Source organism: Fundulus heteroclitus, chromosome 21, assembly GCF_011125445.2.
Source record: "Fundulus heteroclitus isolate FHET01 chromosome 21, MU-UCD_Fhet_4.1, whole genome shotgun sequence".
In the NCBI taxonomy this organism is placed as follows: Eukaryota; Metazoa; Chordata; class Actinopteri; order Cyprinodontiformes; family Fundulidae; genus Fundulus; species Fundulus heteroclitus.
Genome location: NC_046381.1, coordinates 37350154 through 37421265, shown reverse-complemented (window position 1 = coordinate 37421265; position 71112 = coordinate 37350154). Strand labels below are relative to the sequence as shown.

General features: G+C 46.3%; 2 protein-coding genes across 10 annotated transcripts; one reads left to right on the top strand and one right to left on the bottom strand.

Moving 5' to 3' along the window:
- Window positions 1–162: 162 nt before the first annotated feature.
- galnt11 (UDP-N-acetyl-alpha-D-galactosamine:polypeptide N-acetylgalactosaminyltransferase 11 (GalNAc-T11)) lies at window positions 163–6352 on the bottom strand. 3 transcript variants are annotated; one of them, XM_036125344.1, is made up of 13 exons: window positions 6220–6352; window positions 5447–5511; window positions 4274–4524; window positions 3367–3490; window positions 3119–3285; window positions 2930–3055; window positions 2615–2864; window positions 2072–2189; window positions 1842–1994; window positions 1209–1421; window positions 1028–1132; window positions 823–960; window positions 163–754 (listed from the first exon to the last, which is right to left on the bottom strand). In XM_036125344.1, exons 3-13 carry the CDS (start codon window positions 4488–4490, stop codon window positions 623–625), a joined length of 1743 nt encoding a protein of 580 aa, XP_035981237.1. In that variant the 5' UTR covers window positions 4491–4524; window positions 5447–5511; window positions 6220–6352; the 3' UTR covers window positions 163–622. The 3 variants fall into 3 exon arrangements, with proteins under 3 accessions (XP_035981237.1, XP_035981238.1, XP_012712539.3); XM_036125345.1 differs by having other exon boundaries at window positions 5474–5511; XM_012857085.3 differs by lacking the exon at window positions 5447–5511.
- Window positions 6353–17985: 11633 nt separating this feature from the next.
- LOC105922988 (5'-AMP-activated protein kinase subunit gamma-2) lies at window positions 17986–63404 on the top strand. Of its 7 annotated transcripts, none has more exons than XM_036124810.1 (17): window positions 17986–18503; window positions 22381–22452; window positions 24813–25009; window positions 26150–26265; window positions 44141–44397; window positions 56181–56232; window positions 57673–57782; window positions 58210–58291; window positions 58466–58524; window positions 59073–59118; window positions 59196–59250; window positions 59342–59468; window positions 59600–59765; window positions 59841–59845; window positions 59951–60097; window positions 60269–60362; window positions 61698–63404. In XM_036124810.1, the coding sequence occupies exons 1-17, from the start codon at window positions 18390–18392 to the stop codon at window positions 62627–62629; spliced, it is 2631 nt and encodes an 876-aa protein (XP_035980703.1). In that variant the 5' UTR covers window positions 17986–18389; the 3' UTR covers window positions 62630–63404. The 7 variants fall into 7 exon arrangements, with proteins under 7 accessions (XP_035980703.1, XP_035980702.1, XP_035980704.1 ...); XM_036124809.1 differs by having other exon boundaries at window positions 59841–59878; XM_036124811.1 differs by lacking the exon at window positions 22381–22452 and having other exon boundaries at window positions 59841–59878.
- The last annotated feature ends 7708 nt before the right edge of the window (window positions 63405–71112 follow it).

Sequence of the window (71112 nt, the reverse complement as noted above, 5' to 3'; positions counted from 1 at the left end):
CTGCAGGGTTCTGATGGGCTAAACCAGAACAATCCTAAACCTAAAAGCTTGTTTTTACTCAGAACCATGCGCTGTTATGCGGTCCCAGTAGTTCTGACAGAACCTGTTCCCCACCTGTGAGTTCTGAGCGTGGTTCTGAAGAACACAGACGGCTGACAGACGAGGCGTTCAGGAGATTTTATTGAAGATAAAAAGTTTAAAACCAGCAGAGAAGATTCCAGGTTCCACCTCAGGTTCTTCTGGACCTCTCAGAACCTCCAATAAAACCTAACAGATAAAAACCAGAACATGATGGTCTGAGGTCCAGAACTTCACTGGACCTCTGTGAACCAGTCTGTGCAGAACCGGGTCGTCTAGACAGAACCGGGTCGTCTGGACAGAACCGGGTCCTCTGGACAGAACCGGGTCCTCCGGACAGAACCGGGTCCTCCAGACAGAACCGGGTCGTCTGGACAGAACCGGGTCCTCCAGACAGAACCGGGTCGTCTGGACAGAACCGGGTCCTCCGGAAAGAACCCGGTCGTCCAAACAGAACCGGGTCCTTCGGACAGAACCGGGTCCTCCGGACAGAACCGGGTCGTCCGAACAGAACCGGGTCCTCCGGACAGAACTGGGCCCCCCGTCAGCCCTCCAGCTGCCACTGCTGCGCCTCAGAACCGTCACAGATCGCCATGGAGACGAGGCCTTTGGGTCCGGTCAGGCGGGACACGGCGAGGCACTGGCCCACCGACACCTGGTAGAGCCGGTTGGACTTCTGCAGGAGAGAGAGACGGATCAGAACCGGGCCGACCCAGCAGCGCCATCGCCGGGTCGTCTCCTCACCCCCAGGCTCCACTGCTGCGAGCCGCCCGACCCGTGACACTTCATCAGCCGGGGGGGGTCGGCGGTTCTGACCTCCGACACGTCCAGACACAGCAGACCCGCCAGAACCAGCTGGCCGTCCTCGTCGTAGGTCCAGTCCTGGAGACGGGTCACACGGTCAGTCACGTGATCAGCACCGGGCGGCGGCGGCGTGCGGCGGCCTCACCTGCTCCGGGTCTCGGGGGTCACACGGCCTCAGGACGACGGCGCCGCCCTTCTGGCTGACCCGGCCCAGCGCCACCAGGCACCGCCCCCCCGCCAGGTTACGCAGCTGAAAGATGGCCGACACAGAGAAGGTGAGCGCGTGCGGAGAGGCCGGGCGGCGTCGGCGTGGTGCGTTCAGGTACCCGGCCTCGCTGCAGGACTTTGGGCCGCCTCAGGCTCTTGTTGGCGAACAGCGGCTGCTGCCTGCTGCCGGCGGCGGCCTGCATCTCGGGGTAGACCGTGTCCAGGTACCACTGGAAGGAGCGGCACTGCAGCCGCGTCCTCAGCGCCACGCGCTCGCTGACGTCCCCGTAGGCGCGGCCACGCAGCTCAGGCCGCAGGGCCAGGTACTGCTCCTGATCGGACCACAGAGACAGGAAGTGAGGTCACACGGAGGCCCGCAGACACAGGAAGTGAGGTCACACGGAGGCTCGCAGACACAGGAAGTGAGGTCACACGGAGGCTCGCACACACAGGAAGTGAGGTCACACGGAGGCTCACACACACAGGAAGTGAGGTCACACGGAGGCTCGCAGACACAGGAAGTGAGGTCACACGGAGGCTCGCAGACACAGGAAGTGAGGTCACACGGAGGCTCGCAGACACAGGAAGTGAGGTCACACGGAGGCTCACACACACAGGAAGTGAGGTCACACGGAGGCTCGCAGACACAGGAAGTGAGGTCACACGGAGGCTCACACACACAGGAAGTGAGGTCACACGGAGGCTCGCACACACAGGAAGTGAGGTCACACGGAGGCCCGGCGGCGGCGTACCTTGTAGCCGTCCATCCAGACGTGGGCCAGCCTCAGGGAATTGTGGGCCATGGTGTCCTGCCCCCCCGGGGAGCCGTAGGGCCTCCTCTTCCTGAAGATGTGTCCCACTCTGGAGCACGGCACGATCAGCAGCTGCCCGCCGCACATCCAGATCTGACGGGCAGAAAGCGTCCAGGTGTTTTACCTGAGCGCCGCGAGGCGTTCACTGACACGCTGGAAAAAACACTCACCCTGAAGGAGATCTCCAGGTTCTCTCCTCCCCAGATGTCCATTCCTGCGTCGTATTGGCCGAGCTCGTTAAAGTACTTCCTGTCCATGGCGAACAGGCCGCCGGCCATGGTGGGGGACCTGGGGGGGGGGGGGGGGGCACAGAGAGGGGGGGGGGGGGGTCACAGAGTGGAGGGGTGACAGGGGGGGGGGGTGAGAGAGGGGGGGGTCACAGAGTGGAGAGGTTCACAGCAGAGGAAGGTCTCAGGAAGAACATTCTTAAAGCGTTTGCCTGTTAATACTCGTGGGTTTCATCAGCTCCCTACACCGACACCAGCAGCTTCCACGGCTTCTCCACAACCGTAGTTCTCTAGAACTTTGGTTCTCTAGAACTTTAGTTCTTTATAAATTTGGTTCTCTACAACTTTAGTTCTCTAGAACTTTGGTTCCCCAGAACTTTAGTTCTTTATAAATTTGGTTCTCTAGAACTTTGGTTCCCCAGAATCGTAAGCCGGGGGCAGAACCGGGAGGAGACCAATTAAAGGAGGAGTTTAATGAAGCGGTACCTGATGGGGCCCGATGCCCCCTCGGGGCCGCTCAGGGCGGAGGGGGGCACGGGGTCCCACTTGAAGTGGAGCCCCCAGTTGAAGCCGCCCCTGACGATGGGCGAGGGCGCGTAGGCCAGCGTGTCGGCGGAGATGATGTCGATGACGGGGCACACCACGTTGCGGCGGTCCGTCTTGATGGGGGCGAGCAGCGGCTGCAGCCACGCCTCGTTCACCTCGCAGTGGCTGTCCAGGAAGACCAGCACCTCACCTGCACACACGCCCAGGTGAGTCCCCCTGCAGGAGGAGGCGGAGCCTCGCAGAGGGAGCAGGTACCTGTAGCCTGGGAGGCTCCGATCATCCGCCCTCTGATGAGTCCTTCTCTCTGCTGGTTCCGGATCAGTTTGACTTTGCCCTGCAGCTCCTTCCTCACGTACCGGTCCAGCTCGTCCTTCAGCTCGCCTGCAGCAAACACAGGTAAGCTCAGCCGGCGGCCCGGGGCCCCGCCCCCCGCTCGGCACTCACCTGGCTCGCTGTGGTCGTCCACCAGGATGATCTCGTGCAGCAGGTAGGCCGGGGTCCGGTCCAGCACGCTGTGGACGGTCCTGAGCAGGGCGGACATCGCCTCGTTGAAGAAGCAGATCACCACGCTGGCAGCAGGCAGAGCCAGCGGGTAGGACCTGAGCCGACACCTGAGGCGGAGAGAAGTCAGCGGGTCAGAACCGCCGGAACCGGGCCGACCGGAGCGGCTCTGCCGGGCCGCCGGTTCTTACTGCGGGTCTCTGGTGTCGGGAAGCTCTCGGTGGTAGCCCAGTCTGTTGGAGATGAGCACGTTGAAGGCGTGGCGGTGGTAGCCGGAGTCTCGGACCTCCTGGTCCGCTTCGTTAAAGATCATCCCTGCAGACATTCACAGAACTTCTCAGAACTTCTCAGAACTTCAAAGACATTCACAGAACTTCACAGAACTTCTTAGACATTCACAGAACTTCTCAGAACTTCATAGAACTTCAAAGACATTCCCAGAACTTCTCAGAACTTCTTAGAACTTCAAAGACATTCCCAGAACTTCTCAGAACTTCCCAGAACTTCTTAGAACTTCAAAGACATTCCCAGACATTCCCAGAACTTCACAGAACTTCTTAGAACTTCAAAGACATTCACAGACATTCACAGAACTTCTCAGAACTTCAAAGACATTCACAGAACTTCTTAGAACTTCAAAGACATTCACAGAACTTCCCAGAACTTCAAAGACATTCCCAGACATTCCCAGAACTTCACAGAACTTCTTAGAACTTCAAAGACATTCACAGACATTCACAGAACTTCTCAGAACTTCTTAGAACTTCAAAGACATTCACAGAACTTCACAGAACTTCTCAGAACTTCAAAGACATTCCCAGACATTCTCAGAACTTCACAGAACTTCTTAGAACTTCTTAGAACTTCAAAGACATCCACAGACATTCACAGAACTTCTTAGAACTTCTTAGAACTTCAAAGACATTCCCAGACATTCACAGAACTTCATGTGTTCTGAAGGAGAACCGATCTACGTCTGCTGTGTGGTTCCAGAGGTACCGGCCCAGCAGAGGAGAACCTGAACGCCACATTTCAGACTGGTCACGGTTCTGCAGAAGCTGAATATTCCCTGCCACACCCGAACACACCAACACTCACCCATCTCTGGGGACAGCTCCGCCCCCTTATTGGCTGGAGGAGGGCGCCGCCCCGCCTGCTGATCAGACACGCCTCTGCTGATTGGCTGGCTGCGGTGCTGCACGGGGTTCCTGCTAGGCTCCGCCCCCATAAAGAAGTAGAGGTAGAGGAGGACGGACCAGGTGGCCGAGGTGACGAGGCAGCCATAACAGAAGTACCGCAGCGTGACACTGGGCATGGTGGCTGAGCGAGCATCGCCTCACATGACACCGCTGAGAGAGAGACAGACAGAGAGAGAGAGACATGACTACCTGTCTACCTGTCTGACCACACCTGGGCCTGCGGTGAGGCGGCAGGACAATGATTGACCTGAAGCAGCAGCTGACGGCTCAGAGTCTCTTAGCAAGACGCTGACTCAGCTCTGAGGTCGTGACCACGTCCTGACGGCTGCAGCTCGTTAACCACAGGTGTGACCATGGTTACCTGGATCACGAGGAGTCAGCTGACCTCTGCTGAACGGTTAAACTGTTTGCTACACGCTGTCCTGAACGCATCACACAATTATGACGGACCTAACGAGGCGGGCCTCTGTGTCATGATGCAGAACTCCATTCAGATCACATGACTAATGGAACCAGGACTGTTATAAATGAACCGTTCATCGGTTCAGATCTGAATCACTACTAGGTAATAAAAAAACTGTTCATCAATCATCAGTTCATCAGATCAGAATCACTCCTAGGTAATAAAAGAACTGTTCATCAGTTAAGATCAGAATCACTACTATGTAATAAATGAACCGTTCATCAGTTCAGATCTGAATCACTCCTAGGTAATAAAAAAACTGTTCATCAGTCATCAGTTCATCAGATCAGAATCACTACTAGATAATAAAAGAACTGTTCATCAGATCAGAATCACTCCTAGGTAATAAAAGAACTGTTCATCAGTTCACGTCAGAATCACTCCAAGGTAATAAAAGAACCGTTGATCAGTTCAGATCTGAATCACTCCTATGAAATAAAAGAACTATTCGTCAGGTGTGAATCACTCCAAGGTAATAAAAGAACTGCTTATCAGTTCAGATCTGAATCAGGTAAGAATCACGCAGAGTTATTAAAAGAACTCTTCATCAGTTCAAGTCTGAATCTAATCAAGCTGCAGCTCAGGTGTTAAGGTGTACAGTCAGCTCACCTGTTGTCGCCTGCTGGAGTTGAACACCTGTAGGAAACTCGGTGTTGTCACCTGAACTGCAGCTGCTGTAAAGCCAAATCAAGCAGAAGCGGTTGGTGACTTAAAGAACCTTTGTCTGAGGTTCTAACAGAACCGGATCAGGAGGAGGTTTTCTGGAGTTGCTGGGTTTAAACTGCCGCTGCATCCTGGGTGCTCAAAGGAACGTTATCGCAGATCCTTCCTCCCAGCACCTCCAGGACCTCAGAACCCTCACTGGTACCAATAACCCGGTCCGTTTTCCACAGCCTGCTGTTTCTGCGCGGTTCTGTTGCTGTAAACAGGCTGCTTTACGCATCCAGCCTGTTCTGGACCTTTTTAATCCTCCTACAGCCGAACGCTGCTTTAATCTCTCCAAGAGGCCAGAACCGCTGCAGAACCACCTGCAGAACCACCTGCAGCGGTTCTGGCCCACTCTGCAGCCTCTTGTTGCTGGTTCCGATAGTTTTACTCTCTACCTGCCTGCGTATGTCTGCCACTTCGCTGCTGGTACGTCGGTTCTAAGTCCTGGCTCGGTTCGCTGAGCCCAAACCGCAGTAAAAACTCAGCCTGCTAACAAGCAGAACCTTAACGGAACCGAACCGCAGACTAAAGCCCAGATTATCCCGGATCACAGCGGCCTGGCTGGAGCCGGTTTAAAGTTCAAGTCTGAGCGGAACCGAACTGGTTCTGGGTTCGGTACCGACCCCCCGAGCTGGTTAGCAGCACCGAGCTGCTCGCAGAAGAATGAACGGTACCTGCTGTGGGTCCGTCAGCTCTTTGCTCAGCGGCACTCCGGTAGAAAGCCCTCTGCCTGCAGAACCGACAGCCCAATGTCGGATGGAGCTCAGAACCACGGAGGACCACGTGACTGAAGACCCGCCCCTTCAAAACACCGGGACCAGACCTTCAAAATAAAAGCCCAACGCGGTCCTCTATTTTCCCAGCTAGAACCAGCGGTTCTGGTCGCTCTGTGCTGAGGCTGTGTCAGCCAGAACCCAAACCAGCAGAACCCAAACCATCTGAACCCAAACCATCAGAACCTGGGTCCATCAGAACCCTAACCAGCAGAACCCAAACCAGCAGAACCCAAACCATCTGAACCCAAACCATCTGAACCCAAACCATCAGAACCCGGGTCCTTCAGAACCCAAACCAGCAGAACCCAAACCAGCAGAACCCAAACCATCTGAACCCAAACCATCTGAACCCAAACCATCTGAACCCAAACCATCAGAACCCGGGTCCTTCAGAACCCAAACCAGCAGAACCCAAACCAGCAGAACCCGGGTCCAGCAGAACCCAAACCATCAGAACCCAAACCAGCAGAACCTGGGTCCAGCAGACGTTCCCTCAGACGTTCCCCTGAGCTGCTCCTGTCTCTATGAAGTTGCAGAGGAACGTATCTCAGCGCCGGGACTCAGAACCTGACCGCTGCTCCTGGGAACCTTCTGGCTTCATGTGATCAGAGTTCCTGCTCTGGTCGGAGCAGAGAGTCCAGTTGGTTCTGGTCGGAGCAGAGAGTCCAGTTGGTTCTGGACGGAGCAGAGAGTCCAGTTGGTTCTGGTCGGAGCAGAGAGTCCAGTTGGTTCTGGAGGGAGCAGAGAGTCCAGTTGGTTCTGGACGGAGCAGAGAGTCCAGTTGGTTCTGGACTCCATCACAGGTTTATGAGCAGAGACACGTAGCCAACATTTAAACGTCTCCTGGGTCGGCTCGCTGCTCAGCTCTGGGCAGACCATGTTAGTTCCTGTGAAACCAAAGTTCTCTCTGCTGGGCAGAACCATGGTTCCTCACCTGATGCCATGATTTCTCTGATGAATGGATCATCAGGAGAACAGTTCTCTAGAGCCGTATCTCTAAACACTAACACAGCTGAGCCATGAAGGAATGCTCTGGTGGTTCTGTTTATAATATCCAGCTGAAGAACGATGTGAGATCCTGAGGTAAAATAATTACTAAGAACTTCCTTAAATGTGGAACCTTCAGATGAAGGGTTCTGGTGACTAAAGCTGAAGGAACCTGCAGCTCTGCCTCTCCATGAGGAGAATAAACTTCTGAGTAACGCTGACAGGATGTGATTTACCTTCATGTGGAGAAATAAAACTCTTTATTTCAGGAAGCCTGTTCTGATGAATGTGTTCTAAACTCTAAACGACACATTTAACATCAGCTGAAATACAGAAACATCCATCCATGTTCTGCTTAGTCCCTCATGGGGTGGTGGGGGGGCTGGTTCCTATCTCCAGCTGTCACTGGGTGAGAGGCGGGGTTCACCTGGACAGGTAACCAGTCTGTGGCTGGACAACACAGAGACAGACAGGACAAACAACCATTCAGAGAGAGGCCAGTTAACCTGACATGTTTCTGGACTGTGGGAGGAACCCGGAGTACCCAGAGAGAACCCAGGCATGCACAGGGAGAACATGCAGACTCCATGCAGAAGTTTGCATGTTCTGGATTTGAACCCAGAACCTTCTTGCTGCAAGGCATCAGTGCTACCCACTGCTCCACTGTGCAGCCCTACAGAAACATCTGGAATAGTAAACCTGTCTTCTAAGGTGTGAACCAGGTGGTTTAAACGTCTTGATGAGCGACTATACGCTGATAAAACGCCTGTTAAGCTCCATTATTAACAAAGATGGCCGCCTTCCCTCGTATGAGGAGTTTCTGTCTGAATCTCTTCTTCCTGTCACTCCTGGAGGTGATGTGAAGGTTTTGCTGTCATCAGGTGTTTTATTCTGGTCTCGACCCAAAGCGAACATCTGTCTGTAATATCACCAACAGACACAGCAGCAGAGAAATGAAGTTTGGGCGTAGCGCCTTTGTTCAATCGTTCTGGCATCATTGGTTCTTAATCACAAGACAAATGAATGAAAATGTTGCTGGTGAAGATTCTCAGTCATCACGTCATGGTCATTTAAAAAAAAAAGTAACAAACAAAGCAGCTGGACCAGTTTCTGTTGAATCTGCATGTTATCTAACCATTACAGGCCTTTGTTAGGCAGTAGTATAAAGCTTGGTACTCATCGTTACTCCAGACTTTCTGAATTGAGAAAACTTCCTGGAGAGGAAGCGAAACGTCTTCAACTACGGAAAACAAGTCCAGTTGCTTTGTTTTTTTACCTTTTTTGGAATGACTGAAAAAGTTATTTTATTCTGGAAGGATAGACTGTTTGGTATCAAGGAAGAATCAACACAAAACCCTAATGAGGTATTTATAATTGATCTGATTATCTTTATGGCCAGGTTCTATAAACACAAGTGTAAATTCAGAGGAGCTAAACCATGTTTTATTGCTTTAAACACAAACTGAACCAGTTCATCCAGCCAGTCCTCAGAAAAGCAGGAAGAGTTAAAACTTCTGTTAGTGGGAGATCTATCGCCCCCTGGCGTCCAGGCAGACTATGTGGTTTGCACAATACTTAAGAAAATATTTGAATGATACATATCTATGTTTTCTAAATAATTATATCTTAATGAATTAATTCTATATTATATTACAGAACCCAGATTGTTTCTGAAAATGGTAATTATATGGTCGCTGCTTAGTCTACAGATGATCTGCTGTTTGTTCTCTAATCTTTGTTCTGTAAATAAAGTCCAGACAAAAGAAAGGGAAAAAATCCTGGAGCTGCGGCTAAACCACGCCTCAGACATTCTACCAGCCTGTAGAGGCCTGGAAGATGAAATATTAATAATGTTTCTATACCTGTACGTGCATCTTTATGGATGAATCCACCGGGTTAAATCTGGATCACACATCTAATGATAAAATAAGCAGATCCTGTTAGAACTCTGCTCTGAAACTGGGAGCTGCTGCAGGTTCCCAGGAGAACCGCTATATTAATGTATAAATACATGATTTTGTGCTGAAATACTGTGTTTTATGCATTTAAACGAAGAGATGTGTGGTATTACGCATTAATAAATGTATAATTTACTAGATTTTATATTTTAATAAGGAAACTTTTAAATGGATTTACTCTCCCTCACACGTACAGTCCTGATCCTTCTCCACATTATTTGGTCCATCTGGTGGGTTTCTGCTTTGTTCTCACCAAGTAAAACTCATCTTCAGAACTAAAGTTCAATCTCAGCCCAAATGCTGATCTGCATGATCTACTTTCTGTAGTTATCGCTGCAGAAAATACGGCAAAGTTTCCTTCTGTGTTTACTCTCTTTGGCTTCTATGCCAGCCTAGAGCAGGAGAGACCCATCCAAGATGGCGGTGCCGAAGCATGTAATGCTGGAGTGCATCAACCAGTGGACCAACCAGAGTGAGTTCTGACTGGATAGCAGTCAGAACCCTTCAGTGCTTCAGCAGAGGTTCTCTGGACCGGTTCTTGGAGACGTTCCAGCTGCTCTGGGCACAGTGTGCTGATTTAGTTCTGTCTGGTTCTGCCTGGTTTGGATCTGCCACCAGAACCGGGATAGACTGCACCGGACAGTCAGGACTGCAGAAAGGCTCATCGATACTAACCCGCCCTCTGTTCAGAACCGGCACGATTCCAACATCAGGAAACGGGCCAGAGCCATCCCTGCAGATCTCAACCCGGTCATGTTTTCCACTTTTCCCCTCTGGGGGGCGCTACAGAGCTCTGTACGCCAACAAAGCCAGGAACAGTTTCTTCCCACATCACTCTGAGGAAAAGCTGACTGACTCGTGGTCTCAGGTTCAATTCCTGCACAATATCCCAGGACGTCTGCCTCTATTCAGTTGTTTTCTGGTGACCTATCAGCCATTTATTCATTATTCTCCTTCTCAGTGCTGTTCATATTTTCATGTTGTTCATATTGTTCTGTGTAAAAGTGACACAGGTGGACATTGTCTTATAATGGTAGCAGAGATGCATTAGTGTGTATGGCTATAACAACGGAACAATTAACAGAGTCATGATGACTGTAAAGTTACTTTTATGACAGAAAAAGTGGTAATGAGTGGTGATTACAACATAGCTCCTGATTCATGGCTTGATCATAAATCTCATAGAGGTCAGCAACCTGAATATGATGATATTTTAACCAATCTATCAACACATACAGTGGATTACTGGAGAATTTCAAACCGCATATCTGTAAAATACACTTGGACTAACTACCTGTTATCAAAATCTGAAGGGATATCAAAGTTGATCTATCCATGTAGCTCAATGTATGTCTCCAAAAAATATCAAAGAAGCTAATTGTATAATATACAACTTTATATGGAGAAACAAAACGCATTATGTTAAAAAATCACAACTGGTTAAAGATTATAAAAAGGGAGGTTTGAAAACACTAGATTTTGAATCAATGGTAGGAGTTTTAAAAATAAATTGGATAAAAGCCTTTATGTCACAGACAGAATCCATCTGGTTTCATATCCCCAAAAATATTGTTAAGAACGTTGCAGGGTTGGATTTCGTACTGAAATGTGATTATGAATTAGGAAACTGCCTGTGAAATTATCTGAATTCCATAAACAGATATTACTTTTTTGGAAGATGATATTTTCCCATAATTTTACCCCGCATGGCTCCACACTGTGGAATAACAGGAATCAGAATCACAACAGAAATACTTTAATAATCCCAGAGGGAAATTACTGTTTCAGTACAAACGCCATAACATCAGATACATCACAAACATTTCAGGGGGAGACGATTTACTGAGGCCATGCTGCCAAGGACACCGCCTACACGGTGCCCACAGGGCGCTGCCATTACTCTGTGGAAAGATAGGAGCCACAATAGGAAGGCAGAGGAAAAAACACATATCTCACACTTTATCCTAATACAGGATACCGTTTGAGATATCAAAAACCTCGGCATGAGAAGCACAAATAAGACGAGACACATAAAAGCTGAAAGGTAAACATTTGAGACTAGTCGCGTGTAAGTTCATCAGTTTATATGAGCATCAGTTATGCGTGTCTGTTTGGGTGAAAGTGTTTATATTTCCGTGATCGCTCTCCAGAGGCCGTTGTCCTTGATGTTATCAGCCGGCCAACAGTTCAGAAAGCATCCACAGATGTTAGCGGGGGAGGAGGGAGCGGGGGAGAGTTCTGAGCTCTACACCATAACAACCAGGGAGTGATATTGATAGGGAAGGCATAATACAAATACTTTGTGATGAGACAAGCTGCTCTGACTTTCCCGTCAGCTTTAAGTCTTTTGCTGGCTCCAAATGGCAAATCCAATATTCCAAATTGTTGGGCTTTTCTGCGTTTCACTTCCACATTTTATCTCATCTCCCCTTGAGTTCAACCACCGAAGCCAGTCTGCGTTCCAGCCCATCCGGGTCTGTCTGTTCACCGCCTTAGTGAGCGCGTCATGCAGCTGGTAGCCTGATCAAGGCCAAATGGCTACCGACATTCACTGTATTTGCTGATACATCAAAAATCCACCAGATCCTGAAGTATCCTGAATCCAAAACATGCAAACGTTTCAAACGTCCAGGACTGACAAAGTGGAAAGACACACCGTTTTCCATCCAAGAGTATAGGGTGTATCCCACGAAATGAGTCAATCAGGACCGGACGGGTCCCCCTTTATGCTGACTACCCGTCAAAAAAATTTGATCAATAGCATTGAGAGACCAGCTTACCAGATCCATGTTTTCAGAGTTCAGGTGATATGAAGAAAGTGCTCAGAAAGACAAGACATAGCAGCAGAAGCAGGAGAGGGGGAGAAGGGGGGGGGGTGAAGAGCTGGAAAGGAGAGAGAAACGCGACCGACCTCGAAGAGAGACAGAACAGAAGGAAAACCATATTTAAAGAAGTTTGGTTTGATAAAAATGTGATCTTTGTCACAGATCGAATGGATGAGAATGGAAATTTCTTTCTTGAACACCTTTAAAGAATACTTGGTATCCACTGTTCATATACAGAATTCAGCAAAGTATGCAAAACAATTCCTGTTGCTCTGCTGCATTTAATAAAAAGCACGCTCTCAATCAAGAATTAAAAATTTATCAATTGCCTATTAGGGATACAAAATGTAACAACCATTTAATCGGGACAGCCTTTAAATGTAAAACCTTTCATGATTTTACTGGAACGCCAAAACTTGGAATAATTAATGATTTAGGTGCCATAGGAAAATATAAAAAATATTTAAAATGGCCCATTTCACTATTTTTGCCTTGAAGAACCTGAAACTATTCAATTCAATTCAATTTATTTATATAGCGCCAAATCATGAAACATGTCATCTCAAGGCACTTTACAAAATCAAGTTCAATCATATTATACAGATTGGGTCAGATTATACAGATTGGTCAAAAATGTCCTATATAAGGAAACCAGTTGATTGCATCAAAATCCCGACAAGCAGCATTCACTCCTGGGGAACCGTAGAGCCACAGGAAGAGTCATCTGCATTGTACATGGCTTTGCTGCAATCCCTCATACTGAGCAAGCATGAAACGACAGTGGGAAGAAAAACTCCCCATTAACGGGAAGGAAAACCTCCGGCAGAACCGGGCTCAGTATGAATGGTCATCTGCCTCGAATGACTGGGGTTACAGAAGACAGAACAGAGACACAACAAGAGAAACAAAAAAGCACAGAAGCACACATTGATCTAGTAATCTGTTCTACATTAGATGGAAGTAGCGGGTGAGCCGTCTTCTCTGGATGATGTCACAGTTAACAGAACGCCAGACCAGGTGTACCTACTATGAAGAAAAAGAGAGAGAGCAAAAAGTTAAAAGCTGAAATGACGACAGTCATTTCAATGTAATACAATGCAAAACTGGAGAACAGTAGACTGAAGAACAGTAGAAATCAGTAGAGTAAGAAAATTAGACCCTGATGTCCTCCAGCAGCCTAGGCCTATCACAGCACAACTATAGAGATAGCTCAGGGTATGAGCCACTCTAACTATAAGCTTTGTCACAAAGGAAAGTTTTAAGATTAGTCTTAAAAGTAGACGGGGTGTCTGCCTCACGGACCAAAACTGGGAGTTGGTTCCACAGGAGAGGAGCCTGATAGCTAAAGGATCTGCCTCCATCTACTTTTAGAGACTCTAGGAACCACCAGCAGACCTGCAGTCTGAGAGCGAAGTGCTCTGTTAGGAACATACGGGGTAATCAGAGCTCTGATATATGATGGAGCTTGATTATTAAGGTCTTTATACGTTAGAAGGAGAATTTTAAATTCTATTCTTGATTTAACAGGAAGCCAATGAAGGGAAGCTAAAATTGGAGAAATATGATCCCTCTTGTTGATTTTCATCAGAACTCTTGCTGCAGCATTTTGGATCAGCTGAAGGCTTTGAACTGCATTTTGTGGACTTCCTGATAGTAAAGAATTACAATAGTCCAGCCTTGAAGTAACAAATGCATGGACCAGTTTTTCAGCATCACTCCTGGACAGAATGTTTCTAATTTTGGCGATATTCCGGAGGTGAAAAAAGGAAACTCTGGAAACCTGTTTAATATGGGATTTAAATGACATGTCTTGGTCGAAAATAACACCAAGATTTTTTACTTTATTACCAGAGGCCAAGTTAATGCCATCCAGATTAAGGGATTGATTAAGAAGTTTATTTTTTGAGGACTCTGGCCCAAAGATTACAACTTCTGTCTTGTCAGAATTTAAATGCAGGAAATTTAAAGTCATCCAGCTTTTGATGTCATCAAGACATGACTGCAGTCGAAGTAACTGATTGGATTCATCAGGATTTATGGATAAATATAGCTGAGTGTCATCAGCATAACAGTGGAAATTAATCCCATGCTGTCTGATAATTTTGCCAATCGGAAGCATATATATAGTAAATAGAATTGGTCCAAGGACTGAACCCTGTGGTACTCCACAGGTGACCCTAGAGTTTGAGGAAGATTTATTATTAACATGAACAAATTGGAATCTGTCTGACAGATAAGATTTAAACCAGCCTAATGCTTTTCCCTTAATCCCTACAGTATGCTCAAGTCTTTGTAGGAGAATATTGTGATCAACTGTATCAAATGCAGCACTGAGATCTAACAGGACAAGTATAGACACAAGTCCATTATCTGAGGCCATGAGAATATCATTGGTGACCTTCACCAGAGCTGTTTCAGTGCTATGATGAGCTCTGAAGCCTGACTGAAACTCCTCAAGTAGGTCATTACTTTGTAAATGTTCACAAAGTTGATTAGCAACTACTTTCTCAAGAATTTTAGATAAGAAAAGAAGATTAGATATAGGTCTGTAATTTACTAACTCATCTTGATCAAGAGATGGTTTCTTAAGTAAAGGTTTAATAACAGCTACTTTAAAAACCTGTGGTACATATCCATTTACCAAGGATAGATTAATCATGTCTAAAATAGGACCACTGATCAGAGGGAATACCTCCTTAAACAACTTGGTTGGGATTGGGTCTAACATACAGGTAGAAGGTTTAGATGAAGCTAAAATTTTAGATAGCTCAGAAAGCTCTACTGCTTTTAAACAGTTCAGACACTGCGCAGGTTCTAAAGATTCCTCCAACGCTGCCTCACTTACTGAGGACGAGGTAATCATGTTTGGGAGGATGCCAATTATTTTATTTTTAATGGAATCAATTTTATTTATGAAGAATCCCATAAAATCATTACTGCTAAGAGCTAAGGGAATGGATGGATCAACAGAGCTGTGGCTCTGGGTAAGTTTGGCAACTGTACTGAAGAGAAATCTAGGATTATTTTTATTCTCTTCAATTAATGATGAAAAATATGCTGCTCTAACTCTGCGAAGGGTCTTGTTATACAACAATAGTCTGTCCCTCCAGATTAGGTAGGATTCCTCTTGGTGTGTAGAGCGCCATTTTCTCTCCAATTTCCTAACATTGTGCTTCAAGGAACGCAGGTCTGAATTAAACCAAGGAGCCAGCTTCCTGTGAATAATCACCTTCTTTTTCAAGGGAGCTACATTGTCTAATGCAGAACGCAATGACGAAGTCATACCGTTTACAAAGACATCTATTTGTGAATGGGAAGAAACAACATTGCTGCCATCTACAGGGCATTTCTGCAATACTGAGGATATTAAAAAGGGGGACAGACTCTTTAAGTTTTGATACAGCATTATCCGATAAAGATCTACTATAATGAAAACCTCTTTTGGGGGTGGAGAACTCAGTTAGATTAAACTCAAATGTTATTAAAAAATGATCAGATAGGACAGGGTTGTGAGGAAATACTGTTAATTCTTCACAATCAATGCCATATGTCAGAACAAGGTCTAAAGTATGGAGCCAAGAGTGCGTCGGTTTATGCACATTTTGAGCAAAACCAATTGAATCTAGGATAGTTTTAAAGGCTACACTAAGGTTATCACATTCAGTGTCAACATGGATGTTAAAATCACCCACTATAATAGCCTTATCAGTATTTAACACCAAATCAGATAAGAAATCTGACAACTGATCCAAAAACTGAGTGTAAGGGCCTGGTGGACGATACAAAACAACAAACAGAAGAGGTTTTATTGCTTTGCAGTTTGGATGAGGGAAACTGAGGGTTAAATGTTCAAAAGAACTGTAGTTATTAATTGGCCTGGGACTAATTAATAAATCAGACTGAAAGATAGTTGCCACTCCTCCTCCTCTTCCCACAGATCTGGGAATGTGGAAATTTGAATAACTGGAGGGAGTTGACTCATTTATACTAACGTAGTCCTCTTGTAGCCAGGTTTCTGTGAGACAAAACAAATCAATCTGTTTATCAGAAATCAATTCATTAACTAACAAAGTCTTTGGAGGGAGAGACCTTATATTTAATAGACCACATTTAATTGTTTTATTTTTAGGTTCAAGGTAAACCGTATTGATTTTTATTAGGTTTTTATGATTTGTTCCTTTTAGATAAGTTTTTGATCTGTTAAGTTTTGGCCGTGGGAAAGATTGAACATTTCTTCTATTCATGTAGAGTCACAGGTCATTTTTGGCAGAACCGGCATATTTGGTTCTGTACTAAAATAAAAAATATTAAAAAAACACCTTTTGATATAAATCAAATATTAACATACAAAACTTACATTGCAAAGGATTTATCTGACATGGTCAATATTATCATGAGTATGGGAAGATATCATATACATGTATGTAAACGGAAAAATCAAAAACCTTCATGAATAAGTTTCAAAAATAAAATCAAAATCTTCTATTCATCTTTATCTTTGTTATCTGATAAATATGGACACATACAAAAAATGTATAGTGACACGTCACAATTTCTGGTGCTTTGACTCGACAAAATGCTAAAAAGTTAACATGATGCAGGAAATCGTCTCATTGCTGAAATGGGTCTGTCTCTGTTTATTGTTGTCATGATTTGGGTTTTTGTTATGGTTTATGTTGGTCTTTTTAATTAGTTCACTCTCCTCTCTGGTTTTTATTATTTTCTTATGTTCTGTTTAGTCTTAGGTTTAGTCTTTATGTTGATTTTGGCTCTGGATTAGTCTAGTTTAATTTCTGTTTAGTAATTCTCTTCATGTAATCGATTCTGTCTTAGGTTTAGGTTCTGTATTAGTTTTGGTTAATGGACTAGTTTGGGTTTTAATGTAGTTTGATTTTCTACTTTGTTTTATGTTAGGAGGGCTACCTCCTCAGGACAAGACCCTGCTGTCCACCTGCACCTTAAGGACAAAGGACACTCTGTGAGGACTAACATGTCCACATTTTGGACAAAGAAGACAGATGGTTTGAAAGGGGTGAGAAAGAAGCCTTAGGTTCCAACTTTCAAAAACTTACAACACAGCTATAGGATTAATTCCAGCCAATCATCACCTTAACTCTCACCCTCATTCAGGTGATCAAACATCGTTCCTTTAAGCCAAGCCAATAACGACCCTAACGACTCCTCGTTACAGAGGAGTGGACCAGTTTCTGGCTTAATGGTTTTAACGACCGCCCATTACTAAGGGGTGGACCAGTTTCTGCTGAATCTGCATGTTATCTAAGCCATTACAGGCCTTTGTTAGGCAGTAGTATAAAGCTTGGTAATCATCATTACTCCAGACTTTTTGAAGTGAGAAAGCTTCCTGGAGAGGAAGAGAAACGTCTTCAACTACGGAAAACAAGTCCAGTTGTTTTGTTTTTTTGGAATCTATTTAAATAGTACACAACCCAACCTTTACTGCATTTCTGCACATATTAGCGCTGCATCGTACTTTGCATTCAAATGTATTTTTGCACCATTATTTTTGCACATGAACAATTATTCTGCAGTTTTCCTCCTGCAGAGTTGCATCTGATCACTGCTGCATGTTTTAATGTAACGCTGCCTCATTCCACCTGTAATCTGATTACTCTGTCATAAACTGCATGCAACGTCATTTGGTTCTGAATGCACTCTGTTCATACAGAACGACAATAGAGTTGTCTAAGTCAGAACCTTTAGTACTGGCTGCAGGTAACAGTCTCGTTTTCTGGACCCAGAACCATCCAGACGAACAGAACCGAACCATGAAATAGTTCCCTCTGTTTGGGAGGAACTGGTCTGGGTTCGAACCGAATCAGTGACACACATCATGTAGATTCAGGAACCGGATCAGTGTGAGCGGCAGGAGCGCGCCGGCGTGTCCGCGCTGCGCGCCGCCGTGCGCGCCGCTGCGCTGCTCCGCCATGGAGCCGCCCGGCTGTCTGCGGTCCTGCTGAGGTTCCGAGACCCGGAGCGGAGGCTGCGGACCGGTTCAGGCTGAGGCGACCCGGGGCGCTGAGCTCCACCTGCAGCCGCTGGGCCGGCCGGTACCAGCAGAACCTGCCAGGCCCGGTTCTGCTGCAGGACAACGGACCAGAATGCTCGCGCAGGAGCAGGACCACATCCTGCAGGTGAGATCGGCACCAGGAGGTCACGTGTTCACCTGCAGGAGTTCGCTCTGACCCACCTGGACGGGACCGCAGAACCAGAACCGAGCTGAGCCTGGAGGCGAGCGGCTCCTGCAGATAATCCGCTAATCTGAGCAGAGAGGCTGAGGATGGGCAGCACCGCAGAGAGGAGGCCCGATGAAGAGGAGGAGGAGGAAGAGGAAGAGGAGGAGGCCGGCAGGAGGAGGAGGAGGAAGAGGAGGCCGCTCAGACTGCACATGCCGGTGAGTTCCGGTTTACCTGCGGCAGGTGAGGCTGGGGGCGTGGCCTTACACCGCCTACAGCCTGGCAGTAAACCTGAAGGTGACGACACATCAGAACCATTCCGAACCGAGCAGAACCCAGATGTTCCTGCAGCCGGTCCGAACATCTGGATCCTACGGAACATCTGGTCCAGTCTGAGCTGCTCTCTGACGAAATGGATCAGAACTCCTGGTTCTCAGTAAATCTGATGTTCTAATAAGTTCTTCCTCACTTTAGAGTTTGCGGCACACTTGGTTCTGTTCCAGTTTGGACCTTCAGAACCAGCTGGTGTCTGAGGTTTCTGCAGCTGTGAAGAACCGACCCTCTGTGGAGCAGATGAGGTCCAACATGAGCCTTTCTGGTCCCACAGAACCAGCGGTTCTGGTTTCATGGTAACGGCACCAGGCCCATTAACAGCAGGTGCTGTAACACACCGGACCCGACCGAGAGGTTCTGGTATTCGTTGGGATGGAGAACCGACCTTCAGCTGATGGAGAGAAGATCCAGAGAGCCGTGGACCTCTGCTCGTGTTGGCCCGTTCCAACCAGAACCGTCACTGGGTTTAGGTGACACACCTCCACGGACCAGAACCGTGGACTATTCAGTCCCCCTTAGTCTCAGAGAAAGACCTGCAGCTGGTCCTGGTTCTACATGGTTCTGATGTTCTACTCTGTGCTGCTTGGTCTCAGAAGACCCCAGTAGAGCAGAACCTAGAGGCTGGAACAGAACCTGAGCCCCTGGGAGAACCGCTGCTTCACAGCTTCTCTGCTGCAGGCAGAAGGTCTGGAGATGTCAGCGAGGACAACGGGGACTTCCCTGAGAACAGCAGAACTTGGTTCTGTGGGAAAGCTGCAGTCAGCGTGTTCCCATCAGGGCGGCGGTGAGGATGATGAGGGCTGAGGGTCATGAGAACCGAAGATCAGCACTTCTTCAGCGCAGCAGGAGTCTGAATGTTACCTCCAGCTGACCCGTGGAGGAACGCCTGGACCTGGACCCGCCCCGGTGACAGGACGGGTCCAGGGTCCGCCAGAACCCCAGGAGTAGCAGCTGACAGTAGGTCCAGATCCTGAAGGGTTCCTCTTCCTGAGACGTTCCACAGACGTTCTCCTCGGGGGAGATGGATGATTCCTCCTGAATGAGGAGTGGAGAACATGGCGGGTTCTAGTGTCCATCTCCTGAGGTTCTGATCCAGAACTGGAGCTTCAGAGGACATCTGCTCCATCTGCATCTTCTCCTGGTCCAGCCTGGGTAGGTCCACCTGGACAGCAGGAAGACGGTTCTGGAGGATCAGACCACTGAGCTATATAATCACTGGAGTGCTGATTGGCTGAAAAACTGAAGTCACTGGCCGCCATCTTGCTCCTCCCTACTCTCCCAGAATCCCACAGGATTTGGTTGCAACAACAAGCAGTTTTCTGGCTGAGTGAAAACGTTTCACAGGTAATTCTACAGTCAGTGGATGTACTAACACTATCAACTACTAGGAAATTATGTGCTGAAATATTTTAATATGAATATGTTATTCATATTAAATATACATATATGTATATATATATATATATATTTATATATATGTAAATATATATGTATATATAAGTATGTGTGTATATATATATATATATATATATATATATATACACACATATATATATATATATGTGTGTATATGTATATATATGTACATATATATGTAAATATATGTTTTTGTATATTGTTATTTATATATTTATAAATGTTATATATATATTTAAATGAATAAAATGCTAAATATTTCAGCACATGACTTTCTCAGTACTTGATAGTTTTAGGACATAACATAAAAGTATATGACATTAGACATTTTAAAAGTCTTAAGCCCCCCTGAACATGAGAAAATCCTCGTTATTCGATGCTGTAGCGTTCATCTTCCCTAGTTACTGGGGGAAAATAGGGAGTACCAATATGGCGGCTGGTGGCTTCACAGCGACTCGTTATAACAGACGGTGATTAGCACTCCAGTTTATCATAGAGATCAGTGGTTCTGGCTCTGGTCAGGTCTCCAGGTTCCTGCAGAGAACGGTGATGGGTCCGAAACATCAGAACCAGCTCCTCATTCCACCACGTCAGAACTTTCTGGGCCCTGAAACCTCCTGGACCAGGAGAAGAACCAGAGCAGAACATCTGACCTCTGAGCTGCAGCTGAGTCAGCAGATTTCTGCTCAGACTGACAGAACCTCTGCGGGCGGAGCTGATGTCGGGTCAGCGCCACCCGATCCTCAGGTGGAGGGTTTACCTGCGAGGGGCGGAGCTACAGGAGCTTAAGTTCTGTGTTTCTGTGTCAGGCTGTCAGAGGAACGCTCACCTGCAAGCCCTTCTCTTCAGGCCCGGTTCTCTTCAGGCCCGGTTCTCTTCAGGCCCGGTTCTGATCCGATACAACGAGCTCACGGTAAAGTCCTTCTCTTCAGGCCCGGTTCTCTTCAGGCCCGGTTCTGACCCGACAGAACTGTGACGAGCTGCAGCTCCACTTCAGAACTCACAGGGTCTGCTGGCAGCTGAAGGTTGAAGTCCAGACAGAACCAGGAAGTGGGTCCAGGTTCTGATCAGACTCATCAGAACCTGCTGGGTCTGTGCACAGGAGGAACCTGAGGACGGCTTCTGTTGGCGGAACCGGTTTTGGTTTGAAGGTCAGCGGATCAGGAATGAGATCCTGTTGCAGAACCTCTGCTGGTTCTGAGCGGTTCTAGAGCTGGTTCTGAGCGGTTCCTCTGCTGGTTCTGGTCGGTTCCTCACTGGTTCTCGTCGGTTCCACAGCTGTTCTACTCTGAGGAACACTGAATGTTTCTCCTCTGCGGCTCCTGCAGAGGAGACCTTTGGTTCCTGCACAGCTGAGGCTGGAACAGACGGAGACGTTCTGGTTCTGACCAACGCGCTGCTTCGTTTGGTCAGAACCAGTCTGGACCTCCTGAAGAACAGCTGGATGCTGGTTCTACATGTTAGTGGAACCCGTTTAGAACAGCTCCAGATGTTCTCCAGGTGTTGGACGCTGCGGTTTCCAGTAGTACCTGTCAGAATTCTTTAAACTGGGTCCCAAAGTTCTGGAGATGTTCTGATCTGATTCTGTCTACAGTGAAGCTGCTGAGCGGTTCTGCCTGGTGAAGAACCCACTGAGGATAAAGTGAGAGAACAAGGAGTTCCAGATAACAGCAGAGCGGAGTTCTGCTGTCGGGTTCTCACGGCGCGGGGCGGTTCCGCCCTGACTCAGGCCCGGCAGGAACGCTGACGGAGCGGTTCTGATGCGTGTGTCAGCAGATGTGGATCAGCCCGGCGCTGTTCACACCTCAAACGACCACATGACCCATGATGCAACAGGAGTCTCCAGCTCTGGTTCTGTAGGAACCTTTGGGAGTGTCCAGGCCCATTAGAACCACGACCCGGTTCTGATTGTTCCTTTGGACTTCAAATGTGTGATCTGACCGTCAAAGAACCGCCGGACCCTCGGATCAGAACCAATGTGTCTACCAGTATTAACATGTTCTACCAGTATTAACATGTTCTACCAGTATTAACATGTTCTACCACTATTAACATGTTCTACCAGTATTAACATGTTCTACCAGTATTAACATGTTCTACCAGTATTAACATGTTCTACCACTATTAACATGTTCTACCAGTATTAACATGTTCTACCACTATTAACATGTTCTACCAGTATTAACATGTTCTACCTGAAGACCCGCCTGCCTGTGTGGTTTGAACTGGGTCAGAGCTGGACTGTCGCGGGTTCGGTACCAGGACCTGGGCCGGGCCTCAGGGGTCTGGACCTCCGGCGTTCCCTCGCTGTGAGGACAGTCATGTGACCTCTGTCTGTCTTTGCAGGACCTGAGCGTCTTCACCATGGCCTTCCTGGACGGAGACCCGGCTCAGGCGCACAGAGAAGGACGCAGCAAGGTAAACGGGTCCCGGTTCTGATCCACCGGTTCTGATCCAGGCTGAGACGTTCAGGTGTTACTGGTTCTTCTGCAGCTCTGCTGGTTGAACATGCAGAACTTTCCACTGCGGTAGAACCTGAACTGAAGCAGGAAGTGACACAGAACTCAGCTGATTGAGACAAAGTCAGGAAAACTGTTCTAGTTAAATTCTGGTTCCTCAGGCTGAGAACAACAACAGAACCTCCTTTCAGCAGAGAGGAGGTTCTGCTTGATCATTCTCGTGCTGATTTAGGGTTAGAGTAAGAAGTAACAGAATGAAACCAGCAGGGGGCAGCAGAGCAACATTATATATTTCAGTTCAATTCCATTTTATTTATAAACCACCAATTCACAACAAATCATCTCGATTATTAAGTCTGAGGAACAGGTTCTGCTTTCTGCAGGCAGACATCGCTGACACATCTCACGATGCGTTCAGGGACATGATGCGTTCAGGGACATGATGCGTTCAGGGACATGATGCGTTCAGGGCCATGAGTTCAGGGCCATGATGCGTTCAAAGCTATGATGAGTTCAGGGCCATGATGCGTTCAAGGCCATGATGAGTTCAGGGACATGATTTCAGGGCCATGATGCGTTCAGGGCCATGATTTCAGGGCCATCATGCGTTCAGGGACATGAGTTCAGGGCCATGATGCGTTCAGGGCCATGAGTTCAGGGCCATGATGCGTTCAGGGACATGAGTTCAGGGCCATGATGCGTTCAGGGACATGAGTTCAGGGCCATGATGCGTTCAGGGCCATGATCGTTTAAGGGACATGCGTTCAGGGCCATGATGCGTTCAGGGACATGATGCGTTCAGGGCCATGATGCGTTCAGGGCTATGATAAGCTCAGGGCTATGATGAGTTCAGGGACACGATGCGTTTAGGGCCATGATACATTCAGGACTTGATGCGTTCAGGGCTATGATGAGCTCAGGGACACGATGCGTTCAGGGACATGATGCATTCAGGGACATGATGCATTCAGGGACACAATGAGTTCAGGGACACAATGAGTTCAGGGACACGATGCGTTCAGGGACACAATAAGTTCAGGGACATGATGTGTTCAGGCACACGATGCGTTCAGGGCCATGATACATTCAGGACATGATGCGTTCAGGGCTATGATGAGCTCAGGGACACGATGCGTTCAGGGACATGATGCATTCAGGGACACAATGAGTTCAGGGACACAATGAGTTCAGGGACACGATGCGTTCAGGGACACAATAAGTTCAGGGACATGATGTGTTCAGGGACACGATGCGTTCAGGGCCATGATGCGTTCAGGGCTGTGATGAGCTCAGGGCTATGATGAGTTCAGGGACACGATGTGTTCAGGGCCATGATGCGTTCAGGGCTATGATGAGCTCAGGGCTATGATGAGTTCAGGGACACGATTCGATCAGGGACATGATGCATTCAGGGACACGATGCGTTCAGGGCCATGATTCGATCAGGGACATGATGCGTTCAGGGCTATGATGAGCTCAGGGACATGATGCATACAGGGACATGATTCGATCAGGGACATGATGCATTCAGGGACATGATGGGTTCAGGGACACGATGCGTTTAGGGCCATGATGCGTTCAGGACATGATTCGATCAGGGCCATGATGCGTTCAGGGACATGCGTTCAGGGCTATGATGAGCTCAGGGCTATGATGACTTCAGGGACACGATGCGTTCAGGGCCATGATGCGTTCAGGGCTATGATGCATTCAGGGACACAATGAGTTCAGGGACACGATGCGTTCAGGGCTATGATGAGCTCAGGGCTATGATGAGTTCAGGGACACGATGCGTTTAGGGCCATGATACATTCAGGACATGATGCGTTCAGGGCTATGATGAGCTCAGGGACACGATGCGTTCAGGGACATGATGCATTCAGGGACACAATGAGTTCAGGGACACAATGAGTTCAGGGACACGATGCGTTCAGGGACACAATAAGTTCAGGGACATGATTTCAGGGACACGATGCGTTCAGGGCCATGATGCGTTCAGGGCTATGATGAGCTCAGGGCTATGATGAGTTCAGGGACACGATTCGATCAGGGACATGATGCATTCAGGGACACGATGCGTTCAGGGCCATGATTCGATCAGGGACATGATGCGTTCAGGGCTATGATGAGCTCAGGGACATGATGCATTCAGGGACATGATTCGATCAGGGACATGATGCATTCAGGGACACAATGAGTTCAGGGCTATGATGCGTTCAGGACATGATTCGATCAGGGCCATGATGCATTCAGGGACATGACGGTTCAGGGATCTTTTATGGGGATGATGCGTCATTCATGTGTCATCCTGTCCTGCAGGGGGAGCTGCTGTGTCGCTCCGCCAGTCCCACCAGGAGCTTTTTCCACCGCGCCCCGTTTGGCCGGCCCTCCAGCCCCCGCTCCGCCCCCGCCAGGACCTCCACCTCCAAGACAGCGAGCCCCGGTTCTCCTAGAACCATCTTCCCCTACCAGAGTGGTGCCTTGCCGCAGGACTCCCCACCCAAGTCCCCTCGCAGGTAGTCTAACCGGCAACCCTGACAGGGCAGGAGGTCCAGTCGGTTCTGTGATTCATTAAATGTTTGGATTCTTTAGGCTGCAGCACCAGGCAGGGCAGCTCAGAGACTCCTGGGTCATCGGGTCAGAGTACCCAGAAGTCTCTGGGGCCGCCTGAGATGTTAGGACTAAAGCTGTCTGTCCTCCAAGCAGCAGCACCAGAACCAGAACCAGAACCCAGAACCCTCAGCAGACCTGGAGCAAAGCTGTAAATAATGCTGACATAGATCAGAAACATGGAGCTGTGTTTAGATCAGAAGCTGAGGAGCAGAGGTGGGTCTTTAAACGCATCTCAAAGTCTGGAGATGCTTCTCTGACTGGACCTCAGAACACCTAAGAGCACCTGGCTGGTAGAACCTAGTGTTCTAGTGGTGAGGAGGCTAGACCCTAAAAACCAGGAGCAACGTTTTAAAATCCATACCGGAACCAGAGGAGTGCAGCCAGAACATCTTTGATCAGGAGCCGCCATAGAACATGCCATGAGTCCTGACAGACCGGTCCAGTACCGGCTCCAACGAGTTTGAACGGGTCGATAGGTGAGAACGGCCGTAGTTGTGTGAACGTTCCTTCAAGGTTCCTGAGGAGGACGCAGTTTATGCTGTTCCCAGAGTCCATGAAGAGACGCAGTCAGCCAGGGTTCTGGTGCTGAGCCACAGAGTCCAGGTTTCAGTTCAGATGGACTTAATGTTGAGATGGGCTCCCCAACGTCAGCCGTACCAGCTGGTACCGCTGGTACGGCTGGTACCGGCCGTACCAACAGCGTCCAGCTCTGAAGAGCTGCTCCAGTGAAGCTGGTGGAAACAGCTGTTTTCCATCCAGAGCAGGAACCCGAACGGTCCGGTATTCCTGTCTCACGTGTTATGTAGGGTCCACGACCTGGTACGGTCCGGTGGACCTGGTACGGTGACCGTACCAGGTCCACCGTACCAGGTCCACCGTACCAGGTCCACCGGACCGTACCAGGTCCAGCATGTGTCCGTGGGTGGATCCAGACTGAAGATCCTGGACCAGGACCCACAGGAACATCAGAGTCTCCAGTGATTTCACCACGGTCACCTGGGAACAGTTTGGCTTAACTGGACCTCTCTGTGTCTGGGTTTCAGGCTGAGCTTCAGTGGGATCTTCAGGTCGGTTTCCAGGGATTCAAACCAGCAACCCTCGTCATCGTCCCCTGTTGCCATGAAACTGTTTGGACGGAACCGCAGAGAGAAAGCCAGAGGTGAGAAAGGTTTAAAGGCTCTCATTAGAGCAGAACAGTTCTGAACTCAGAAGACCAGAACGTCTCCTGCACTCTGTTACGGCTTTCAGAACAGAACCGGAACCCAACAGAACCAGCAGACAGTTTTTCCTTTGCAGAATAAACGTTGTTCTGACTCGGTTGGAGCTCGTGTAGAACCGCCCCTCCCTCTGGGTTTTCCACAAGCCGAATTTGGCTTCAATCCACTTCCTGGTTCTGGCTGCTCTCAGACATCAACAGGGTTCTGATTGGTCAGTTCATATCAGTTTGTAATGTGAGAGCTGGACCTTCAGTCTGAACCGGACCAGGGAATTTATTCCTGGAGAACAATCTGGTTCCGGTGGAAGAACGAAAAGAACCGGTTCTTTCTCAACGAATGGGACAGTAAACGGAAGCGATGTCTAACGAGCACCTTTCTGCCCCGTCTGTTCCCTGTGGACCGTCATGGTTCTGTTTATTATCCTGGTTCTGATCCAGATGCACAGGTCCTGATTTATTATTCAGGTTCTGATCCAGATGTGCAGGTCTTAGTTTGGTGTCCTGGTTCTGATCCAGATGCACAGTTCCTGACTTATTATTCAGGTTCTGATGCAGATGTACGGATCTCAGTTTATTATCCTGGTTCTGATCCAGATGTGAAGGTCTCAGTTTATTATCCTGGTTCTGATCCAGGTGTGCAGGTCCTGATTTATTATCCTGGTTCTGATCCAGATGTGCAGGTCCTGATTTATTATCCTGGTTCTGATCCAGATGTGCAGGTCTCAGTTTAATATTTTGGTTCTGATCCAGATGTGCAGGTCTCAGTTTAATATCCTGGTTCTGATCCAGATGTGCAGGTCTTTTTAATATTTTCGTTCTGATCCAGATGTGCAGGTCTCAGTTTATTTTCCTGGTTCTGATCCAGATGTGCATGTCTCCGTTTAATATTTTGGTTCTGATCCAGATGTGCAGGTCTCAGTTTATTATCCTGGTTCTGATCCAGATGTGCAGGTCTGTTTAATATTTTCGTTCTGATCCAGATGCACCGGTATCAGTTTAATATCCTGGTTCTGATCCAGATATGCAAGTCTGTTTAATATTTTTGTTCTGATCCAGATGTGCAGGTCTCAGTTTTGTATCCTGGGTCTGATCCAGATGTGCAGGTCTTTTTCATATTTTCGTTCTGATCCAGATGTGCAGGTCTCAGTTTAATATCCTGGTTCTGATCCAGATGTGCAGGTCTTTTTAATATTTTCGTTCTGATCCAGATGTGCAGGTCTCAGTTTATTTTCCTGGTTCTGATCCAGATGTGCATGTCTCCGTTTAATATTTTGGTTCTGATCCAGATGTGCAGGTCTCAGTTTATTATCCTGGTTCTGATCCAGATGTGCAGGTCTGTTTAATATTTTCGTTCTGATCCAGATGCACCGGTATCAGTTTAATATCCTGGTTCTGATCCAGATATGCAAGTCTGTTTAATATTTTTGTTCTGATCCAGATGTGCAGGTCTCAGTTTTGTATCCTGGGTCTGATCCAGATGTGCAGGTCTCAGTTTAATACCCTGGTTCTGATCCAGATGTGCATGTCTCAGTTTATTATCCTGGTTCTGATCCAGATGTGCAGGTCTCAGTTTTGTATCCTGGTTCTGATCCAGATGTGCAGGTCTCAGTTTATTATCCTGGCTCTGATCCAGATGTGCAGGTCTGTTTAATATTTTCGTTCTGATCCAGATGTGCCTGTCTCAGTTTAAAATTTTAGTTCTGATCCAGATGGGCAGGTCTTAGTTTATTATCCTGGTTCTGATCCAGATGTGCAGGTCTCAGTTTATTATCCTGGTTCTGATCCAGATGTGCAGGTCTTTTTAATAATTTCGTTTTGATCCAGATGTGCAGGTCTCAGTTTTGTATCCTGGTTCTGATCCAGATGTACAGGTCTCAGTTTAATATCCTGGTTCTGATCCAGATGTGCAGGTCTTTTTAATATTTTTGTTCTGATCCAGATGTGCAGGTCTCAGTTTTGTATCCTGGTTCTGATCCAGATGTGCAGGTCTGTTTAATATTTTCGTTCTGATCCATATGTGCCTGTCTCAGTTTAAAATTTTAGTTCTGATCCAGATGTGCAGGTCTTTTTAATATTTTCGTTCTGATCCAGATGTGCAGGTCTCAGTTTTGTATCCTGGTTCTGATCCAGATGTACAGGTCTCAGTTTAATATCCTGGTTCTGATCCAGATGTGCAGGTCTTTTTAATATTTTTGTTCTGATCCAGATGTGCAGGTCTCAGTTTTGTATCCTGGTTCTGATCCAGATGTGCAGGTCTGTTTAATATTTTCGTTCTGATCCATATGTGCCTGTCTCAGTTTAAAATTTTAGTTCTGATCCAGATGTGCAGGTCTTTTTAATATTTTCGTTCTGATCCAGATGTGCAGGTCTCAGTTTTGTATCCTGGTTCTGATCCAGATGTGCAGGTCTTTTTAATATTTTCGTTCTGATCCAGATGTGCAGGTCTCAGTTTTGTATCCTGGTTCTGATCCAGATGTGCAGGTCTTAGTTTAATATCCTGGTTCTGATCCAGATATGCAAGTCTGTTTAATATTTTCGTTCTGATCCAGATGTGCAGGTCTCAGTTTGGTATCCTGGTTCTGATCCAGATGTGCATGTCTCCGTTTAAAGTTTTGGTTCTGATCCAGATGTGCAGGTATCAGTTTAATATCCTGGTTCTGATCCAGATGTGCAGGTCTGTTTAATATTTTCGTTCTGATCCAGATGCACCGGTATCAGTTTAATATCCTGGTTCTGATCCAGATGTGCAGGTCTGTTTAATATTTTCGTTCTGATCCAGATGTGCAGGTCTCAGTTTATTATCCTGGTTCTGATCCAGATGTGCATGTCTCCGTTTAATATTTTGGTTCTGATCCAGATGTGCAGGTCTCAGTTTTGTATCCTGGTTTTGATCCAGATGTGCAGGTCTGTTTAATATTTTCGTTCTGATCCAGATGTGCAGGTATCAGTTTAATATCCTGGTTCTGATCCAGATGCACAGGTCTCTGTTTAATATTCTGGTTCTGATCCAACCTGTGTGCTTCAGAGTCCAGGGTGTGCCAGCGGGTCAGAACCAGCTGATCTGTGTTCCTCCTGCGGTGTAAGTAAACAGTGACCTGATCCGATAAGCCCGGCTCCTGTGACCCGGTAATGAAGCCGGGTCGGCACAGCAGGAGTTCTGTTCTGCTGGACTCTCACACAAACAGCTCCTTCTGAGCCCGACAGGAAGATTCCTCCTCCTGTCAGGGAACCACAGGGCCCGGTTCTGCTGGGTCGGCCCACAGCGCTTTGAGTGGTCAGTATGACTGGAGAACGCTGTACAGGTTCAGTCCGTTTACTCTGGTTCAAGCCGGACACCAAGAACAGCCCTTTTTTCATCCATCCATCTGATTCATCCATTCATTCATCCATTAATTCATTAATCCATCCATCCATTCAATAATCCATTCATCCATTCATTCATCCATTCATTCGTAAATCCATCCATCCATTCAATAATCCATTCATCCATCCATCCATTCACCCATCCATCCATCCATCCATTCATTCATTAATCCATCCATTCATCCATTCATTCATTAATCCATCCATTCATTAATCCATTCATCTATCCATCCATTAATCCATATATTCATTCATCCATCCATCCATCCATCCATTCATTCATTAATCTATCCATTCATTAATCCATTCATCTATCCATCCATTAATCCATTCAATCATTCATCCATCCATCCATCCATCCATTCATTAATCCATACATTCATTAATCCATTCATCTATCCATCCATTAATCCATTCATTCATCCATCCATTAATCCATCTATCCATTCATTCATTCATTAATCCATCCATTCATCCATTAACCCATTCATTCATCCATCCATTCATCTATTCATTCATTCATTCATTCATTCATCCATCCATCCATTCATTAATCCATTCATACATCCATCCATTCATCCATTAATCCATTCATTCATTCATCCATCCATTCATTAATCCATTCATCCATCCATCCATTCATCCATTAATCCATTAATCCATCCATTCATCCATTAATCCATTCATTCATCCATTCATCCATTAATCCATTCATTCATCCATCCATTCATTAATCCATTCATCCATCCATCCATCCATTAATCCATTCATACATTCATTCATCCATTAATCCATTAATCCATTAATCCACCCATTCTTGCATTAATCCATTCATTCATCCATTCATTCATTAATCCCTTCATCTATCCATTAATCCATTCATTCATTCATTAATCCATTCATCCATTCATCCATCCATCCATCCATTCAGCCATCCATCCATCCATTAATCCATTCATCCATTCATTCATCCATTAATCCATTAATCCACCCATTCTTGCATTAATCCATTCATTCATCCATTCATTCATTAATCCCTTCATCTATCCATTAATCCATTCATTCATTCATTAATCCATTCATCCATTAATCCATTCATCCATCCATTCATCCATTAATCCATTCATTCATCCATTCATTAATCCATTCATCCATCCATCCATCCATTCATCCATTAATCCATCCATTCATCCATTAATCCATTCATTCATTCATCCATTCATTAATCCATTTATTCATTAATCCATTCATTCATTCATTAATCCATTCATCCATCCATCCATCTATCCATTCATCCATTCATTCATTCACAGTGCCTTTTTGACCCACCAGAACTAACTGCAGCAGTGCAGGTCCTGTCTGGTGGTGAATTTATTGGTTATTTCATTTCTCTTTGGGATTAATAAAATGTTTCTGGATTCGGTTTCTGTTGAATTAATTTTTATTCCTTTGGCTCCAATCCTCCTCGTCATCATTCAGTGGAACAAAAGATGAACTCATGAAGTTTTAAACGCCTGTAAAGCTGCTGATCCACAGTCCAGCAGCATCAGGACGTTCCTCGTTCCACCGGGTTCTCATGGAGCTGATGAAGCTGGATAAGGTGGAGCAGCCCTGACAGTCCCCCCCCCCCCCCCCCCCCCCCCCACTGCACGTCTGCTGCTGCATGTCTGCAGGGCGCTCAGCTGGGGGCGGGGCCTGAGTGGAGCAGCGCACATTCACAGGGAGGACTGCTCAGAGGGAGCGCTGACCCGCTGCAGGACGACTCGCCTGTCCTCACCGCCTGTCCTCAGCGCCTGTCCTCAGCGCCTGTCCTCAGGGCCTGTCCTCAGCGCCTGTCCTCAGCGCCTGTCCTCAGCGCCTGGAAGGAGGCTTGGAGGACTTTGTGGACGCAGGACGAGGACCAGAGAGGTCCTTCTGTCTCACCTCGGGTCATCCTCTCGGTTCCGGTCCGCTCTGTTTGTTTCCTCTGAATCGGACCGCTGGGATTTACTGGGACCAACTGTAAGGACAACAGCTACCCTTCTCCAGGAGCCAATCAGAGCAGGCTTTCTGTCAGCAGGATGCCGTGATTGGCTGACAGGCAGGGGAGCTTCTTCTCTGGCAGAATTCCTTCCAGTGAACAAAGTTTAGCTAAAACGTGTCAGATGGTTTCTTCAGTCTGACATCGGTTAGCTGCTGGTTTATTTAGTTTTATGATAGAAGCGGTACGAGTCGTTAACATCAACGCGGTCTGGTGTAAGTGGACGTTGTTGGCTGACTGGACGGCGTGCACCTGAATGAAACCAGCCAATCAGAACCAGAGTGAGGAACCTGCTGAAGCTCATCCCAGAACCTGGACTGGTGATCGCTGAAAGGAACCGTTCTGATTGGTCGCTGCTTCAGCACCTGAGCTTCTGCGAATCTTCAAACATGAAGCGTCTGAGCAGCCTGATGCTCAGAAGGTGGAAGGACAAGGAGAGCTGGATGGAGAGGAGAAGAAGCGAGCCGTCAGCAGGAGGAGAGGAGGAAGAGGAGGAGGAGAGGAAGACTAACCTGGGACACAGAGAGACACACAGGCGGATGCTGAGGAGGAGGTCTGAGCCGTGTGGACGGATGGAGAAGGACGAAAAGATGGAGGACAGGAGGAGGAACCACTGCAGGAAGGCTGGCTCCATCGTGGAGGAGGAGGACACAGAGGCTGACCGACGGAAGTCTGTGTCCTGCATAATGCTGGAGGACAGGGCGGGAGGACACGGGGACAGGAGACAGAGGGACATGGACAGGAAGACAATGAGACGGCGCTCGGAGCCCTGTGGCATCCTCCACATCCAGCTTCTTCCTCTGTCCTTCAGGAAGAGACGGGAGCTACTGCAGAGACGGATGGGACGGAGCGTGTCCTGCAGCGAGGACGGAGACAGGAAACACGGAGACAGTCTCATGTCCAGGCGGACGTCTGAACCAGCTGGTCTTCCAGACGACATCAACACAGGTAGCAGTCTACCTGTGGAGCATTAACTAGCCTCCTAAAGACAGATTGATGGTTAGTTGGTTCAACTGATGGTTAGTTGGTTGAACGTATGGTCGGTTAACAGATGGTTGGTTAAATGGACGGGTGGTTAGTTCAACTGATGGTTAGTTGGTTCAACTGATGGTTAGTTGATTAAACGTATGGTTGGTTAACAGATGGTTGGTTAAATGGACGGGTGGTTGGTTCAACTGATGGTAAGTTGGTTCAACAGATGGTTAGTTGATTAAACGTTTGGTCGGTTAACAGATGGTTGGTTAAATGGACGGGTGGTTAGTTCAACTGATGGTTAGTTGGTTCAACAGATGGTTAGTTGATTAAACGTATGGTTGGTTAACAGATGGTTGGTTAAATGGACGGGTGGTTAGTTCAACTGATGGTTAGTTGGTTCAACAGATGGTTAGTTGATTAAACGTATGGTTGGTTAACAGATGGTTGGTTAAATGGACGGGTGGTTGGTTCAACTGATGGTAAGTTGGTTCAACAGATGGTTAGTTGGTTGAACGTATGGTCGGTTAACAGATGGTTGGTTAAATGGACGGGTGGTTAGTTCAACTGATGGTAAGTTGGTTCAACTGATGGTTAGTTGGTTGAACGTTTGGTCGGTTAACAGATGGTTGGTTAAATGGACGGGTGGTTAGTTCAACTGATGGTTAGTTGGTTCAACAGATGGTTAGTTGGTTGAACGTATGGTCGGTTAACAGATGGTTGGTTAAATGGACGGGTGGTTAGTTCAACTGATGGTAAGTTGGTTCAACTGATGGTTGGTTGGTTGAACGTTTGGTCGGTTAACAGATGGTTGGTTAAATGGACGGGTGGTTGGTTCAACTGATGGTTGGTTGATTAAACGTATGGTTGGTTAACAGATGGTTGGTTAAATGGACGGGTGGTTGGTTCAACTGATGGTTAGTTGGTTCAACAGATGGTTAGTTGGTTGAATGTATGGTCGGTTAACAGATGGTTGATTAAATGGACGGGTGGTTAGTTCAACTGATGGTTAGTTGGTTCAACAGATGGTTAGTTGGTTGAACGTATGGTCGGCTAACAGATGGTTGGTTAAATGGACGGGTGGTTAGTTCAACTGATGGTAAGTTGGTTCAACTGATGGTTGGTTGGTTGAACGTTTGGTCGGTTAACAGATGGTTGGTTAAATGGACGGGTGGTTGGTTCAACTGATGGTTAGTTGGTTCAACAGATGGTTAGTTGGTTGAACGTATGGTCGGTTAACAGATGGTTGGTTAAATGGACGGGTGGTTAGTTCAACTGATGGTAAGTTGGTTCAACTGATGGTTAGTTGGTTGAACGTTTGGTCGGTTAACAGATGGTTGGTTAAATGGATGGGTGGTTAGTTCAACTGATGGTTAGTTGGTTCAACAGATGGTTAGTTGGTTGAACGTATGGTCGGTTAACAGATGGTTGGTTAAATGGACGGGTGGTTAGTTCAACTGATGGTAAGTTGGTTCAACTGATGGTTGGTTGGTTGAACGTTTGGTCGGTTAACAGATGGTTGGTTAAATGGACGGGTGGTTGGTTCAACTGATGGTTGGTTGATTAAACGTATGGTTGGTTAACAGATGGTTGGTTAAATGGACGGGTGGTTGGTTCAACTGATGGTTAGTTGGTTCAACAGATGGTTAGTTGGTTGAACGTATGGTCGGTTAACAGATGGTTGGTTAAATGGACGGGTGGTTAGTTCAACTGATGGTTAGTTGGTTCAACAGATGGTTAGTTGGTTGAACGTATGGTCGGTTAACAGATGGTTGGTTAAATGGACGGGTGGTTAGTTCAACTGATGGTAAGTTGGTTCAACTGATGGTTGGTTGGTTGAACGTTTGGTCGGTTAACAGATGGTTGGTTAAATGGACGGGTGGTTGGTTCAACTGATGGTTAGTTGGTTCAACAGATGGTTGGTTGGTTGGTTGAACGTTTGGTCGGTTAACAGATGGTTGGATAAATGGACGGGTGGTTAGTTCAACTGATGGTTAGTTGGTTCAACAGATGGTTAGTTGGTTGAACGTATGGTCGGTTAACAGATGGTTGGTTAAATGGACGGGTGGTTAGTTCAACTGATGGTAAGTTGGTTCAACTGATGGTTGGTTGGTTGAACGTTTGGTCGGTTAACAGATGGTTGGTTAAATGGACGGGTGGTTGGTTCAACTGATGGTTAGTTGGTTCAACAGATGGTTAGTTGGTTGAACGTATGGTCGGTTAACAGATGGTTGGTTAAATGGACGGGTGGTTAGTTCAACTGATGGTAAGTTGGTTCAACTGATGGTTAGTTGGTTGAACGTTTGGTCGGTTAACAGATGGTTGGTTAAATGGACGGGTGGTTAGTTCAACTGATGGTTAGTTGGTTCAACAGATGGTTAGTTGGTTGAACGTATGGTCGGTTAACAGATGGTTGGTTAAATGGACGGGTGGTTAGTTCAACTGATGGTAAGTTGGTTCAACTGATGGTTGGTTGGTTGAACGTTTGGTCGGTTAACAGATGGTTGGTTAAATGGACGGGTGGTTGGTTCAACTGATGGTTGGTTGATTAAACGTATGGTTGGTTAACAGATGGTTGGTTAAATGGACGGGTGGTTGGTTCAACTGATGGTTAGTTGGTTCAACAGATGGTTAGTTGGTTGAACGTATGGTCGGTTAACAGATGGTTGGTTAAATGGACGGGTGGTTAGTTCAACTGATGGTTAGTTGGTTCAACAGATGGTTAGTTGGTTGAACGTATGGTCGGTTAACAGATGGTTGGTTAAATGGACGGGTGATTAGTTCAACTGATGGTAAGTTGGTTCAACTGATGGTTGGTTGGTTGAACGTTTGGTCGGTTAACAGATGGTTGGTTAAATGGACGGGTGGTTGGTTCAACTGATGGTTAGTTGGTTCAACAGATGGTTAGTTGGTTGAACGTATGGTCGGTTAACAGATGGTTGGTTAAATGGACGGGTGGTTAGTTCAACTGATGGTTAGTTGGTTCAACTGATGGTTGGTTGATTAAACGTATGGTCGGTTAACAGATGGTTGGTTAAATGGACGGGTGGTTGGTTCAACTGATGGTTAGTTGGTTCAACAGATGGTTGGTTGGTTGGTTGAACGTTTGGTCGGTTAACAGATGGTTGGTTAAATGGACGGGTGGTTAGTTCAACTGATGGTTAGTTGGTTCAACCGATGGTTAGTTGGTTCAACTGATGGTTGGTTGGTTGGTTGGTTGAACTCCTGCCTGTCATGACTGGTCGATGGATGGGACAACTGGTGTTTCAAGCATCTGTTAACAGGTTTGGTTCTGGCTGCATTCCAACACAAAGCTGCTCTCATTCACCAAGCGAGGACATGATGATGGTAGAACGTCCCTTCATGCAAAGAGCAGCTTGTGAGTGTTGTCTTCAGTGGGGTTCTGCCTGATCCTGTTCCAGAATACAGATATTTGATAATGGATCCTTGATTCTGAGGGGATGTTTCAGCAGCTTCCATCTTGCCCACAGATGGGCTGAACTGACCCCACAGTCCAACTTGTTTAAGTGAAATGAGAAATTAATAAGTAACTAAAATATTAGCATGTGCATAACTGTTTAAGTATTCATCCCCTTTGTGTTAAGGCCCTTAGAACGTTCAAGTGTAACCAATCACCTTCAGAAGTCTTAAATGTGGTTAAATGAAGTCCACCTGTGAGCGATCTAAAGGTCACATGACCTGTCAGTAGAAACACACCTTTACTGGAAGGAAAGGTGTGTTTCCTCCCAGAGGTGCAGCAGCACCAAGCAGGAGGCTGAGCCACCATGAAGGAGCTCCAGGAACGTCAGGGTGGGGAACATATCCAGATCTCTGGTGTTCCCTGGAGAACCACCAGATCCACCATCTTCACATGGAAAGCACCTGGTACCACACCAGACCTGCCTAGAGAGGACCACCCACCAGAAGTCCCAGACCGGCCCAGGAGGCCATTAATAAGACAGGAGAGGTCAATGGTCACCCTGAAGGAGCTGCAGAGGTCCACAGCAGAGGCTGGAGGTTCTGTCCAGCGGACCAGAGCCAGCTGTACGCTCCACGCTTAGTGAATGTTAAAGATAAGGAGGCAGGGGTTGAGTTTGCCAAAAGGCACTTGGGCAGCACCACAAATGTTTGGAGGAAGGAGCTCTGGTCAGATGAGACTAGAACAGAACTCTTCCAAACCCAAGCCATCACCCCCAGAACCGCATCCCCACAGTGAAGCATGGTGGTGGCAGCATCATGCTGTGGGGATTATTTGCAGCAGCAGGGACGGGAAACTGGTCTGAGTCCAGGAAAGATGGATGGTGCTGAATACAGGGATGTTCTGGACCAGAACCGGTGTCGGTCTGCCTGTGACCTGAGACCGGGTCGGAGGTTCTCCTTCCAGCAGGACCTGAAGCAGACTGCTGAGCCCTGGAGGGGTTTCAATGTGCTGCAATGGCCTAGTCAAAGTTCAGAGCCGTCAGACGTGAAGATCTCTGTTGACCAGAGACAACGGTCCAGCCTGGAGGTACGGGTCAGAACCCCAGAGTCCAGATGAGGCGAGATCATGGAGACGATCCAAAGCCTCTGGCAGCTGGAGCTGCTGCTGAAGGCTCCACAGATACTGACTGCAGGGGGGGGGGGGGATAGTTCTGCACTCCAAAGGGTTCTGGTATGTTCTCCTTCTTTCTGGTTGATTCACAGTAAAGATAATCCATCTTCAGAGTTTTAGACACATTCTGGAGATGATTCTGGTAAAGCTGCTGAATAAATACACTTTACTTCCCTCCAGACTCTAAAATGATCATTTTAACTTGGCAGGGGTGAATACTTTTGCTGTAATGGAAATGAAACGCTGTCGGTCCGAGCAGGAGTCATTCCCTCTGAGTGCTGCAGAAGGTGACGTCAGCAGGTGTCGGGTTCCAGCAGAACCGTCTCCACGGTGGAGCGGTGCTGAAAGCTCAGGAACAAAGAAGAAAAACAAACCTAATCCTGTTATCGCTGCCGGGCCCGGCGCTGCGTGCGTCACCGGCCCGGCTCTTCCCACCAGCCTCTGCCTGGAACCGCTGTGTTCTGATCCGGTTCTCACCGTGTGACAGCTGTGTGAAGAACTGCGCGTACTGACCCAGTTCAGACCGTCTTCTGATGCAGCGGTGGTTCTCAGATCTGGTCCTGACCGGGTTCTGATAAGGCTCTGGTTCTGAAGAGTTCACGTCCAGGTCTCACTTTGTTCTGATCTGGTTCTTCTGATCCAGGTGTCACAGTGTTCTGATCCCGTTCTAACTGTGTTCTGATCCGGTTCTCACCGTGTGACAGCTGTGTGAAGAACTGCGTGTACTGACCCAGTTCAGACCGTCTTCTGATGCAGCGGTGGTTCTCACTGCTCTCAGATCTGGTCCTGACCAGGTTCTGATAAGGCTCTGGTTCTGAAGAGTTCACGTCCAGGTCTCACTGTGTTCTGATCCTGTTCTAACTGTGTTCTGACCCAGTTCTCTCTCTGTTCGGGTCTTGCTGTGTTCTGATCTGGTTCTGTGTTCTGATTCGGTTCTAACTGTGTTCTGATCCGGTTCTGTGTTCTGATTCGGTTTTAACTGTGTTCTGACCCGGTTCTGTGTTCTGATCCTGTTCTAACTGTGTTCTGACCCGGTTATGTGTTCTGATCCTGTTCTAACTGTGTTCTGACCCGGTTCTGTGTTCTGACTCTGACCCAGTTCTCTCTTTGTTCGGGTCTTGCTGTGTTCTGATCCCGTTCTAACTGTGTTCTGACCCGGTTCTGTGTTCTGACCCAGTTCTCTCTCTGTTCGGGTCTTGCTGTGTTCTGACAGCACTGGTTCTGAGCGGAGCAGCTTCCTGCTCACCTGAGGGACACCTGGGCAGGTAGACCCACTCAGACAGAACCTGAGTGTTGTCCTGTACGCTGCAGTACGTGACTGCTTCTCTGGAACTACAACTCCCAGAAGTCCGAGGGGCTGCTGCCACGAAGGCCTCCATCTGTAGAAAGGTTCCTGGTAAATTGTGGAGCTCCTGCTAAAATCTCAAAGTGAAGTTTGAAACGATGAGAGCATGAGGACTGGAGCCCAGAGGGTTCCTGCAGAACGACACTGATGCCCACTGAGGAACTGATGAGAACCAAAGTCAGTCTGACACGTAGAACACAAGATCCAGGAAAGCATAAAACAATGGTTCCCTTATTTTGAAGGCACAGGGTTCTTTATTTAAAATATGGCCGTACCTCCATTGTCCCCATTAGAGAGAACATTGTTTCAGGTTCCTTCGCTTTTCTGCAAAGCAGGAGATGAGAGAACGCGAGTAAAGGTTCTTCATGCAGGTGTGAACCTTGGTTCAGGTGTGCAGTAGTTTCATTAGTGTTAATGTTTCTTAGTTTTGGTGTCAGTTTGCTGCGGATGCTCTGAAATGTTCAGAGCGTAAACACTGATCTGGTTCCGGTCGTATTTCCTGTTGGTCACTTTGGTTCTGGTTCTGACCAGAACCTGCTAATCACTTCCTCGTTAGCAGCTGGTGGGCCTCGTCGCTGCAGACGCATGGTGGTTCCTGACCAGAGGACCAGGATCAGGTCATAGATGTGAGGTATTCTACAGGAAAACATGATCCAATCAGATGAAAGCAGAGAAATTAGTACACCTTAAATTAAAAAATATTCAATTTAAAGATGGCTGCCAAAACCCCTTCTCTTCAACTCCTAACTTAGTGATTAAAAGCTACATCTGAGGAAGCATCGCAGCCCAGTGAGGTCAACAGGCTGCTGTGGCTCAGACCCAGACAGGAAGTGATGAAACAAACTACGGCAACATGGAGGGAGCTCCGCCTGGAGAGAAAAGCTCCATTCCTGCTGTTCATGCAGTTGGGGAGTGTTGGTCTACTGGTTAGAGCAGTGAGCTTGCTCTCTGAGAAGGATGCAAGTACCCGGTTCAATCCCCACTGCCTGCACTCTGGGTCCCTGAGCAAGACCCTTAACCCCAGATTGCTCCCCAAGGGTGATGGGTTAAAAGCAGAGAACACATTTCATTATAATGTATGTTTCAATGACAATAAAGATGATATTACTATTACTATTACTGATGATGATGAAGAGGAGGAAGCAGAACAGAAGAGACAGGGGAGGAAGAACTCTCTCAATGAATGAAGCTTCATTGAACTCAAACATATTGGATTAAAGTTAATCACTACTTGAGGTAATTATTCAGTTAGGGTTATGTCAGTTCAATTCTATTTTATTTCTAAAGCTCCAATTAACATCACATCATCTCATCTAACATGAGCCAAGCTGACTAGAAGCTTTGTCAAAAAGAAGAGTTTTAAGATTAGTCTTAAAAGTAGACGGGGTGTCTGCCTCACGGACCAAAACTGGGAGTTGGTTCCACAGGAGAGGAGCCTGATAGCTAAAGGATCTGCCTCCCATTCTACTTTTAGAGACTCTAGGAACCACCAGCAGACCTGCAGTTGTACATAAATAAAATCTTAAAAATGATTGATATTTCAAACCCAGTCCAATAAAACTACAGATACTATTACATGAAGTTAACCCCGGGAATAAATTCTCTGAATGATCACTGCATTCCGGGTTAATCCAGAACAATTAAAATGTCTTCTTCTCAAATGTAGAACTCCATGTGACTGTTCCCAGCATTCCTGGTGTCCTCAGAGTTCCCGGTGTCCTCAGACTTCCCAGTGTCCTCAGAGTTCCCAGTGTCCCCACGGTTCCCAGTGTCCTCAGAGTTCCCAGTGTCCCCACGGTTCCCAGTGTCCTTAGAGTTCCCAGTGTCCTCAGAGTTCCCAGTGTCCCCAGGGTTCCCGGTGTCCTTAGAGTTCCCAGTGTCCCCAGGGTTCCCAGTGTCCCCACGGTTCCCAGTGTCCTCAGAGTTCCCAGTGTCCCCACGGTTCCCAGTGTCCTCAGAGTTCCCACTGTCCCCACGGTTCCCAGTGTCCTTAGAGTTCCCAGTGTCCTCAGAGTTCCCAGTGTCCCCAGGGTTCCCGGTGTCCCCACGGTTCCCAGTGTCCTTAGAGTTCCCAGTGTCCTCAGAGTTCCCAGTTTCCCCAGGGTTCCCGGTGTCCTTAGAGTTCCCAGTGTCCCCAGGGTTCCCGGTGTCCTTAGAGTTCCCAGTGTTCCCAGGGTTCCCAGTGTCCCCACGGTTCCCAGTGTCCTCAGAGTTACCAGTGTCCCCACGGTTCCCAGTGTCCTCAGAGTTACCAGTGTCCCCACGGTTCCCAGTGTCCTCAGAGTTCCCAGTGTCCCCACGGTTCCCAGTGTCCTCAGAGTTACCAGTGTCTCCAGGGTTCCCGGTGTCCCCAGCGTTGCCATTTTTCATGTTCGGCTTTAGGCATGTATAGTTTGATTCAGACGGAACATTGACTCGTTAAATGACGTCTGAACACTCCTCCGTAGCAGTCAAGGATTGTGGGTAATGTAGTTATGGGAGGACGGAGAGTAAATGTGGTTAAACTGATGCCTGAGGAGCAGCAGGAACCAGCTGAGTGCTCAGGGCCCCAGTGTGTGGTGTGGAGGGGGGGGGGGGGCGCTCCAGCTGTTGTTGCTAAGCTTCAGCCTTTGACAGCAGGTGGAAGCTGGACTGATGGACTGATGGAGGCATTATGGACCCTTTTAACCTTTACTGCCTGTTTGCCACTGTACCCTTGACAACAGCTGTCCTGGAGGCTGTTTAATGTGCTGTTAGAGAGAGAGAGGGCTTCATTTAGCTAAATATAGAGCAGGACTCAGTAAATCCTCCATCATCACCATCATTGTCTGCTCAGAGCTGGAGGTATTTAAGAGCAGGAACGGCGCCGGGGGCCAGCTGATCCACACTCTCCCTTCATATCCAATAGTACATCTCATTAAACGAGGACATGATATTTCCCTGACTCAGGTCAAAATGTCCCACTCAGATATTTTACAGATCCATTACACAGACTGGCTTGTTTCAGTAGTGGGTTCTGTTCATTTTCAACCAAAACCCAGTTTCTTAGAACCGTAGAATATTACATCAGACCAAGGAACAGGATTTTGAAACATCCTGTTATGGTCAAGCTGAAGCGTAAAGACTGAAGAAGATCATGGTGCAGAAGCAGGCTGTTCAGAGGACTGTGTCCTGACACGGCAATGGAAAGTTTAGTGGAAGAAAAAAATGCTGTAGAAGAAGATGCCTCAGCTGAAAGGAGTCACCAAAATAAAATAATTCACTGTGTAGAAGAAAGCTTTCATGGAGGAGTAGAGAGGCTCTTGGTGGCCAGGAGGAGCTTCCAGGTGGCTGGACACCTGCAGATAAAGCAGGAAGGAAAGCTGACAAGGAGACTTGGTGGAGGAAGGAGGAAGTTCAGGAGTGTGTTCAGAGAAAGAGATCAGCTAAGAGGAAGCAGGACACAGCAGAGAGTCTCCAGGAGGACAGAGAGGAGGTGGAGGCAGCTGAGACCAACCAGATACCAGGCAGGGACCTGGAGGGAGGAGATAGGAGGATGTTCATCAGGTAGAGAGATGGAGGATGTTCATCAGGTAGAGATGGAGGATGTTCATCAGGTAGAGAGATGGAGGATGTTCATCAGGTAGAGATGGAGGATGTTCATCAGGTAGAGAGATGGAGGATGTTCATCAGGTAGAGAGATGGAGGATGTTCATCAGGTAGAGATGGAGGATGTTCATCAGGTAGAGAGATGGAGGATGTTCATCAGGTAGAGAGATGGAGGATGTTCATCAGGTAGAGATGGAGGATGTTCATCAGGTAGAGATGGAGGATGTTCATCAGGTAGAGATGGAGGATGTTCATCAGGTAGAGATGGAGGATGTTCATCAGGTAGAGAGATGGAGGATGTTCATCAGGTAGAGATGGAGGATGTTCATCAGGTAGAGAGATGGAGGATGTTCATCAGGTAGAGAGGGAGGATGTTCCTCAGGTAGAGAGATGGAGTATGTTCATCAGGTAGAGATGGAGGATGTTCATCAGGTAGAGATGGAGGATGTTCATCAGGTAGAGATGGAAGATGATCATCAGGTAGAGATGGAGGATGTTCATCAGGTAGAGATGGAGGATGTTCATCAGGTAGAGATGGAGGATGTTCATCAGGTAGAGATGGAGGATGTTCATCAGGTAGAGATGGAGGATGTTCATCAGGTAGAGATGGAGGATGTTCATCAGGTAGAGAGATGGAGGATGTTCATCAGGTAGAGAGATGGAGGATGTTCATCAGGTAGAGATGGAGGATGTTCATCAGGTAGAGATGGAGGATGTTCATCAGGTAGAGATGGGAGGATGTTCATCAGGTAGAGAGATGGAGGATGTTCATCAGGTAGAGATGGAGGATGTTCATCAGGTAGAGAGATGGAGGATGTTCATCAGGTAGAGAGATGGAGGATGTTCATCAGGTAGAGAGATGGAGGATGTTCATCAGGTAGAGATGGAGGATGTTCATCAGGTAGAGAGATGGAGGATGTTCATCAGGTAGAGAGATGGAGGATGTTCATCAGGTAGAGATGGAGGATGTTCATCAGGTAGAGATGGAGGATGTTCATCAGGTAGAGATGGAGGATGTTCATCAGGTAGAGATGGAGGATGATCATCAGGTAGAGAGATGGAGGATGTTCATCAGGTAGAGATGGAGGATGTTCATCAGGTAGAGAGATGGAGGATGTTCATCAGGTAGAGATGGAAGATGTTCATCAGGTAGAGATGGAAGATGTTCATCAGGTAGAGAGATGGAGGATGTTCATCAGGTAGAGAGATGGAGGATGTTCATCAGGTAGAGATGGAAGATGTTCATCAGGTAGAGATGGAAGATGTTCATCAGGTAGAGAGATGGAAGATGTTCATCAGGTAGAGATGGAGGATGTTCATCAGGTAGAGATGGAGGATGTTCATCAGGTAGAGAGATGGAGGATGTTCATCAGGTAGAGAGATGGAGGATGTTCATCAGGTAGAGAGATGGAGGATGTTCATCAGGTAGAGAGATGGAGGATGTTCATCAGGTAGAGATGGAGGATGTTCATCAGGTAGAGATGGAGGATGTTCATCAGGTAGAGAGATGGAGGATGTTCATCAGGTAGAGATGGAAGATGTTCATCAGGTAGAGAGATGGAGGATGTTCATCAGGTAGAGATGGAGGATGTTCATCAGGTAGAGATGGAGGATGTTCATCAGGTAGAGAGATGGAGGATGTTCATCAGGTAGAGAGATGGAGGATGTTCATCAGGTAGAGAGATGGAGGATGTTCATCAGGTAGAGAGATGGAAGATGATCATCAGGTAGAGAGAGGGAGAGGGAGACCAGAGGGGAGGTTTCTGGGTGGAGTGAGAGATGAAGATGATGAGGAAGCAGAAGCAGGGTTAGATGGAGACGACTCGCTGAGGCGACCCTGGTCTCTGTCCTACAGACTCTGCCTGTAGGACCAGGTCTGCTTCCTCTGCCTCCTGCAGGGGAAGACATCCTCACCGCTGAAGCTACAGGTCACTTTCTTCTTCTCTTCTTCCTCCTGCAGCCCACAGCCTGTCCTCCCCTCCTCCCCCTGCGCCTCCTCCCTCCCATCAGAAGGATGCCAACGATTTCCATCTGGAGACGTACCTGACCGAGCCACGGCGCCCAGAGACCAGGAGGCTACGCTCCTACTCCTCACCTCCTGACAGCGGACTGCGGGCCTCCCACCTGGCCTCCTCCCCTGTCAGCTCCGCCTCCACCTGCAGCCAACTGCCCCCTCAGGCTCCGCCTCCACCTGCATCGCCTCCTGTGGGCAGACAGGTGAGTGTCTCAGGTGTTTGTTGAGCTTCAGGCTGTGTTGCCTCCCGCTGTGCTGCAAGGTGAGTCGGTGGCTCTGTTCTTCTGAGGCCAGACGGTGGAGGACGCAGGTAGCAGGTATGGAGACTTTTCTTCTCCAATGTCGTATGAAGGTTCAGGCGAGTTGAGATTACAGCAGGAGGTCTCCCTGAGAACACCTGGTCACAGCTCACCTGCAGCTTCAGACGGCGCCCTCAGACACAGGTCCACCACAAACCAGGTGCTGGAGATTTTCTGTGGAGCTCTGCAGCTTCGCCAAACTGTAAGCCCAGTGTGTTCATTCCTAGATGGGCTATGGTCTCACCGGACGCTGCAGGAAAGACGGAGCGCTTTAACGTTCTGCCTTAAAGGAGCTCAGCATGTCCAGGACCGCTAAGCACCGCGTCATCTTCAGTCCGACACCTCAAACGCTTCATCAGGTTCTCTGCTCCAGATTTAAGGGAACCAGCCGTCTCTGAACATCTCACTTTGCTCCAGATCTGAGAACCTGAATGGTGCCTCGCCTTGTTTGGTTCTGGTTCTGGGAACAGCGGGTCTCTGAGGATCCGGGGGTCTTCATGGTTCCTACCGGACCAGGAACTCTGAAAAGTATTTCAGACCATTGAAGACTCAAGAATCTTTATGGCACCATAATGATATTTTGGTGAGACACAGATTGACACAGACTCAACATAACGTTCAGTTAGTTAATAATAATCCATTTTATTTCTAGGCGCCGTCACCATACATCAAACACAATAACAATTCAATTACATTTTATTTATATAGCGCCAATTCATGAAACATGTCATCTCGAGGCTCTTCACAAAGTCAAAATCAATCAGATTATACAGACTGGTCAAAAATTTCCTCTCTAAGGAAACCAGTTGAAAGTCTCTCCAAGCAGCATTCACTCCTGGAGAAGCGTAGAGCCTCAGGGAGTCGTCTGCATTGTCCATGGCTTTGCAGCAATCCCTCATACTGAGCATGCATGGAGTGACAATGGAAAGAAAAAGGCTCAGTGTGAACGCTCATCTGCCTCCACCCACTGGGGCTTAGAGAAGACAGAGCAGAGACACAGAAAGCTTAGAAGCTCACATTGACCCAGGAGTACTTTCTATGTTAGAGAAGACAGAGCAGAGACACAGAAAGCTCAGAAGCTCACATTGACCCAGGAGTACTTTCTATGTTAGAGAAGACAGAGCAGAGACACAGAAAGCACAGAAGCTCACATTGACCCAGGAGTACTTTCTATGTTAGAGAAGACAGAGCAGAGACACAGAAAGCTCAGAAGCTCACATTGACCCAGGAGTACTTTCTATGTTAGAGAAGACAGAGCAGAGACACAGAAAGCTCAGAAGCTCACATTGATCTAGTAATCTGTTCTACATTAGATGGTAATAGCGGGTGATCTGTGTTCTCTGGATGATGTCACAGTTAACAGAACATTAGACCAGGTGTACCTTCTATGAAGAAAAAAGAGAGAGAGCAAAAAGTTAAAAGCTGAAATGATGACAAGCAATGCAAAACTGGAGAACAGTAGAACTCAGCAGAGAGAGAGAAATAGACCCTGATGTCCTCCAGCAGCCTAAGCCTATAGCAGCATAACTATAGAGGTAGCTCAGAGTAACATGAGCCACTCTGACTATAAGCTTTGTCACAAAGGAAAGTTTTAAGATTAGTCTTAAAAGTAGACGGGGTGTCTGCCTCACGGACCAAAACTGGGAGTTGGTTCCACAGGAGAGGAGCCTGATAGCTAAAGGATCTGCCTCCCATTCTACTTTTAGAGACTCTAGGAACCACCAGCAGACCTGCAGTCTGAGAGCGAAGTGCTCTGTTAGGAACATACGGGGTAATCAGAGCTCTGATATATGATGGAGCTTGATTATTAAGGGCTTTATACGTTAGAAGAAGAATTTTAAATTCTATTCTTGATTTAACAGGAAGCCAATGAAGGGAAGCTAAAACAGGAGAAATATGATCCCTCTTGTTGATTTTCATCAGAACTCTTGCCGCAGCATTTTGGATCAGCTGAAGGCTTTGAACTGCATTTTGTGGACTTCCTGATAGTAAAGAATTACAATAGTCCAGCCTTGAAGTAACAAATGCATGGACTAGTTTTTCAGCATCACTCCTGGACAGAATGTTTCTAATTTTGGCAATATTCCGGAGGTGAAAAAAGGAAACTCTGGAAACCTGTTTAATATGGGATTTAAATGACATGTCTTGGTCAAAAATAACACCAAGATTTTTTACTTTATTACCAGAGGCCAAGTTAATGCCATCCAGATTAAGTGATTGATTAAGAAGTTTATTTTTTGAGGACTCTGGTCCAAAGATTATAACTTCTGTCTTGTCAGAATTTAAATGCAGGAAATTTAAAGTCATCCAGCTTTTGATGTCATCAAGACATGACTGCCATGACATGACAGTCCAAGGACTGAACCCTGTGGTACTCCACAGGTGACCCTAGAGTTTGAGGAAGATTTATTATTAACATGAACAAACTGGAATCTGTCTGACAGATAAGATTTAAACCAGCCTGATGCTTTTCCCTTAATCCCTACAGTATGCTCAAGTCTTTGTAGGAGAATATTGTGATCAACTGTATCAAACGCAGCACTGAGATCTAACAGGACAAGTATAGACACAAGTCCATTATCTGAGGCCATGAGAATATCATTAGTGACCTTCACCAGAGCTGCTTCAGTGCTATGATGAGCTCTGAAGCCTGACTGAAACTCCTCAAGTAGGTCATTGCTTTGTGAATGTTCACAAAGTTGATTAGCAACTACTTTCTCAAGAATTTTAGATAAGAAAAGAAGATTAGATATAGGTCTGTGATTTACTAACTCATCTTGATCAAGAGAAGGTTTCTTAAGTAAAGGTTTAATAACAGCTACTTTAAAAACCTGTGGTACATATCCATTTACTAAGGATAGATTAATCATGTCTAAAATTGGACCACTGATCAAAGGGAATACCTCCTTAAACAACTTGGTTGGGATTGGGTCTAACATACAGGTAGAAGGTTTAGATGAAGCTAAGATTTTAGATAGCTCAGAAAGCTCTACTGCGTCTAAACAGTTCAAACACTGCGCAGGTTCTAAAGATTCCTCCAACGCTGCCTCACTTACTGAGGACGAGGTAATCATGTTTGGGAGGATGCCAATTATTTTATTTTTAATGGAATCAATTTTATTTATGAAGAATCCCATAAAATCATTACTACTAAGAGCTAAGGGAATGAATGGATCCACAGAGCTGTGGCTCTGGGTAAGTTTGGCAACTGTACTGAAGAGAAATCTAGGATTATTTTTGTTCTCCTCAATTAATGATGAAAAATATGCTGCTCTAACTTTGTGAAGGGTCTTGTTATACAACAATAGACTGTCCCTCCAGATTAGGTAGGATTCCTCTTGGTGTGTAGAGTGCCATTTTCTCTCCAATTTCCTAACATTGTGCTTCAAGGAACGCAGCTCTGAATTAAACCAGGGAGCCAGCTTCCTGTGAATAATCCCCTTCTTTTTCAAGGGAGCTACATTGTCTAATGCAGAACGCAATGACGAAGTCACACTGTTAATAAAAGTGTCAATTTGTGACTGGGAAGAAACAACATTGCTGCTGCTGCAGCAATGTTGCAGGGTATTTCTGCAATACTGAGTATATTAAAAAGGGGACGGACTCTTTAAAGTTTGATGCAGCATTATCCGATAAAGATCTACTATAATGGAACCCTCTTTTGGGGGTGGAGAACTCAGATAAACTCAAGTGTTATTAAAAAATTATCAGACAGGACAGGGTTGTAAGGAAATACTGTTAATTCTTCACAATCAATGCCATATGTCAGAACAAGGTCTAAAGTATGGAGCCAAGAGTGCGTCGGTTTATGCACATTTTGAGCAAAACCAATTGAATCTAGGATAGTTTTAAAGGCTACACTAAGGTTATCACATTCTGTGTCAACATGGATGTTAAAATCACCCACTATAATAACCTTGTCAGTGTTTATCACCAAATCAGATAAGAAATCTGACAACTCATCCAAAAACTGAGTGTAAGGGCCTGGTGGACGATACAAAACAACAAACAGAAGAGGTTTTATTGCTTTGCAGCTTGGATGAGGGAAACTGAGGGTTAAATGTTCAAAAGAACTGTAGTTATTAGTTGGCCTGGGACTAATTAATAAATCAGACTGAAAGATAGTTGCCACTCCTCCTCCTCTTCCCACAGATCTGGGAATGTGGAAATTTGAATAACTGGAGGGAGTTGACTCATTTATACTAACGTAGTCCTCTTGTAGCCAGGTTTCTGTGAGACAAAACAAATCAATCTGATTATCAGAAATCAATTCATTAACTAACAAAGTCTTCGGAGGGAGAGACCTTATATTTAATAGACCACATTTAATTATTTTATTTTTTGGCTCAAAGTGATCCGTATGGATTTGTATTAGATTTTTATGATTTGTTCCTTTTAGATCAGTTTTTGATCTGTTAAGTTTTGGCCATGGGAAAGACACCGTCTCAATAGGATAATGGGTGGGTAACAGTACAGAAGCTGCAGAGAGGTGTGTTAAACTACAGCTCTGCTTCCTGGTCTGGACCCTGGGTTGTCAGCATAACAGAGGTTAAATAACACATTAGTACAGTTTAAATTAGACAACACAGTTGAAATCAGAGCATTTGCTGGTTTAAACAGATGAGCTTTGAGTTAGGATTTCAAACGTGACTGATGTGAGTCCTGAGCGGGTGGGGTGGGGGTTGGGGGGGGGGGGTAAGATGGAGGATGAGGATCTGAGGTGAGGAAGGGTGTAGCAAGGTGAAGGAGATGAGGAAGGTGTGGAGAAGGTAAGGAGGATGACTGTGATGGATGGAAGTGCTTGGCGTGAGGAGACGGGCGGCCGGGTTCTAGACCAGATGTGATTTATGAGAGTTTTATGTGGGAGGCTGAACAGAAGAGAGAAGTTACAGTAATCTAGACTGGAGGTGACCAGACTGTGAACCAGAGCAGCAGTGGAGTGAGAAAGTTGCTCTGACGAAGATGGAAACAAGCAGAACGGGTGTTACTGACCTGGGATGGGCAGGAAGGGATGATACCCAAACTCCTGAGCGTAGGGAGTGGTTGAGGAGTTATTTATAGGGATGATAAAAGTTATGGAGTTTGTTTAACTATTACTAAAAGAAGCGCTGTCTTCTTATGAGAAGCTGAAAGTGAGCAGATAGTCCTCAGCATCTGATAAGATTTAAATGTTGGAGCCAAAAAGTCAGCTCACAGTCACTTTACAGAACCATGGACGTATCAGACAAAGCCTGATGAGGTTCTGGAGTGATGCTCCGGCCCAGAAGACAGGAGGCAGTCAGTTCTGGTGCCGAGAAGAACCCAGATGGGTCCTCCGTCCTCGTCCTCACAAACGCCCTCTGGTTTCCAGCAGCTTTGACCTTTAAATTCATTCAACAGAAAACTAAAACAGTCCTTGACGAAGTGGGAACATTTGCAAATGTAGGATATAGCATAGTTGATTTAGAAAGGATTTACAAACAGAAATATGAAGCTCAAGTGTTGTGGAGTGGTTGTTTCCACTGAAGGAGCGTCAGGTTTACTGAGGCCTTTAAAGCAGAGATGCTGTCAGGAGGTCTGAGCAATCATGCTTATCAAAATAAAATACATTTTTTAGAGGTAAACTGAGCTCTTTAAGAACCTCCTGAGGGTTTCTCTCCCCTTCAGGTGGTGGGATATAAACTCTAGAACTGCTGCAGTGGGGATAAACTGACAGACTGGAGGTAGGAGGGGATTATCATCATTAATCATAATCCAGGTCAGAGATCAGAATCTTTCTTCAGCAGCCCTGAACGTCCTGAAGGAAGACGTTTAAAGACATTTTCAATAAAAACATCCATTCAGTGTTTCTTTAAAACCAAGCTGACTTGTCTCTGCTGTTTTCCTGAAAATCAATGAGTCAGAAGCACCAGAAGAAGCTGTGATGATTGTGGATTTCATGAGAAACAGGAACCGCTCCAACACTGGCACCATCCTGGGAGAAGAAGTGGAGGTGGTGGAGGACCATAACTACCTCAGCATTCACCTGGACAACAGAGCAGGTGAACACCTGGAGACCCCGCTGTCTGCAGGAAGGGACAAAGCAGCCTGGACTTCCTGGGGAAGCCTAGGTCCTCCAGGGTTTGCAGCAAGATGCTGCAGATCTTCTCTGCTGCAGAGTCTGATCTCCTCTGCCATCATCTGCTGGGGCAGCAGCATCACAACCAGGGACTTAAAGCTCCACACTGCCCCGCCCGCCGCCTTTGGCTGCAGAAGCTGCTGCAGGAAGCATACGCAGATCCTGAAATAAAGCCGTCATATAACCTTGCCTGTCAGATGGATTCTCACCAGCACACGAGAATCCGTCGTATACTAACCTGACCAGCCAGGCTGATGACATGCAGCCCTCTGGTTCTGCTCCCATCCAATCGGTTTGGGGAAAGAAGCAGAACTCCAAGCTGATTGGGTGAAGCAACACCTAATCACCTAACCTACCAGAGGTTGGTTTTAGCCAATCACGGTATCAAATTAAAACAGCAGCAGACGCCATGAGAAACCACAACAAGGTACGCTGGTCAAGGAACTTCCTGCTGTTCTACCATCAAAGAAGAAATCCTGGATTCTGACCAATCAGAGGTGAGAGCAGCAGCTGCGTCCGCCATATTGGTCCAGCTGTGGCCTCAGCAGCTCCTGCTTTCATCACAGCGGTATGTCCCGCCTTAAACCAGCATACTGCACCGTGATTGGCCCGGACCATTTCTGGTTCAGCCGGAGTAATGTGCAGAACTAGAGTGCTACACGTTATCAATCTGGCTGGCCAGGTTAGCAGTCACACATACACAAGTCGGACCAAAACAACTCGTTCTGTGGACGCTAACACTGCTTCACTTTTTGTTTTTAGCATCCAGACGTTTTCACGACTTCTGCTCCACAATGGGCGAGTTCACAGAGTGCAGAGAAGCTTCACATTTAGCTTATTTTTCATGCATTTAATCTTTAATCATTAGATTTTGGATGCCAATGCATAAAGCCCAGTAACTGATCTAATTGATGTAATGTATACAGCTGCTAACATAAAGTAAAACACACAATTATATATAAATATACACATATATTCATTAGTATACTGAGGTCTTTTAGAAAATCTTGTCTGTCTTTAGTGAATTCCTTGAAAATAAGGATGTGGTGCTCGTTAAGGTTCCTGTTGTTGCAGCTTGATCTGAGTATCTAACTGGGCTCCAGCACATGGCAAAAATAGAACCGGGCCAAAGATAGAACCGGGCCAAAGATAGAACCGGGCTGCCTCCACCCTACGGCTCCTGCAGGCGTCTGCATATTTCACTGCAGCGTTCACACCACAGCGGTGCAGCGTAAGTCTGGGGAGAGTGTCTTCACTCAGAGGACCTCTGCAGAAGCTCCTTCCAGCCTACAGCCATCAGCATCTACAGCACCCTGGAGCTAAAGTTAGTTTCTCCTTGGGATCAATAAAGGAGTTTTAAACTGAATTAAAACTAACAGAAGATTTCTACTATGAAAAATACAGAAAAAAACTCCTTTAAACATTCTGGATGATGGATGGATGGATGATGGATGGATGGAGGATGGATGAAGGATGGATGATGGATGGATGGATGGATGGAGGATGGATGATGGATGGATGGATGGATGGAGGATGGATGGATGGATGGATGGATGGAGGATGGATGGGAGGATGGAGGATGGTGTCACCATCCTCCATCCTCCCATCCATCCTCCATCCATCCTCCATCTATCATCCATCCTCCATCATCCATCCTTCCATCCATCCTCCATCCATCCTCCATCATCCATCCTTCATCCATCCTCCATCCATCCATCATCCATCCATCCTCCATCCATCCATCCTCCATGCTCCATCCATCCTCCATCATCCATCCTCCATCTATCATCCATCCTCCACCATCCTCCATCCATCCTCCATCCATCCTCCATCCATCCTCCATCCATCCTCCATCATCCATCCTCCATCCATCCTCCATCCATCCATCCATCCATCCATCCATCCATCCATCCATCCTCCATCCATCCTCCATCCATCCTCCATCATCCATCCTCCATCCATCCTCCATCCATCCATCCATCCTCCATCATCCATCCTCCATCCATCCATCCTCCATCCATCCTCCATCATCCATCCTCCATCCTCCCATCCATCCTCCATCCATCCTCCATCCATCCTCCATCCATCATCCATCCTCCATCTATCATCCATCCTCCATCATCCATCCATCCATCCTCCATCCTCCATCCATCCTCCATCCTCCATCCTCCCCAGCAGCCGATCATGGCGCAGGTGAAGGTCTCTCGTTGGACTCGGACGGCTCATCATCTTTATTCATGAACCCAGGCCCGGTTCCGCTCATGTTTGTCTCTCACAATGTTGACAAGTTACAACAAACCTGTAATTATCACGGAAACGGAACTAGACTCTGCTACCAAAATAAGAGAATTGCCGCGTTATGAAATAAAACCAGGTAAACGCTGCGGTGAGGTTCTGCCAGCAGGGCTCATCAGAACCGCTCCAGTCTAAGTCCATTTAACCAGAACCATCACCACCAGCCTGCTTTTAGCTTCAACCACTTAACCGGAAGTTCTTCCACGTCTGAGCCGAGCGAGGCGACTTTTACCGAAACTAGCCGAATATTACCGAGAGCGGGCGGAGGTCACAGACTATTGATTACCGGACTCAGCAGGTTCTACCATCCGGACTCAGACCCACGATGGAGCCCTAAAGACCCGGTCCCTCTCCGAACCAAACCCCCGCGGTCTCCGCCGGAGAGCAGCAACTGGAAGCGGCTCATGAGCGCAGCCTGTCCGGTGGGTGTTAGCCATCTTCTCATCTAGCCGCGGATTCCCCTTGAAAAATCCGCGATTTTACCAGAAAACCCGTCGTTATTTGCTCAGATGAACACAGCGCCCGGCCAGACTGCGTGTTGTCAGAGAGGATCCGGAACTGTAACCATCGGCGGCTGTGTCATCACCGAACCACTGCCTAACAGACAGGTGATCACCTGGTGACCAGATGATGCACAACACCAGGATGCTGTCTGGGATGCTGCAGGCTGCATCTTAAGACACACCGTTACACTGGTGGTTAAATGGTCAGATACTGGTCAGATTAGTGGTCTGATACTGGGCAGATTAGTGATTAAATGGTCAGATACTGGGCAGATTAGTGGTTAAATGGTCAGATACTGGGCAGATTAGTGGTCTGATACTGGGCAGATTAGTGATTAAATGGTCAGATACTGGGCAGATTAATGGTCTGATACTGGGAAAATTAGTGGTTAACTGGGCAGATTAGTGGTTAACTGGTCTGATTAGTGATTAAATGGTCTGATACTGGGCAGATTAATGGTCTGATACTGGGAAAATTAGTGGTTAACTGGTCAGATTAGTGGTTAAATGGTCTGATACTGGGCAGATTAGTGATTAAATGGTCTGATACTGGGCAGATTAGTGGTTAAATGGTCAGATTAGTGGTTAAATGGTCAGATTAGTGGTTAAATGGTCAGATACTGAGCAGATTAGTGGTTAACTGGGCAGATTAGTGGTTAAATGGTCAGATTAGTGGTTAAATGGTCAGATACTGGGCAGATTAATGGTCTGATACTGGACAGATTAACGGTCTGATACTGGGAAAATTAGTGGTTAACTGGGCAGATTAGTGGTTAACTGGTCTGATTCTGGGCAGATTAGTGGTTAACTGGTCAGTTACTGGTCAAATTAGTGGTTAAATGGCCAGATACTGGGCATATTAGTTGTTAACTGGTCAGTTACTGGGCAGATTAGTGGTTAAATGGTCTGATTAGTGGTTAAATGGTCAGATACTGAGCAGATTAGTGGTTAACTGGGCAGATTAGTGGTTAAATGGTCAGATTAGTGGTTAAATGGCCAGATACTGGGCAGATTTATGGTCTGATACTGGGCAGATTAATGGTCTGATACTGGGCAGATTAACGGTCTGATACTGGGAAAATTAGTGGTTAACTGGGCAGATTAGTGGTTAACTGGTCTGATTCTGGGCAGATTAGTGGTTAACTGGTCAGTTACTGGTCAAATTAGTGGTTAAATGGCCAGATACTGGGCATATTAGTTGTTAACTGGTCAGTTACTGGGCAGATTAGTGGTTAAATGGTCTGATTAGTGGTTAAATGGTCAGATACTGAGCAGATTAGTGGTTAACTGGTCAGATTAGTGGTTAAATGGCCAGATACTTGGCAGATTAGTGGTTAACTGGTCAGTTACTGGGCAGATTAGTGGTTAAATGGTCTGATTAGTGGTTAAATGGTCTGATACTGAGCAGATTGGTGGTTAACTGGTCTGATACTGAGCAGATTAGTGGTTAACTGGTCTGATACTGAGCAGATTAGTGGTTAACTGGTCAGATTAGTGGTTAAATGGCCAGATACTGGGCAGATTAGTGGGTAACTGGTCAGTTACTGGGCAGATTAGTGCTTAAATGGACAGATATTGGGCAGATTAGTGGTCAGATACTGGTCAGACTGGTAGTTAACTGGTCTGCTACGAGGCAGATTAGTGGTTAACTGGTCAGATTAGTGGTCAGATTAGTGGTCAAATTGTCAGATTCCGGTCAGATTAGTGGTTAACTGGCTAGATACTGGTCATATTAGTAGTCAAATACTGGTCAGATTGGTGGTTAACTGGTCAGTTACTGTGCAGATTAGTGGTTAACTGGCTAGATACTGGTCAGATTAGTGGTCAAAATGTCAGATACCGGTCAGATTGGTGGTTAACTGGTTAGATACTGATCATATTGATGGTCAAATAGTCAGATACTGGTCAGACTGGTAATTAACTGGTCATAAACTGGTCAGATTGATGGTTAAATTGTCAGATTAGTGATTAGGTGGTCAGATACTGGTCAGATTAGTGGTTAACTGGCTAGATACCGGTCAGATAGGTGGTTAACTGGTCAGATTGGCGGTTAACTGGGCAGATTAGTGGTTAACTGGTCACATACTGGTCAAAATGGTGGTTAACTGGTCATATAGGTCGAACTGGTGGTTAACTGGTCAGGTACTGGTCAGATTGGTGATTAGCTGGTCAGATACTGGTCAGAGAAGTGGTTAACTGGTTAGATGCTGGTCAGATAAGTGCTTAACTGGTCAAATACAATTTATTCCTTTGGCATTTGATTTGTTACAAAGCTTACCCGGACTTATTAATGAATAAATTCATTACTAACTTCATTAAATAAACGTTTTCTTTGGGACGATGAGTGGTTCCGCTACCACAATTTGTCTAAGGGGCGGGGATGATCATTTTGGGAGTGACTTGTGTTGATTTTGTTAAATGGTAAATGTCTTGTACTCATGTAGCGCTTTAACTAGTCCATTGACCCCAAAGAGCTTCACACTAAAATCAGTCATTCCCACCCTGACGGTGGTGAGCTATGCTAGCAGCCACAGACTGACAGAGACTGCCATACACCACCGTCAGCTGGCAATGCAGGTGGCGTGTCTTGCCCAAGGACACAACAACCGAGACGGTCGTCCCGCCAATTGCAGGACAAACTCACTATCTTCCGCACCACGGTCACCCCCTATAGTGTTAAATAACGCTGCAATGCATGAAATTCTGCATCGTTTATTATGTCGACTCTACGTTTCAGCTCTTCTTGACAAGATGACTCACTCCTGACGGCCTCTGGTGTTTTTCCCACGCAGGTGGAGGTTGCAGACGGCATGCCGGATCAGCAGGATCAGCAGGATGATGCTGGTAAGTCTCCAACGTGATGAACATGATGAGTTCTCTGAATGTTGATCCCTCATCTCTGTCTGTCAGGCTCCCAGGCTAAGCTGGGAACACGGTTGGGTCAGCCAGGTTCCACAGCCAGGTGTGGTGTGGGAACAGGCCGGTTTGAAGCAGACTCCGCTGATTGGACTTTTTTTTTCTGTAAGGCTGTTATATAATCTGCAGGGCATCAGAGGAGTTATAAAACGTGCTTACAGATGTTACAGCTGCTCAGACGGCGCTGTGAACATCCACCTATAAGGGCTACCGGTGTAGGTACCAGATTGACTCGGGCTGCCAGATGACGTCTATTTATGGCAACTCAACTCAAACAAACTAGATTATGCGCCCGCGGTCTCCATTTGTTACAAATCAATTTTATTTTGTTAATTTACGGTTATTTTCCTGTAAATTAGTCGAGGCATGAAAACTTTTAACATCATTTTGGAATACTTGTGTGGTAGTCTGACAATTTAATCGGTAATTTTGCAGAATCAAAGAAGTTACAACCTTAGAGAAATTTAATTCCTCCAATTTTTTTTAAGTTGTGAAGGGAAACTAAACCATAAACTCATTTCATTTTTAATAAAAGTCAGCAGCCAAATTTAATTTTATCACGGCATTCATCACTGTAAAATTAATAACGTTCATTCCTCCTTTTTGTACTGATGTTGTTCTTTCTGCAGATCCAGTTCTTTGTGGGTTCAGATCACATTCAGAACCAGTTGTTGTGCTATTACACACTGTTTAAAGTTATTTTAATGTTTAATAATAACTCTCTGTCTGTTAGGTATTGTCTGGTTAATATCCAAGAACCAAAGTTCAAAGAACATGGAATGAGGTTAAATGAGCTTAACTAATTCAGAACAACCTCTCATATGTGTTTCAACCCATTCAAAATGCAAATCCTGAGTTAAATAAAACATTATTTGACAAAACAACATTTAAAAAAACGATTTTGTCAGTAAAATTATTCAGTGTAGGGACGGTTGATTTTATTAATGCTGTTCCAATGAAACAGCGGGAAAATGAGAACAATTGTCTGTAGGAAGCCAGCCTTTATACAGTGACCTGCTGTGAGACTGTAAAGGTCTCACATGTCATTCCCACCCTGTCTGTTCCCACCCTGTCTGTTCCCACCCTGTTCCCACTCAGTCTGATTTTTCCTCATGGCTTGATGGCACAACACAGTTAAAGAACTTTAAGAATTCCAATCAAAGGACTGTTCCAGATCAACATACATTGGCAATGAACCCGCTCTGAGCGTTACAGAACCTTTTTCAGAACTCTGTGATCCTCATCCAGTCGAACCACATTACTGGTAGAGATGCTGACTGATACCAGATAAAGTCCAGCTGGGCTTTAACTGGTCGGATCCAAACTAACCCCTCTGTGATCTGTGGTTCTGTGGTTCTGTGGTTCCAGCGTCCAAAGAGTCGGAGCGGGATATCTACATGCGTTTCATGAAGTGCCACAAGTGCTACGACATCATCCCCACCAGCTCCAAACTGGTGGTGTTTGACACCACGCTGCAGGTGAGACAGGAACGGGTTCTGTTGGTTCTGGTGCCGAAAACAGAGCCCTGATGGACGGCTGCAGTGCTGAAGGCCCAGTCCAGAGAAGAAAGGGTCCGATGCAAACTGACTCCTTTAGAGAAGTCTTGATCTTCGTTAAACGTTAAACTCAGACTGAGACCGGCCCGGTCCGATCTCTGATTGCTTGGCTGGTTCTGATGAGTCCGGCTGCCAGAACTCAGTCATGATTCTGGCAGCTGGACCTGCATCAGAGCTGCAGTCCAGGTGTTGTGTCTCTTTAGCTGTTGAAGGCTGACTTCACTGCTTCAGTTCCTGTAGGTGAAGGTAGTTCTGGTTCTGGTTCTGGTTCTGGTTCTGGTTCTGGTTAAGTGAAGCCACCTTCCCAGCTCTAACTGGGAGCGGACCACTCACCCACCTCTGCTTTCAGGTGAAGAAGGCGTTCTTCGCTCTGGTGGCTAACGGAGTGAGAGCCGCTCCTCTGTGGGAGAGCAAGAAGCAAAGCTTTGTGGGTAAGAGTGCGCACCTGTTGTTTCCTGGTTCCTGCTGGACCTTCACAGTAAAAGCCTTAGATTCTAAAGAATGTGGAGCCTTTTAGCCTCACCTGTTCCAAACAGAGGTGTGTTTATTATTATTATCAGCTGCAGTTTTATTCTTATTAACGGGCTGGTTTCTGTTTGTTTCAGGAATGTTAACCATCACAGACTTTATCAACATCCTCACCAGATACTATAAATCTCCCATGGTAACTCCCACACACACTCCTTCCTCCTCAGCGGGGTTCTCTGCTCCTCGTTGAACGAGTCTCACCTCTGCAGCAGCGTCTGCTGTCATGGTTACGCCTGCTCTGAAAACAAGGCAGGCGTGGCTAGAAACTGTGCTCTGATTGGTTGCTGGAGCGGCAGGTATCAGGTTATGTCTGCTGAAGGTTTCTGCTGCTTCTGTGGAACCTGAAACCAGAGAGAGGTTCTGCTGACAGCGCTGACCTCTTTTCAGAAGGTTCTACCTGCAGCCGCAGACACTACAGTTTACCTTTCCCTGTGTCCCAACCATAAAGTCAGGGGGGGGGGGGATCCGCGGCTGCAGGTAGATATACTTTCCTCTTTTAGACATCACCTGACCTTTTCTCAGGGTGTCACCTGACTATGGCGTCACATGACCTTTCTCAGGGTGTCACCTGGCAACGGATCTCACTGTGATGTCACATGAGCTCAGTTAGAAGTCACCTGACCTCTTTGAGACGTCATGTGACCTGCAGCAACGCAGCTGTAACTCAGGTGTGTCTCTCTCCAGGTGCAGATCTACGAGCTGGAGGAGCATAAGATTGAGACGTGGAGAGGTAGGAGCTGACGGCTCTGAAAGCAGCTGTAGAATGCTTCAGCATGTGGAAAATAACACGCGTGTCCGTGTTCACAGAGCTGTACCTGCAGGAGACCTTTAAGCCCCTGGTGCACATCTCACCTGATGCCAGGTACCTGCTTCCCCCCCTAGTTCAGCCTCCAGGAATGAAATGAGACGCCATTGATGAACGCCTCCTGCTGTCCCCCCCCCCCCCCCCCCAGTGTATTTGAAGCCGTTCACTCGCTGATAAAGAACAAGATCCACCGGCTTCCTGTCATCGACCCCATCAGCGGCAACGCTCTCTACATCCTGACGCACAAGAGGATCCTGAAGTTCCTGCAGCTCTTTGTGAGTCCATGGGGGGGGGGGGGGGGGGTTCTGATGGTTCTGATCTTCTGGGTTAGAGCTCAGACCCACTGTCGCCATGTGCATGCTCGGTGTGGCGGGGCAGCACCAACCTGTGTCCCTCTCTGCCTCAGGTGTGTGAGATGCCGATGCCGGCCTTCATGAAGCAGACCTTGGAGGACCTGGGCGTGGGAACGTACTCAAACATCGCCTACATCCACCCGGACACGCCGCTGATCACCGCCCTGTCCGTGTTCACGCACCGCCGCGTGTCGGCGCTGCCCGTCGTGGATCATAGCGGTGCGCGGCGGCTCCTGCATCACGCTGGTGCCGGTGTTCAGACCGTTCTCATGCGCTGTCGTCTTGTCCCTGCAGGGAAGGTGGTGGATATCTACTCCAAGTTTGATGTGATTGTGAGTTCCCTCGTCCTGTGATTCTGTAGAACCCGTCAGAACTGTGACGGACTGACGCCGGTGTTTGTGCAGAACCTGGCTGCTGAGAAGACCTACAACAACCTGGACATGACGGTCACTCAGGCTCTCAGACACAGATCGCAGTACTTTGAAGGTGTCATGAAGTGCAACAAGCTGGAAACCCTGGAGACCATCGTGGACCGCATCGTGAAGGCCGAGGTACCGGCGGGGAGGTGACCCAGGCTGTAGATGAGTTTTATCTGCAGGTAGGAGGTGTCAGAGCAGATCAGATGGTCGGCGGACAGAGGGGTGCAGCCCATCAGGAGGTTTAGTCCAGGCTTGGCTTATGAGACTCAGAACCGGCCCAAACTCAGCTGTTTGTGTCCGCAGGTCCACCGGCTGGTCGTCGTTGACGACAGGTCTCGTATCGTCGGCATCGTATCGCTGTCGGACATCCTGCAGGCGCTGGTCCTGACGCCCGCTGGTACGAACCTTTTCCTGTTCCTTTAGACATCAACCAGAACCAGGGGTGCCATCGGGTCCGGCACCAGGGGCTGGTTCTTTAGCAGTAGACACAAACACGAATGAATAAAGCCAAATCCTGAGGCTTTTACCCAATCACTAGAACTTTGGACCCAAACAAGTCAGTCCAGCTGCACCGACCCGAGGCGGGTAAATCCAGCTTCAGACGGTAAAACCCGGCCCAGTTTTCCTTCTTGTTCTCTTAACCAGGGCTCTCCAGTTTAGAACCTCCCAGGTGGTCTCTGGTCCAGCTCACCTGCATCAAACACCTGAGCTGCCCACCAGCATGGAGGCTCACAGAACTCTGCTGAGAGCTGGTTTGTCAGCAGGTGATTGAAACCCTCACGGTGCTGTCCGCCTGCTCCAGATGATGAGGGTCTGTTGAGCAGGTCTATGATGGCGTCCTAGGTGGACAAAGGAGGGTGGGATGTCTGGCTGTGGGCAGCAGAGCTCACTGGTTCTGTCCAGACTCCCATTGGTCCTCCTCCCTGAGGATCGTCTTCATCCCTGACCACACATCTCTGATCCTGTTCTGCTGGAGCTTTCTCTCCAGCTTCTTCCTGGACACCTCCTGGCTGTTTCCTCTGTAACCTCCTCAGAGACTCCTTCTCTCCCCTCCTGACGCTCCTTCTTCTCATCCAGCAGTTCCCTCAGGTTTCTGTTGGGGAGGCACCTCCCTGTTCTGGTGGGGATGGTGTTGTCCACTAATCCCACAGCAGGGGGCTAGCAGAGGAGATCTTTCACAGTCACATTCTTATCCACCTTCGCTGGTACTCTTTGAATCCCTGTCTGCACATAGAATAGAATAGAATAAAATTTTATTGTCATTTCACTGTCACAAGCAATGAAATGTGTTCTCTGCATCTTAACCCTAACCCCCTGGGGGAGCGGTGGGCTGCCATGTGCAGCGCCTGAGGAGCAATCTGGGGTTAAGGGTCTTGCTCAGGGACCCAGAGTGCAGGCAGTGGGGATTGAACCGGGTACCTGCATCCTTCTCTGAGAGCAAGCTGCTCTAACCACTAGACCACCACTCCATGGTTCTGAAAGCATCTGGGCTGGGTCACATTCTGCCCATAAACTGCTCTTCCTCTGCTTTCCTCCTGCACTACGTCCACAACATCTCCTCCTGTTAGCCTCAGCATGCAGATAGAAAGCACCTTGTCCATTACTCTACAGCGGCGGATCATAGAAATCAGTTCTTTGATGGTTCTGATTGTCTGAGTAGAAACGGAACCAAAGTGTTTAAGGACTGAGAAATGAAGAGGTGGAATCTCATCTCCTGTCTCTGTGTTGCCAGGTCTGAGGAGAAAGGAGTCCATTCCTTCTCAGCCCGAAACCCTGGACTCAGCTCAGACAGAGACAGCGACTCGGGACCCGGGTCTGGAGCCTGAGGGGGGAGGCATACTGGCTCAGGGGCTGGGAGGTGAGGCAGAGACAGAACCTGAAGCTGACCAAGACCAGGATCCGGACCAGGGACTGGAAACGGAGACAGAAAGCCAAACTGAACCGGACCAGGATCTGGTAGCAGGAGAGACCGCAGAGGAGACCTGCAGCAAGGAAGACGCTACTGAGAGCTGCCAGCAGGGGGAGGCAGCAGAGGGAGAGGCAGAGGGGGAGGCAGAAGGAGAGGCAGCAGAGGGGGAGGCAGCAGAGGGGGAGGCAGCAGAGGGGGAGGCAGCAGAGGGAGAGGCAGAGGGGGAGGCAGAAGGAGAGGCAGCAGAGGGGGAGGCAGCAGAGGGGGAGGCAGCAGAGGGGGAGGCAGCAGACGGAGAGGCAGACGGAGAGGTACTTAGAGAGATGCAGAAGGAGACAGAGGAGGAGACACCAGAGACTACAGAGGAGACCTTCTGCAAGGAAGACGCTACTGAGAGCTGCCAGCAGGGGGAGGCAGCAGAAGGGGAGGCAGAAGGAGAGGCAGCAGGAGAGGCAGCAGAGGGGGAGGCAGCAGAGGGGGAGGCAGCAGACGGAGAGGCAGACGGAGAGGTACTTAGAGAGATGCAGAAGGAGACAGAGGAGGAGACACCAGAGACTACAGAGGAGACCTTCTGCAAGGAAGACGCTACTGAGAGCTACCAGCAGGGGGAGGCAGCAGAGGGGGAGGCAGAGAAAGAGACAGAGGTGGAGGAAGAGAGGGAGGCAGGTGGAGCTGAGGCAGATCAGGGGGAGGATGGAGAAGCAGAGGGCAGAGGGGATGAGGGTGGGGGAGCAGATGGGGAGGTGGTGGAGTGATGTCATCACAGTGCGTCTCACTGGACTCTGACGACTCGCTGTGCTCGGGTCAAACCACAGAAGAAGATGCAGAAGGTTCAGGAAGGCCGTCAGCAGGGTGGACTGTGATTGGACGGCTGCTCTGGTGGGCGGGGCCTGTTACTGATTGATACGCACATACCAGACCCGGCAGGCGTGAGGTTCTGGTTCTCTCTGTGGGGTTCTGGAGGAGTTTCATTGGGATCTGGTTGGTTCTCCACCCCCTGCTGGTGAAAGTCCGTCACTGCGGCCCATTTAGGTAGAGGAAGGACCATGAAACTCGACCAGAACCAGAACTGATGCTGGAGCCACCCTGAACATCTAGACTTGTGTCTGATTGGTAGAGAGAGTTTTGAATGAGCCAATCACTGATCAGCTGCTGCTCGTTTGTAACATTTCCTGTTTTATAGACGTAACAAATCAAATGTCACTTTGGTGTAAAGTTTTAAGATTCTGTTGGAAATGATATTATTATGGAAATTATTGTTTTTGTAGTTCCTGCTGCTGACTATAAGGGGGCGGGGCTCTGCACTGTTTAGACCAATGAGAGATTAAACAGATTTTACCTTATATATTCATATATCTACTGTTTTCTGCCCATAGAGACGCTATAAATTGTAGTATTTGGAAAATTAATAGCTGTGATGTCATCATGATGAGTCTGTGACATCATAGACTGCGTTTCCTTGGTGACGTGTAGTGAGTAGCTTGTGCTACTGCTGTGAAGACGATGAATTAAAACTGCTGACAGAATTTCTTTCCCTGACTTTTGTATGTTTATGGAGAAAGTTTGATATAAATATTTAACATGTTTACTGGCTGGCAGCAGGTGGCGCTCTCAGGAACAGACGTCATGTTTGCTCAGAAGGCCTAAAACAGACACCGTCGGACTCACGCATGGACCTTTTACTGCAATTAGTGGAAGTATGAGACGAAATAAAGCAGAAACCAAAGAGACTCATCACCCGAGGCTGTTCACTCCTGACCTTCACCTATTTCTCCAGTTCAATGGGAAAATAAAACCGAGCCTAAGAAAGTCTGAAGCAGGAAGACAGTGGAATACCAGATACAGAGCCCAACCAATGAAGTGGCTGTCCTTTGAAAAAATAATAGGTATATATATATATATATATAATGAGAGGCTATTTTATTCAGTCCTGCTCTGTTTGATTGATTCTGACTTTGTAAAGTGCCTCGACATGACATGTTTCATGAATTGGCGCTATATAAATGAAATTGAATTGAATTGAATTGATGTGAAAATATAGGAGCATACATACTTCCATGGGAACAATATGGGAACATACGGGGTAATCAGAGCTCTGATATATGATGGAGCTTGATTATTAAGGGCTTTATACGTTAGAAGGAGAATTTTAAATTCTATTCTTGATTTAACAGGAAGCCAATGAAGGGAAGCTAAAACAGGAGAAATATGATCCCTCTGGTTGATTTTCATCAGAACTCTTGCCTGCAGCATTTTGAATCAGCTGAAGGCTTTAAACTGCATTTTGTGGACTTCCTGATAGTAAAGAATTACAATAGTCCAGCCTTGAAGTAACAAATGCATGGACTAGTTTTTCAGCATCACTCCTGCACAGAATGTTTCTAATTTTGGCGATATTCCAGAGGTGAAAAAAGGAAACTCTGGAAACCTGTTTAATATGGGATTTAAATGACATGTCTTGGTCATAAATATAAGATTTTTTACTTTATTACCAGAGGCCAGGTTAATGCCATCCAGATTAAGTGATTGATTAAGAACTTTATTTTTTGAAGACTCTGGTCCAAAGATTACAACTTCTGTCTTGTCAGAATTTAAATGCAGGAAATTTAAAGTCATCCAGCTTTTGATGTCATCAAGACATGACTGCAGTCGAAGTAATTGATTGGATTCATCAGGATTTATGGATAAATATAGCTGAGTGTCATCAGCATAACAGTGGAAATTAATCCCATGCTGTCTGATAATTTATTTAGGTTTCCTCACTTGTTTTCCCTTTTTACAAATGCAACTTAATGTAATGTACAATTTCCATCAAATTGTTTCAAAACCAAATTTTCTAAAGTCATGAAATGATCTAACATTGATTTATTTTAATTTTTTGTTAGTCTAACAGTTATTACCATTTTTTAATCAAAGTTGAGTTCCCTTTTTTCTAAGTTATTGCCTGGAAACCTACTTTCCTCAAAGGTGGTGCCTAGATTTAGTTATAATGTTAGCTTTGCCAGAATGATCACAAAACATCCATGTGGCCTTTGAGAATATTATATTTACGTGAAATACTATTACACTAAACTTTTGCCAACATTTTGCCAGAGAGATTTGACAACAGATTCAAGTCACTTTAAAATTTTGATTGCTAAACTCAGAGGTTGACATCAGTCTAATTTTCACTTTATAAGTTTCTCCATGCTCACTTTATCGTTGTTCTGGAGGCGTTTCTCGGAGTCTTCCATCAGAAAAGGGAGGCCAGAACTGGACAGAACTTCAACTTCTGAAAAACAGGACTGAAGGCAGAACAGTTAGTGCTTTTAATCAGGTTGAGTTTTTAATGCAAAGCATGCAATCAAAACCTGGTCCTGTCATTACTCTATTTAATCCGATAATTTACTCTTTTATAATGTGGCTGAGTCTGTTTACCCGGTCAGAATCTCAATTTTCAAATGAAGCATTTCCAAATCCAACATGTACCTTCTTACAATATGATTTGTTTTTATGATTATAACAAAAAACAGGTTGTTGTCACAGATCAAATTATTTTTACCCAAGGTTTCAATTCCAGAAATAAAATAGCCATGCTTGCAGAATAAATCTGTTTCCAAATACATAAAGTCATTGAAATTTCCCAATCAACTCGTCTCATTTAATCATAACGTGAGACTTTAGTGTTAAATACCTGATTTGTTCTGTAATCATTATAACCTGCTATCCTCTTCTTAATAATGCCTATTTCCTAATTAACAGTGCATGAGGTAATTAATTACTTTGTCATGGGAGAACCCATCGTCTTATTATTCAACACTCTACTGGTCTAACTTCAAAAGAATAAAATAAAATGTTAACTGAATTTTCTGTTAATAATATAACTGGACAATTTGATTTTAGCCACTTATGTAATTTTATTACATTATAGTAACGCATTGCCATTCTCAATATTTGTTTTACTTTACTTTTATAATTAAATGAATTAATTGTATTTTGTTAATTCTTGTGGTGGACCTTCAGCTGCTGGGTTGCACACATATCCGTGTGCTGCAGCTCTCTTTCCTGCCCACTGTCAGCGGATGTGGAGACCGCTTCCTGTTGCTCAGCCGTGCTTCCTGTCGGCCTGAGCGTCCTTAATTCCTTTATGCATGAGCAGGCGCTGAGACATGGAGCGGGAATCAGCAGGAATCCATGCAGAGTTTGTTCTGGTTCTCCGTATTGACAAACCTCAGGTTATACCATCACCAGTCAGCTGCTTCATTCACCAGTCAGCTGCTTCATTAGACATTCCTCCTTCAGTGCCACTGTTAGCGTGTGCAACAGATCCACCTTTGAAAACTGAGTCGATTCTGTATGTTATCCTATGTTATCTTTTAACAAATCATTTTGGATGTATTTCTTCCACTGTATCAAAATTAATCCATTTTATGAAGTTATTTGTAATTTTGGGTGTTATCACTTACATTCACAGAGGTTTCCCAATGGCAAAATAATCAGTTAACCATCTTACTTGATGACAATTATCATAATCTGTTCTTTGACATCTCTAATTCTGTTTAAATTAGACCTTATTAACCCTGTTGATGCTGCTATTATTTCAGAGGTCGCTTGTATCCAACTTTGTAATTAATAACCAGTCCCAATGATGAAGAACCAAAAGAGAACTAAAAAAAATTTCTCATCTGCTTAACCAATTATCTTTTGATCATAAGCCTCCTTTTCAGTTTCCTATGTTTTAAATTATTGTTAATCATTCAGATTTCCCATATGCTTTAAATTTTGTGCTTTGTTGACTCATAGTGATCAGATACACATCAAACGTGTTGGGCCCTGTTTTTTCTAGGGTTGCCCATGTGCAGCCGGGCTGCAGAGTCCCAGTCTCATTCAATTCAATTACATTACATTTTATTTATATAGCGCCAATTCATGAAACATGTCATCTCGAGGCACTTTACAAAGTCAGAATCAATCATATTATACAGATTGGGTCAGATTATACAGATTGGTCATAAATGTCCTATATAAGGAAACCAGTTGATTGCATCAAAGTCTCTCCAAGCAGCATTCACTCCTGGGGAACCGTAGAGCCACAGGAAGAGTCGTCTGCATTGTTGATGGCTTTGCTGCAATCCCTCATACTGAGCAAGCATGAAGCGACAGTGGGAAGAAAAACCACCCATTAGCGGGAAGGAAAAACCTCCAGCAGAACCGGGCTCAGTATGAACGGTCATCTGCCTCCACCCACTGGGGCTTAGAGAAGACAGAGCAGAGACACAGAAAGCTCAGAAGCTCACATTGACCCAGGAGTACTTTCTATGTTAGAGAAGACAGAGCAGAGACACAGAAAGCACAGAAGCTCACGTTGACCCAGGAGTACTTTCTATGTTAGTGAAGACAGAGCAGAGACACAGAAAGCTCAGAAGCTCACATTGACCCAGTAATCTGTTCTACATTAGATGGTAGTAGCGGGTGATCTGTCTTCTCTGGATGATGTCACAGTTAACAGAACGCCAGACCAGGTGTACCTTCTATGAAGAAAAGAGAGAGAGAGCAAAAAGTTAAAAGCTGAAATGGCATCAGTCATTTCAATGGAATGCAAAACTGAAGAATAGTAGAACTCAGCAGAGAGAGAGAAATAGACCCTGATGTCCTCCAGCAGCCTAAGCCTATAGCAGCATAACTATAGAAGTAGCTCAGGGTATGAGCCACTCTGACTAGAAGCTTTGTCACAAAGGAAAGTTTTAAGATTAGTCTTAAAAGTAGACGGGGTGTCTGCCTCACGGACCAAAACTGGGAGTTGGTTCCACAGGAGAGGAGCCTGATAGCTAAAGGATCTGCCTCCCATTCTACTTTTAGAGACTCTAGGAACCACCAGCAGACCTGCAGTCTGAGAGCGAAGTGCTCTGTTAGGAACATACGGGGTAATCAGAGCTCTGATATATGATGGAGCTTGATTATTAAGGGCTTTATACGTTAGAAGGAGAATTTTAAATTCTATTCTTGATTTAACAGGAAGCCAATGAAGGGAAGCTAAAATTGGAGAAATATGATCCCTCTGGTTGATTTTCATCAGAACTCTTGCTGCAGCATTTTGGATCAGCTGAAGGCTTTGAACTGCATTTTGTGGACTTCCTGATAGTAAAGAATTACAATAGTCCAGCCTTGAAGTAACAAATGCATGGACTAGTTTTTCAGCATCACCCCTGGACAGAATGTTTCTAATTTTGGCGATATTCCTGAGGTGAAAAAAGGAAACTCTGGAAATCTGTTTAATATGGGATTTAAATGTCATGTCTTGGTCAAAAACAACACCAAGATTTTTTACTTTATTACCAGAGGCCAGGTTAATGCCACCCAGATTAAGTGATTGGTTATTTTTTGAGGACCTAATGCTTTCCCCTTAATCCCTACAGTATGTTCAAGTCTTTGTAGGAGAATATTGTGATCAACTGTATCAAACGCAGCACTGAGATCTAACAGGACAAGTACAGACACAAGTCCATTATCTGAGGCCATGAGAATATCATTAGTGACCTTCACCAGAGCTGCTTCAGTGCTATGATGAGCTCTAAAGCCTGACTGAAACTCCTCAAGTAGGTCATTACTTTGTAAATGTTCACAAAGTTGATTAGCAACAAAAGACAAATATGGATCTTTCTTTGATTTACTGAGTACTTTATCAAGAATTTTAGATAAGAAAAGAAGATTAGATATAGGTCTGTAATTTACTAACTCATCTTATCAAGAGAAGGTTTCTTAAGTAAAAGTTTAATAACAGCTACTTTAAAAGCCTGTGGTACAATTTTATTTATGAAGAATCCCATAAAATCATTACTGCTAAGAGCTAAGGGAATGGATGGATCAACAGAGCTGTGACTCTGTGTAAGTTTGGCAACTGTACTGAAGAGAAATCTAGGATTATTTTTGTTCTCCTCAGTTAATGATGAAAAATATGCTGCTCTAACTCTGCTAAGGGTCTTTATATACAACAACAGACTGTTTTTTTTTTTTTTTTCAGATTAGGTAGGATTCCTCATGGTGTGTAGAGCGCCATTTTCTCTCCAATTTCCTTGTTTAATGGATATGACTAAAGGAAATGAAGGTCCAGGACTTGTGCAGCTGAGTGACTTTCATTAGCAGAACATTAGAAATCGGACCCTGCAGAACCTGCACACAGCTGCAGATACCGGTGTGTCCACAGCTCAGAACTAAAAAGGCTCACATGTTTTCATTTCAGAGTTCAGTTTGATGTTAGCTTTTGTTCTCACTGCTCCCCACCCCAATAACTCAGAAACAGGTCCAACAGCTGGAAAGACATGGAGATGAAATCAAGCAGCTTAGAGATGACTTTTAGATATGTACCATAACATCCTGGCTGAGACAATAAAACCTGTAGATGAAGTGTCATAACCGGTTTATGAGCAGCCAATCCCTGATTTGCCTGCAGTGTTTGTGTTTCAGTGTTCTGTGGAAGCAGCCTGGAAGCGGTCCAGTTTTCTGTGCACTGCGCCGTCGCTCTGCCAGAACACATCCAGCTCCCCTTCCCACAGGCAGCAACACAACGCTGAGCGCCGTCTGACAAGCTGTGAGTACAAACTTTGACTTTTAACGTAAAATGATGCAAGAAATCCTTTTATTTTCCCGCAAGGGGCAAATTCAGGTGTGACAGTGGCGAAAACAGAGTTATACATTAGATCTGCAATGAAAAACAATCTAAAGTTCTGAAGCAACCGAGAATGAACTGATCAGAAAGTCAGAAATAAACAATTATTGATGTCTGTATGGTTTGATTTATTTGACTTTGTAAAGAGCCTTGAGATAACATGTTGTGAATTGGTGCTATAGAAATAAAACTGAACTGAATTGATAATAAGGCATATTCAGATGAAATATCCAGTTTAAGCAGAGGAAATACAGAAAAATATGCATTGTTGTAAGAGTTAAAGTGTGTGCAAATGGTCCTTAGCCTTTTCTTCTTGGACTCAGTCAGAACCTGACGGGTCAGAACCTGACGGGTCAGAACCCACAGAGTTCTCTCTGCAGCTACAAACAACATCAGCTTTCTGTCCGCTGAAGGCGTCTCCTTCCTGCCACCAAAGGGAAAGCTTTCTGGCTCCAGCTCTGCTTCATCTTCCCAGCTAGAGCTATGCTAAAATAATTGATTTTCCAATTCTGGAAAATTCTCATATTCATTTGTTAAGATTGCTTCGAATAACCAAAGCTCACACTCCACTCCTGGAGGAAAATTTAATGTCATAGTTTTAGTAATGCACCAGGTTAGTGTCCAAATAGCAGATTTCTCTGGTGTCTTGTTGGTGAAAACAATTGTCTCAACATTCAGGGAAACTGTTTAGTCCTTACAACCCCATTAACTATCATTACTTTATTCATTTGCTGTTGAATGTTAATATAATACCACAATCAATATGTTGCATAACTAGTCATCTAATTCAGATAACAACCAAAAACAATATCGTCAATACCAGCAATTTGAGATCAGATCAGAAAGAATCAATTCTAAGACTTGAGGATTGGAATCCAATCGATTCTTGAAATTTGAATCAATACCCAGCTCTATTCTCAGTAGATTAGACTTACACTTAGACTCAACTCTATTTATCCTTTGGGATTGCTCCTTCTGGGGAATTCTGGTTCCAGTAGCTTATACAGAGTACAAAGGGCAGAATTAGAGCCATTCAAGATAGAATACAAACAGACAATACAATAGAAAAAGAGTGTATATAGTGCAAAAGAGCATAAAAAATTTGTAAAGTCCTGGAATATGATAACTAAATAAATAAATTATCCAAACTACACAGTAATATAATAGTAATAGTTTTATTGTCATTGAAACATACATTATAATGAAATGTGTTCTCTGCTTTTAACCCATCCCCTTGGGGAGCAGTGGGCAACCATGTGCGGCGCCCAGGGAGCAATCTGGGGTTAAGGGTCTTGCTCAGGGACCCAGAGTGCCGGCAGTGGGAATCGAACCGGGTACTTGCATCCTTCTCTGAGAGCAAGCGCGCTGCTCTAACCACTAGGCCATCACTCCCCATCCACCGAGACGAGATAATTTATGTATTTATTTATAACAGCTCAGGGTTGGGGCTTCATGCTCTGCAGAGAATTTTAAAGTGGATTAGAGTTTCTGTTTCTGAAAACAGGTTTCAGCAAGAACACGGAGGCACGCACTGTCATGCTGGCATGGCAGGCATCGTCTCTGCTGTGAATCTGTGCAGCCGTCTTTCTGAGG

Coding starts and splice junctions, on each gene's coding strand:
- galnt11 (XM_036125344.1), bottom strand. CDS start 4,490: ATGCCCAGTGTCACGCTGCGGTACTTCTGTTATGGCTGCCTCGTCACC. Junction 3,286..3,366: donor CCCGACACCAGAGACCCGCA/GTAAGAACCGGC, acceptor TCTCCGCCTCAG/GTGTCGGCTCAGGTCCTACC. Junction 3,056..3,118: donor GGACGACCACAGCGAGCCAG/GTGAGTGCCGAG, acceptor TGTTTGCTGCAG/GCGAGCTGAAGGACGAGCTG.
- LOC105922988 (XM_036124809.1), top strand. CDS start 18,390: ATGGGCAGCACCGCAGAGAGGAGGCCCGATGAAGAGGAGGAGGAGGAA. Junction 56,233..57,672: donor GGATCAGCAGGATGATGCTG/GTAAGTCTCCAA, acceptor CTGTGGTTCCAG/CGTCCAAAGAGTCGGAGCGG. Junction 59,119..59,195: donor TAAGATTGAGACGTGGAGAG/GTAGGAGCTGAC, acceptor CCGTGTTCACAG/AGCTGTACCTGCAGGAGACC.